The 65,602-nt window shown below is 40.8% G+C and overlaps 2 protein-coding genes across 2 annotated transcripts; both read right to left on the reverse strand.

Annotated features, from left to right (window-relative positions):
- Window positions 1-36,034: 36,034 nt before the first annotated feature.
- On the reverse strand, window positions 36,035-52,847 carry GATM (glycine amidinotransferase). The gene is made up of 9 exons (XM_080808946.1): window positions 52,651-52,847; window positions 50,942-51,160; window positions 43,618-43,813; window positions 42,581-42,771; window positions 41,279-41,416; window positions 40,936-41,100; window positions 39,414-39,477; window positions 38,597-38,713; window positions 36,035-37,080 (listed from the first exon to the last, which is right to left on the reverse strand). The coding sequence occupies exons 1-9, from the start codon at window positions 52,717-52,719 to the stop codon at window positions 36,968-36,970; spliced, it is 1,272 nt and encodes a 423-aa protein (XP_080665072.1). The 5' UTR covers window positions 52,720-52,847; the 3' UTR covers window positions 36,035-36,967.
- On the reverse strand, window positions 46,155-46,556 carry LOC308346203 (large ribosomal subunit protein eL39). The gene has a single exon (XM_080808881.1). It carries the CDS (start codon window positions 46,515-46,517, stop codon window positions 46,362-46,364), a length of 156 nt encoding a protein of 51 aa, XP_080665007.1. The 5' UTR covers window positions 46,518-46,556; the 3' UTR covers window positions 46,155-46,361.
- Window positions 52,848-65,602: the final 12,755 nt, after the last annotated feature.

Here is a 65,602-nt window from a genome sequence, read left to right on the forward strand (position 1 = left end):
TCAGATAGGTAAGTGGCAGCAGGGAGAGAAAGATCTTCTAGGCAGATCAGGCAGGAGTATAAAAGCATGGTAATATGAGAGAGTATGAAATTTGCCTTTGATATTTCTAGAGCAAAGGTGAGTGTGTGCACGTGTGCAAATCATGCACATGTATGTGTGTGTGATTGTGAGACGTTCATGAAGTTTGGGTGGCTGAAGAGTTCTAGGAAATAAGGCTAGGAGGGTGGTGTCAGCTTTTAACATGAAGGGCTGATGTGAAATGTTAATGAGTTTCACTCTTTTCTCTATAGATTTGAATAGCTGCATGATCAGATTTTCTTTTTGGAAAGATCATCTTGGTTGCAGTGTGGGTAGTGAATTAAAGATAGTCGAGTCTAGAAGTAGAAAGTCCAGCAAGAAGGTTACTATAGTAGTTCAAGTGAGAGATGATGAGGGCTAGTGTGGTAGAAACTGCGGTGCTCTGCCCAGATCGCCTTTCATCAAGTGGGGGACCCCATCCCCAGCAGTGACTGTGGATGCTGATAACTCACAGCTGCCCCTTTCTCCAGAGAAGCACCCACCGCTGACTGCAGCTACCCTACCCAGAAAACAATCTGTGATGCGCCCCTGCCAACCACTGCCCTCCGTCAGTGACTGCTAGAGGTCTACAAGGGATTGGCCCTCTTGCCTGAAGGGGGCATAATTCCGCTGTGTGGTTAATGTTTCAAGTCCTTCACCTGTGGATCAGGCCAGGCTAGACTTTACCTGAGACAAATGATAGGTTCCTTTCCTTTCCCTAGTCTGCTTCTCTCCCTCCCTGATAGGTTTTTCTTAAAACTCATTACCTCAAGAGATCACGTACACCCAAAATCCTCGTTTGGACTCTCCTTCTAGAGAACCAGACCTAAGACAGCAAGTATTAACTGTTTATAAGGATGGCGATGCTTGATATACTGAACCAAGTAGAATTAGTATGATTGGCCACTAATTAGATGAATGATAAGAAAGTGTGAGGGGAGAAAAAGATCTGGAATGTTCTCTAATTCTAGCTTGAGTCTAAGGGTGTACTATTCATTCACTGAAATATAAAGGAATAGTTCTGGGGTGGATGAGGGTGGAGATAAGTAATTCGGTTTTGGATAGGCTGGGTTAGAGACACCCAGGATATCCAGGCAGAAATAAAGAAGGCCATTAGAGGTTAGAGTTCAGAATAGGAAATCAGAGTTGGAGATGTAGATTTGGGAGTCAACAGCAAATAAATGAGTCACAATAGAGATCTTATGTTCACTATCTTGGCTTCATACTGGGAAAGTTATAGGATGCTATCCTATTGAATTTCCAGTTTAACATCAGGGATGGTAATCTAGTTCTCCAATCCAATTTAGTTCTTTTGGTCCATTGTTAGAATTCTTAGCTGGATAATCTTGACCTGGCTTTTTTTTTTTTTTAATTCTTTTGTTCCTGTTGTGGCTTTCTGTCATCATTAGGGCCAAATGTAGTAAATGAATAATATAAAAATAACCACTTTGTTTACCATGAGTTATAGTCACATCACTGATGTGTATTATGACCAAATGAAAAAAAATGCAGAGTGTTTCTTAGTCGTTTTTTTCAGAGCTAGATGCGCCTAAGGTTCCATAATGAAGGCCATTAACATCCTGAATCTGAAGGAAGAATGATTTTTTTTTTTAAAGATTTATTTATTTATTTATTTGTCAGAGAGAGAGAGAGGAGTGAGAGTGAGCACAAGCAGACAGAGTGGCAGGCAGAGGGAGAAGCAGGCTCCCTGCCGAGCAAGGAGCCCGATGTGGGACTCGATCCCAGGACGCTGGGATCATGACCTGAGTCGAAGGCAGCTGCTTAACCAACTGAGCCACCCAGGCGTCCCAGAAGAATGATTTTTATGCAATCGATCACTAGTAGACATTTAACCTCAGTCTTATCCTCTCTCCCTCAAAAGTAAAGAGATCTGAGGATACAACTCAACTTAATGATGGAGGCCCGCCAAAGAAATTGCTTGGCAAAGCATGAACTGAATTGCAGCAAAGCCTGTGGAGAGTTTCCCAACAGGGGCAAGAGTTAGGCATGAAGCATGGGAGAAGACAGGAAAGAAACTAGTTCTCCTAACACATCTTCCAGAGTTCCTTACTAGTGTAATTTGAGGTAGGAAAGGGAAAATACATTTTTTACTCACTCAGCCATTGCTGAAGTCTTCCCCTCCAGCTACATAAGATATTGACACAGTTTTGTTGCTCTGTATTTGCAATTCAGCATTCTCTTAAGGGCACCATCATTTTCTAGTCCTTAAATGGAAATGAGTTTAATGTTTAATGTTTAATTGTTTAATGTTTAATGTTTAAGTAGACCACTGTGCCTAAGACCAATTCATTTCTGTACCATTTCTTATTCAGACTACCTTTTTATTGGCAAAGCGAGCTGAGTTCCTACTCTACAATTTACCAAGATCTTTTATTAGAAAATGTTAAGTTTAGTCTTGTTCACTGTATCCTAATAATGAAAACTTACTGAACAATAATATTGGGAACTGTCCATGGGCCTTATCTAAACTTGTATTTGAAATGATAAATACCATAGCAAATAAATTTTTAACAGTTTTGTTCCTGGCCATTCTATAAATTACAAAGAAATATGGTATGGTGAGTAATAGCACTTGTAGAGAAAAGCTCTGTTTCTAGAAATTTTGACAGTGAACTGAGATTTATGTGGCTACTCAGTCATGTGAAAGGTGCATATAAATTTAATGGGCAAGGTTTTTTTCCCTCCTCCCCCCATTTTGCATAGCTACTATATATCTCCTTAAATATTAATACAGAAACAAAAATACTGTCTATTTACAAACCCTAAGCAATACCCAGGCTCCTTTTCAGGACACCCGGCACTCCTGTGATACATTCTCTTGAAACAAACATAATACTGTATTTTAGTATTATATTAGAGAGCTCTGTTTTCCACATTTTAGTAAGAGATCATTTAATAGTTTTTCCTCTTAATATTTTAGCAAATTGCCTTTAAAGAATGATTTCAAAAAAATATCCATAGGGATGCCTGGGTGGCTTAGTTGTTAAGCATCTGCCTTCTTCTCAGGTCATGATCTCAGGGTCCTGGGATTGAGTCCCACATGGGACTCGCCATGGGACTCACTCCCACTCACCCTGCTTGTGTCGCTGGCTCTCTGTCAAATAGATAAAATCTTAAAAAAAAAAAAATCCATATGCTGTATATACACGTAAGGAATCCACCTTGTCCTCCCAATTCACCAAGCTCAGAGAACATAGAGCCAAAACAACCTCTCGGTCTTCTTTCCCATCCTCACTCTTCCTCCTCCATGTCTTCTAAATCTGACCCAGGAAGAGGTAAGCCTCAAAACTTTTCTTCTTGAGTTGCAGTGGCATTTATCCTAGGGTCCCAAAGGCAGTTGTTACAGTTTGGTTTAATGGAACCCGACTACCTGGTTCTACTCTAACTGCCACTTAATAGCTGCAATAATAGCTGATCTTGAGGAAGATACCTAACTTCTCTGTAACTGAGTTTCCTCATCTGTAAAACGGGGATAACATATGTCTACCTTACAGAGAAATGAGCTAATTCTTACAAAGCATCTTAGAATAGTAGCTGTCGCACAGTAAGTTTGGAGTATTAGCCACTACTAGTACTATCATGGACCTCAGTCCATGGTGGCGAATCAGTCTGTTGGACTTTAGAAATCTGGCCAAAACACAATGAACAAGAAGAAAGTTTGGAGAGAGGAAAGGCCGGCTTTCCAATTCGGTCTCCTATTTAAAGCAAATCTGAGTGCAGTCAAGAAACAGGGCAGATACTAGGAACGCCGCCTGCAAAACAGACTGCAAAGTTGGAAAAGGTACAGCGAACCCGCGCAAACCCCCGCCAGGACCGAGACAAACCCCTAGCTGCCAGACTTGCGGGTGAAAGCGGTCCCTTCCGGGCGAGGGGCGGAAGTGGTCCGGACACGCCCAGGTTGGTAGCGGTGAACTACGAGTCCCGGGAGGCGCCCCCTGGGGACCAATCGCTCTCGGGTTCCGCCTTCAGGGGGTGGGAGAACCGGGACGTCACGCACCTTGGGCGGGGCCTCTGGGCCTCGGATCCTGCTCAGGTAGGTGAGCCAGAGTCAGCTGGACGAGGGTGAGAGCAGGCTAAGGTTCGCAACCCGACGGGGGTAGAAGCGGGCAAGAGGTGAGATAGGAATGTCGGAGATGAGAAGTAGGAAGCAATAGGGAAGAAAGAGATAGTGGGAGCTTGAGAGGGGCTGAAGAAATGGGGACCGGGAGGGAGAGATGTAGGGGGAGCGGCGCGGTGAGGGGACTTACGGACAAGGAAGGGAGAGCGCCAGAGGGACGCTGAATGGGTAAAGGGAAGAATAGGATAACCCACCCCAGGATGGGTAGCCTAGGGGTTCAAGCTGAGTGGGGCAGCAAAGCCAAGCCTGGGAGTGTGTCGGCAGTCCGCTGTCGCCTGGGCATCTGATCACCAGTTTAGGGCCCCGTTTGCATCAGACTGACGCGTGCACATTAATTTGAGTGGAGAGGTGATATCAGGTCCTTGAAGAGGTGACTGATAACACAGAATATTCCTTAGCCCCACTGAATGGGACTGTCATTCTTATCAAAGGGCTGGGCCTAGACAACCAGATAAGCATATTCATCCTCTAAATTACTGCAAGATCACCTGCGCATCCTCCAGTTTGGAGAAAGGCATGTCTCTTCCTACCTCTGCCTTTACAGGATACCTGGCACTTTGACTTATGTGACATATTCTCTTGATGTGAACTCCCTGAATTTTCTACTGTTTCTACTGAATTTTCCTCTGCCTTTCTGATAACATTTCTTTCATAACTTTCATGTTATTTTCTGTAGTAGTACCTCCTTCCATCCCACTGCCACCTAAAAAGCCTAGCCTTGATCTCTAGACTTGTAGACTGGTAAAGCAGGAATGGGCCTTCTGAGATAATGTAGTAGGGATGTGTCATTTTTAGGTAAAACAACAACAACAACAACAAAAACCCCGTAAAACCCTGAGACTCATGAAGTGAGTGAAAGTGATATGTATTGAGACCTTAGTAAGTACTAGATACTGTGCCGCTTATATGTTCTTCAAAAACCTAGGGCGTAGGTGCTTTTGTCCCCTTTTTACAAATGAAAAAATAGGCTAAGAGTGATTAACTTCCTAATTTGTGCTAAAGCTGGAATTTGATCTCAGGAAATCTGACTTTAAAACCCATCTGCTTAACTAGTTGAGTAAAAAGGAATATTAGATAGTGGTAGGATATAGTAGGATATATTAGATAGTGATACCAATTCAGTTGAATGCTTTTTTTTTTTCTTTCAGCCACATCACAGTTTCCATTTAAGTCTAAAGCTTTTTTTTTTTCCAAGTTCAGTTATCTATACTGTATATGAATGGCATATAAACCTACTTCACTACCTTGAGTTCCTTCTGTCAGATTGCTTCTATAAAACATTTAAGTTTCAAGAAAAATTATATTTTGAGGTCCCTGCTAAGTTAGGGAATGCTGACTTTACAGCTCTGACTATAGTAGTAGATTTTGCCATGGCTACTGTAGAATAGGCAATTAGGCAGGGGTGGGAGGAAGTTGAGAAATACAGCCGGAAATTATTGGAATGATAGCTGTTAGCACTTCAGGGCTTACACTATTGACTTTCCCTCAACTCAAGGCCTCCAGAGTTTTAGGTGTGGCTTGGGCAAGCTCTAAACCTAGAAATAATCATCTTATACTCTAGGTACTAACTTCTGCTTACTATATCATGAGGCTGGAGCTGCTCAACTTCCATTACCATTTTTCTTTAATGTGCAACTCTCAACACAATGAGCAGTGCCATAATTTCTGTTATCTCATGAAATTATGCAATAAACCCAAATCCTTATCACATAGAATTTCTTTTCCATGTTATTCATGGCCTTCTTTTTAAAAAGACTTTATTTATTTGAGAGAGTGGGAGAACACAAGCCGGGGAGAGGCAGAGAGAGAGGAAGAAGCAGACTCCCCACTGAACAGGAGCCCAACAATGGACAACACGGGGCTAGATCCCAGGATCCAGCCAAAGGCAGATGTTAACTGAGACACCCAGGTGCCCCTATTCATTGCCTTTTTATAATTTATCACTTTTTCCTTTTTTTAATTTTTATTTATTATTATTTTTTTAGAGAGAGCAAGCATAAGCAGGGGGGAGGAGCAGGCAGAGAGAGAGGGAGATGCAGACTCCCCACTGAGCTGGGAGCCTGACACAGAGTGTAATCCCAGGACCCTGAGATCATGACCCAAGTTGAAGGCAGATGCTTAACCGACTGAGCCACCCAGGCACCCCTCAAAGATTTTATTTTTTAAGTAATCTTTATACCTAAGGTGGAGCTAGAACTTAACAATCCTGACATCAAGAGTCACATGTTCTACCGACTGAGCCAGCCACATGCCCCAATTTATCATTTTTTCTATTTATAATTAGTTTATCTTTCCAAGAGCAACCTTCAGTCATGAAGCAGTACCCTAATGCTGTATTTTAATCCCCAGAAATTAGCATGATATATGTATCTTATATGTATTATATATATATTTGTTTTGAATTATGTAATACCTGAATTAATGTTTATTATAAAAAATTAAAATGATAGTTATACAGAGTAAATGAGAAAATCTTCTTTTACCCTATACTTGCAATCCCACTCATTTTCCTGAAATAGTCACTGTTAATAATTTGGTATACGGTGTGTCATCTGTGCATTTACTTAAGTGTTTATGCACACACACACACACACAGTTTTTTAAAAACATAGATGTTTTATCAGCTAGAGTCTCAGGAGACAGAAACCACATGTTCAAGAGGGAAAGTTTAATATAAAGAATTATTCACTGGTAATGGAATTAACTACTAAGAGGGTAAAAAGAGTTCTAAAACAATACAATAGCAGATTTAGGGAGCAGCCATTACGTCTAAGGTTGAGACAAAGTGCTCAAGGAAGGAATTCATTTGGAAGAGGAAATTTTCCCCAAGACTGATGATTGGACTTTATGGGAGAGTATATGACAGATGATGTCACTGGATGATGAAGTTTGATGAATTGCTATCAGTTGGGACGGGCATGCAGGAAACTGCAGGCTGGACTGCTGAGTTGGGAGTGCTGACAAACTCATTTGGAAACTACTGAGAATCTGGAAGCCTGCTCACAAGGATGCTAGTGGAATTAAATGGAAAGACACAGGCATACTGTTGAAACTCACTAGGAAGCTGCCTGGGTGGAGTGCTCTTGAAACTTAATGGCAGGCATCACTGGGTATTTCCCCAATACAAAGAAAAAAAATGAGGAAAACACTCAGAAACAAGGAAGAGAATCGATTCCCTGTAGTGTCTCTCTGTATCCCATACTGATAAAACTTAAAATTGTTTCAGCTGACAAAGGAAAAACATTTGTAATACATAGTATCACAAAACAGGGCTGTGAAGGATAGATTTAGAGCTTAGGGGCAATAAATCGATAACTGGCACAGATACACAACTAACTTTTTTTTACTTCTTAGAGAATTTTCCATATTGATACATATAGATATTATTTCTGATGATTGACATAATTCCATGTGTCTTCATTTCATTGGTGGACATTAGATTATTTCCAGTTTTTCACTGCTAAATGGTGAATATCCTTATACATATCACTTTGTGTGTATGGCAACTGTTACCTTTTGGATTGATTTCTAGAAGTGAAGTTGCTGGATCACAGGATATACGTGTTTTAAAGTTTGGTAGGTGTGATTTTTTTTTTTAAGATTTTATTTATTTGACAGATCACAAGTAGGCAGAGAGGCAGGCAGAGAGAGAGGCTTAAGCAGGCTCCCCGCTGAGCAGAGAGCCTAATACGGGCTCGATCCCAGGACCCCAGGATCATGACCTGAGCCGAAGGCAGAGGCTTTAACCCACTGAGCCACCCAGGCGCCCCAGGTGTGATTTTCTTGTGTGTGGTAATGCTAATTCAGTCAAATTTTCCCCAAAATGGACATTATAAACTGCCGCTTCTGGTCAGGGTCGGAACGGGAGAAGAATTAGGCACAAACAAGTCAGCTGCAAGAGACTGGGAACAGGGGACGACAGTCGAAAAGACTGCTGCCCCAAGCAATTCCAGAGTCTCACTTTTATTAGATAGAAACAATAGCCAACAGGAGAACCAATGAAGGTCAAACATTAGTCACGTCTCGTGGACAAACAAGAAGGAGAATAAAGTTTATAGTTAACCAAGCACATTCAAAGGACTCATCTAACTAACAACGGGAACTTCTGGGAAGAGGAAGGAGCAATAACGGAAAAGGGAAGCAGGTGGGTATTTCGTTCCATCTTGAGCTGACCGGGCGTTCCCGGGTGCTCGGCTTCCCTGAAGCTGGCGGCGTTCCACCCTGGGCGGGGTGGGCGTTCCCGGCTTCCCGGCTTCAGTGAAGGGGCGGCCTTCCGCCCTGAGCGAGCCAGGCATCCCCAGCTGCCCAACTTCACGGTTGTATATCGTCCTTCTCCCCAAAGACCTGTTGCCAGTATATGTTTTTCTTAAGGCCATATCTAAATGTGCTTGGTAACTAATAAACTCCTCCAGGGGCTATAGTTTAAGTAACACATTGTTCCGAGGGGCAGTAGCAATAAACCTTTCCCTTTTTTGCCAATCTGATGGGCAGAAAATGATACCGTTATTTTAATTTGTATTTTCTTGATTCTTAATGGGCCTGAGCATCTTTTCATATGTCTTTGGCTATTTGTTTTTCTGTCATTCTGTGAACGTTGTAATTTTTGTAATAATTCAGCGTCAAAGCACATAAAGCACAAGTGGTGGTGGTTAACACATACTGAATACCACTTATATGCCAGGCACTGTTCTAAGGGCTTTGCTTGTGTTAACTTAAGCAGCCTCCCAGCCGTTACCATCTGAAATAACTGCTGTTCATAGTTGGGTGTGCAGTCTTCTAGATTTTTTTTCTAGGCTAACACAAACATTATAGAGTTTTGTTCCTTGGGGCTTTTTGATTGTGGTTTCACAAAAATGGAAACCCTTCCCCATATCTTGGTCTACAATATGCTTTTCCCCTTACTTCGTTATGTTTTGGACCTCTTTCTAAACCAATGTATAAAAATCCACCTCACCCTTTTTTTTTTTTTCACCTCACCCTTTTAAATCTCTCCATAATATTTCATTATATGGTTTCCATAGATTATCCATTCCCATACTAGTGAATATTTACTTTGAATCAGTTATTTTTCTAAGATAGTGCTGCAGTGAACGTTTGTAAGCATAACTTCATACACTCATTCACTTAACCTGTCAAACTTTTCTGAGAATAAAATGTTAAATTACTGCAGGGGTGCCTGGGTGGCTCAGTTGGTTAAGCATACAACTCTTGAGTTTGGCTCAGTTCATGATCTCAGGGTCCTGAGATCAAGCCCCATGCTGGGCTCTGCTTTTAGCATGGAGTCTGCTTGAGATTCTCTTCCTCTCTATCTGCCCCTCCCCATGCTAGTGCATATGTGTACTTTCTCTCTCTCTCTCTCAAACAGAATAAGTCTTTAAAAAAAAAAAAGTTAGATTACTGCTTCATAAATCCTCAGATTTTCCTGTTGTTCAAGTCATAGAGTTTGAAAGCACGCATACTATAAGTACACACTGTACCTTGTATACATAAATGTATAGTGGTAATACAATTCAGGTTTCCTCTCAAATTACTTAGATTGGTATAAGTCTTAAAGCTTTAGTAGTCTCTGTTAAGTATTTACTATCTTCCTATCTCACATTGTATCTCTGTAAGTCCTAATCCTTACTGCAATGGTTTGTCATTTCTAGTCTACTCTGTAACCACTTTCACACCAATCTGAGTTATCTCTTACAAGTTTCCTAGGTCCTCAGAAAAGCAGAGTTCTTTCCGGTCTCTGTTCCACTTAGGTTTGTTGCCCTTTAGTATCTTAGTGAACTTAAAATGATAAGCACATGTCTCACCTGCCCAACCAGCATTCCCAGAGCTCTGCTAGCTAGAAAATTCTTTCCTTTGCTTTTTTTCGTGATTATGTAAAGTCTTTCCCCTTTTTTTCAAGCTAAGAATGTTCATGTCCAAAATTGATTCCAAGCAGAGATTCTCTCTTTTATCCCTCCTTGTTTTGTTTTTGCTTTGTATTTGTTTCATTATTTTTTGTTTGTTTTTCTTACTCCTAAGGCTTTTGGGTAGGTCTTTCAGCATCTCCTCTATTCTTTTGAAAATTGAGGTGAGATTCATATGACATAAAATTAACCATTTTAAAGTGTACAGTTCAGTGACATTTAGAATATTCATGATGTTAAATCACTATCTCTATGAAGTTCTAAAACATTTCATTACCCCAAAAGAAAACCCTGTACCCATAGTCACTCTTCCTTCCCCCAAGTCCCTGGCTCCACCAGATATCTTTCTGTTTCTATAGATTTACCTATTCTGGATATTTTATTTGAGTAAAATCAAGTAATAAGTGGCCTTTTGGGTCTGGTTTCTTCCACTAAGCCTAGTATTTTTGAGGTTCCATGTTGTAGCATGTATCAATACTTTATTCCTTCTATGGCTGAATAGAATTCCATCGTATGTATATACCACAATTTGTTTATCCAGTCATCTATTAAAGGACATTCGGACTGTTTCCACCTTTTGGCCATTGTGAGTAATGCTAACATGAATATATGTACATATGTGTACTTGATTGAGCCCCTATTTTCAATTCTTCCACCTATACACCTACGAATGGGATTGCTGGGTCATATGGCTAAGTCTATGTTGAACTTTTTGAGGAACCATCAAACTGTTTTTCATAGCTGTTGCCCGATGTTACATTTCTACCAGCAGTATACAAGGGTTCCAATTTCTCCCTATCTTCATCAAAATTTATTTTCCATTTTAAGAATAGTCATACTAGTGGGCTTAGAGTGGTATCTCACTGTGGTTTTCATGCATTTCCCTAGTGACCAGTGATGTTGAGCATCTTTTCCTGTTTAGCTAACCAGTAGCATCAGTTTATCCCTCAAGACTCCAATCCCCATCTCAAAATTCTTCTTTCTTGCTGTGTCCACCATCCTGGAACTGTTATTTTGTTCAGTCCTAATCAAGGGGTAGTGTTGAAAAACCTGCCTTAAACCAGGCATCAACACCTCACAAATATCTCAACTTTGCCCTCCCTCTCTGAGAGGCTACTAGTAGGCTGTCAATTTAGCACTTATTCCCTTAAGTAAGAATAAACTCAGCTTTGTTTTATCAACAGGTTTTTTGGCAATATTTTGGTGAAGCCAAACTAATCACTTCTTACAAAGTAGTACAGAAAACCCTGCCAGAGAGGAAAGTGGAAGAAAAAGGATAAAAAAGTTTAAAAAGATCAATTCAGGAGACCTATTACCCAATTTACAGGAACTCCAAACAAAATGAGAACAGGGAAAATAGAAAAACATCAAAGAAGTAATTCCAGGAAGTTTCCCAGAACTGAAGGACATATATTTCCAGAATAGAGGGCATGATGAATTAAAGGAGACTCATACCAAAGTTAAAATCAAGATTGTAAAATTTCAGAAAAAGAGGAATCTAAGGCAAAGGGGAAAATTCTTGGTTGCCTGCAGATTGAGATTATTGCCACCAGATGGCAGTATTGCCTCAAAGGCTCTATTCCTAAGATGGTGTTTTTCTTTTAAGATTTCTCTACTTCTTTCAGAAGCTTTAGGCTTAAAGAAGTAGGCTTGGTTTGGATTAATTCCATCTAGTCATGCTCTATCAGAGCCGTCACTCCTGATTTCTTCCTAAAAGGCGCTCCTAAAAGGTTGCCACACAATCTGCCTGAAGGAAGAAAAAAGACTCGATTATCTTTTAGGAATTGGTTCATGAGGCTCTGAGGGGAAAAAAGACTTTTAAGAGAATGGACTCTGTAGTATATTTGTCTGTTTTACAGAGGAGGACTCCTGTTATGCAGGGATTCTACAAAGCATTCATGCATTCATTCTCTCAACAAGTTTTATTGGTGCCTACTATATGCTAGGCATTAGCAATAACCCAGGGAAGAAAATCAGACATGATCTTTGTCTTCCGGGAGCTTACATTCTGAGGGGAGAAATATCCAAAAAAACAAGTGAAGCTAAATCACATATCTGTCTGAGGAATTTGATAGAGGTCAAGGTGAAAGTAAGCAGACCAATTGTGTAGGTGGGAGTTACAGATGACTTGGATTAGGGTGGTATTAGGAGAAAGAGAAGTAGATGAATTCAAGATGGATTGGAGGTAGAATTGACAGGACTTGGTCATTGGATATGGGAAGTCAGAGAGCAGATGTATTAACATCTCTGGGTTGAGCAAGTGTCTGGGTGCGTGGGTTGGCATTTTCTTAGGTGGAGAAGACCTGAGGAAAGAGAGGATTTGGAGGATAGAATGGTAGATAAGAATCAAGATTTCAGTGAAAAATGTTTTTTTTTTTAAGATTTCATTTATTTATTTGACAGAGAGAGAGAGAGAGTACAAGCAAGGGAAGCAGCAGAGGGAGAGAGTGAAGCAGGCTCTCCATTGAGCAGGGAGCCAGGGTCAAGGCTTGAACCCAGAACCCTGGGATCATGACCTGAGTGGAAGGCAGATGCTTAATCAACTGAGCCACCCAAGCACCCTCAGTGAAAAATATTAATTAAATTGCTCGTACCCAGGTACTTAGGTTCTGGTGGATGTCACTTAACCTGGCTAGGATGAAGTTTGCACCAGTCTACTGCCCAATAGAATGGCTTGGACTGGTATATTTGCTTTAAATTACCTTACAGATGGCATCCACTTAAAAATTGCTGTTAAATCACTCATTCTACTGGCCAATAGCAAAATCTGCTTAAATTTTCAGTGTTGTTGTTTTTTTTCTGAGCTGGGCATTTGAGAGTTAACAAGTAAAGGCGGGGTGCCTGGTTGGCTTAGTCAGTAGAACATGTGACATCTGATCTTGGGGTTGTGAGTTTGAGCCCCATGTTGGTAGAGATTATTTAAAGATAAAATCTTAAAAAAAAAAAAGGACAGAGCACCTTTTACATTTTATTTTTTGTACTCTGTTCATAAGGGGGACACACACAATCTAAAAGAAACTTCTAGAAATGCAAGACCACTTATTTTGATGGATCTTCTCAAGTTGCTGTGTACAGGTAAGATCCTGAGTGTGATTCGGAGATGACAGAGATGAAAACTTCTTCCCTTGACTCTGAAGATAGAGACCATGTTTTGTCCCCAACATAGTGCCTAATACATAGGTACTCAATAAATACGTGTTGAAATGAGGCCTCTCCATCTGGATTGTTTTCCAGGCTTCAGCCCTCAGTTGAACTCTCCATAAGACCTGAAATACCTCGTATTACCTACTTCCCAAAAAGCTGTTACATAACCTGTGAGCTGGGAGCAGGTGCCTCTCCAAACTTCACATGGGTTAAGACCCTATGACTGGATGTGTTAGAAAAAGACAGGTGCCCCACTGCACAGGAATATTTTGCCATCATTACCACAGTGTTAAGACAAAGTTTAAAATCAACTTAGCCCTTAGTATCAGTGTCTTCATTTGTATCCTGGAGGTTGAGTATTCTGTACTATGATTATAATCAACAGATACCCCACTCGTCTTCTTTGATTCACTCTTTGCATTTTCTCTGCACCTGTTTGCTTGCACCGTTGGACTGTGCTTTTTTTGAAGGTAAGAATTATATCTTTTTAAACTTCTACACATTGTAGAACAGTGCTATTTTATAGTCTTGGTAATGCTATGTATGAAGGAATGGCCTAGGAGAGCTTTAGCTCCCCCTACCAGTTTTCACAAACCCTGCAACCCTCCTTTGGAATCATAATTAATATATAAAAAGAGAAAAGTTTATGAATTACAAATAAAAGCATTTTTAGAAAACACATTATTTTTATCATTGTGTAGTGTGCAATCTAAGTAAAAACAGTGTGCTTACAATACAGGAGTAACATGAAGTTTAGATAAGTCCTGTAGCTTCCTCTTCCCACCAGATTGCTACTCCTACGCATTTCCAGCGTAAAGAAATCTGACACTCCCAATGCTCAAGATTGTTAACAGCTGTTGTTAAAAGAATGGGTGCCAGTGCCTGGCAAAGGTTGTAGCATTCCCCTGAGAGCTGAGTCTCTCATTCTTTGTCTTTCCTTCTCCTGTTAGGTTATATTGTCTTTGTGCTGTGGCCTGTATTCTGGGTTTGCAGAGGATTCTGTTCTTATTCATCTTTACATGTGTGATTCTGATCCAAAGCTTTTTAGGGAGTAAATTCTTTGGGAAGTGACATGTCTAAAAATACTATGAAAAGTCCCCCTTGAACATTTTGCCTGAAATGTTAAGTAAGGAAAAAGTCAGGCTGCCATCTGGAAGTCAGACTCTGTTGCAAGTTCTTTCAAAGCAATGCAGATATGAGATATTTAAACTAAAATTCTGGAAGTTTTTTATGTACCAAGTTTTGGTTCAAAGCATTTGGGGAAGGTAGTTTGGAAACATCTAGCACATTTATACCTCAATCTAAATAATGAAATGTGTAAAATAGTTTTCCTATATATTACTTTCCTTCATTTCAGAAGACTTTTCTAGGGGTGCCTGGGTGGCTCAGTCCGTTGAATGTCCAACTCTTGGTTTCAGCTCAGGTTGTGATTGTGGATGCTACATTTGGGGGTAATTTGCTATGCAGCAATAGGTAACTACTACACTGACCTAGTTAGATACTTAATCATAAAGTTACAATGATAAAAACAGTTTGGTATATTATGCAGAAATCTGCACTTAAATGGAACAGTATTGAGAGTCTAAAAATTGAAAATGTGTAGGAAAATTTTGTGTATGATGCAGGCATTATTCCAAATCAGTGCAGGAAATAATAAGTAAATAAATGACATTGGGATAATTGCATAGCCACTTAGAACCTTGCTTTATTTCAAATCCCACTTCTTCGTTGCTAGCATATAGGGAAGTGATGGGCTTTCGTGTATAAATCTTGTATCTGCTATTTAATCGCTTGACAGTTTCAGGAGTTTTTCTGTTGATTCTTTCAGATTTTCTACATAGCAATCACTTTGTGAACAAATACAGTTTTATTTCTTCCTTCCCAATTTGTTTATGTTCTTTTTTCTTTTCTTGCCTTAGTGCATTAGCAAGAACTCCCACAGTGGTGTCCAGAGAAAAGGAGTGGTGAAAAGGGACATCCTTGCCTTGTTCCTGATCTTAGTGGGAAAGCTTCTAGTTCTCACCATTAAGTGTGATGTTAGTTGTAGGTTTCTGTAGATGTTCTTTATCTTCGAGGAAGTTGAGGAAGCTTTGCTCTATTCCTAGTATTCTGATAGATTTTATCAGGAATGGGTGTGGGATTTGTCAGATGGTTTTTCTGCATCTATTGATATATGATCATGTGATTTTCTTTAGCCCGTTAATGTGATGGATTACATGACTGATTTTCAAATGTTGAACCAACCTTGCATATCTGGGATAAATCCCATTTGGTCATGGCAGATAATTCTCTTTATACATTATTTGATTTGGGTTACTAATATTTTGTTAAATATTTTTATATCTATATTTATGAGAATCTGTCTGTAGTTTCCTTTTCTTATAATGTCTTTGATTTTGGTATCAGGGTAATTCTGACCTCACAGAATCAGGAAGTATTCTCTCTGCTTCTCTTTTCAGAATGAGATTATGGAGAATTGGTGTAATTTCTGCCTTAAATATTTGGTAGTTTTCACCAGTGAACCCAACCCATCTGGGCATAATGTTTTGTTTTTTGTTTTTTTTTAAAGATTTTTTATTTTTTGTTTTTTATTTATTTTTTAATTTAATTGATAGAGATGACAAGTAGGCAGATAGGCAGGCAGAGAGAGAGGGGCAAGCAGGCTCCCAGCTGAGCAGAGAGCCCGATGTGGGGCTCGATCCCAGGACCCTGAGATCATAACCTGAGCCAAAGGCAGAGGCTTTAACCCACTGAGCCAGCCAGGCACTCCTGGGCATAATGTTTTTTTAAAACAAATTAGAAAAAAAAACCCACATTTCACTGAAATAAGATGAGATAAAAATTCACTTATTTAAACTTATTAGATTTAAATAAAACTGATTTTTCTCACAAAAAATAATAGTCATATTTTCTATATGAATCCTGGATAAGCCACAAAACACTTATTTTTGTAAGTTTTCCAGGTCAAGATGAAGAAGTAGATACAGTCACAGAAAAAGAAGAAAACAGATCAGTTCTCAGAATCCATGGTCTCTGAATGTAGTTTGATCATGAAACAGAAGTGTTTAATATATACCTACTCAAAAGCTTAAGACTTAGGAAGATGTAGCTTAACAAAGTAATAAATAACAACAACCAGTTGTGGAACAAGAATGGTAGGCTCTCCCATTTGAACTTCAACTGTAACTTGTTCCTTTAGGTTCACATGATAAAGGCAAAACCTGTACTGACACTCTTGTTTAATGAGCTCACAGTTTCTCTCTCTCTGATACTTCCATTAACTGTGCATTACAAATCTTTAACAGTATACTTAAAATCCCAGCTAGTCAAGGGTCAGTTGTGAGATTCATTGTAACATTTTATAAAATCTATTCTTTCCTCATACTCCTTCTCAAAATTTATTCCTTTCAAGAAGTGATAAGTCAGTACAGCTGGATCCACAGTGAGAATAAATGCCATATCCAAAATGACTTTAAACATTTCTAGAGTGCCAGAACCAGAGATCATGCAGAAATAAAACTTCGTACTTGCGATACTTTCTTCTGGAAGAACAGGTAAATCTTCAAGGTGTGAGTATTTGTGGTTGTTTACACAGATGATCAGTGGCTAAAGTATCCAATAAGAGATGTATAGGCAAAGATATTCAGTGATTAAGTGAATTGTATATACTTTACACATTTCCCACCAAATACTAAATATAGGAGATAACTTTTTTTTTTTTTTTGAATTTTACTTATTGGGTGCCTAGGTGGCTCAGTTGGTGAGCGTCTGCCTTCAGTTCAAGTCATGATTCCAGGGTCCTTGGATTGAGTCCCATGTTGGGCTCTCTGCTTTGCAGGGAGTCTGCTTCTCCCTCTTCCTCTGCACCCCCTTCCTGCTTGTGTTCTCTCTCTCTCAAATAAATAAATAAAAATCTTGAAAAAAAAAGATTTTGTTTATTTGAGAGAGAGAAAGAGAGCGTGAACAGGGAGGGGGAGGGTCAGAGGCAGAACCAGGCTCCCCATTGAGCAGGGAGCCTGACCCAGGGCTCTATCCCAGGACCTGGCATCATGACCTGAGCCAGAGGCAGAAGCTAAACTGACTTAACCCCCAGGCGCCCCAGGAGAAGACCTATTTTTTAACATTCTCTTAAGTACTTTTTATGGTTACAAATTACCTGTAGGAAGCACTGACTTGTTTGTGTGGAATTTGATATGTGTATCTACCATTAAATCCAGATCATGTTTATATAAGTTTATGTTAAGCAAAACCAAGTTACTTGACCTTCATTCTGTCAAAGTCTTCCTCAGGAATTCCTTTGAGATGCTTTGGGCATCTTCAGAGCACTCATTCTCAAATTTAATTACAGGAAGAATACGTAAGACTTTCAGCCATGCATAAGCATTAGGGAGAAACTTGGAGTCAGGCTGATGGAGGGCTTCCTAAGTAGAGGTTGGGAGCTCTACCTCTTTCCTTCTGTGTTTCTACTTAATTTTCTACCAGTGAAGCTGGGCTGAGAGTGTGTCGGGTTTGGCTAAGTCGCTTCTGTACAAGTCAACATGGTGTTTCTCTGATATGTTGAATTTGAGCTGTCCTGTGACAGTACCCGAGATCAGGGTTTACAAGCTTTGGGGGTATGTTCTGAGACTGTATCTTTAAGTCCCTGAGTATTGTCTTCCACTGTTGGAACGCTTCGGGATCCTTCATAGTAATTCTCAGAGGTTAGTTGAAATTCCAGGTTAGTTTGCTGAGCTCTGTGGAATTTTTCAGGGAGTTTCGTTTGAATATCCAGTTGGCTATCAAACTTATGGCTTCCTCAAACCAAAAGTCCACAATAAGCTTTAACATTTTCCTTACCTCATTAGTGAATGCAGCACTACAGTGGAGCGCTAGCTGGGAAGAAAACATGCAAGATGTGTCCTGTGGGGATTTTGTCCAAGGGCTCTTACGAAAGGTAGGACTTTTTTGCAAAGGTTAAGATAGGATATTTTTAAGAACAACAGTGACAAAAATAAAATAAAAATCTGTTGATAGCACGGCAGAGGGACAGATTCTTAGCTAGCCGTAATTACTCCATCTAATATTTGTGTCTCCACTGGGGGCAGTTTTATCCCTAGAGGACTTCTAGCATCGTCTGGAGACATTTCTGATTGTCATGACTTGAGATGGAGGGCACCCCTGGCATCTAGGGGCAGAGACCAGGGATGCTGCTAACCATCCTACAGTGTAGAGGATAGCCCCACAACAAAGAATTATGTTAAACATGCCATCTGAATGTCACTCATGCCAAAGTTGTAAGAAATCTTGTTTTAACCTAATAGTTTGATTCTTCAACTTGCAGTTGATGTCCCACATATGGGTAGTTTGTCTATATACTTATTGTTTGTTAAGGCTGGCAAAGTGTAGAATATTGCTGGATAATAGCTAGTTGCAGGGATTTAACCATGGGAGCTAATAAGGGTACTGGGCATGAGACCTGTCAGCTACAGCGAGTGAGTGCAAGAATGAATCCATAATTTCAGGAAGCAATATCATCTTTTTTTTTTAAGAAATATTATCTTTTAATGGCTTCCTTCCTGTGACATTATGAATTATAATAAGAAATATGTATTTGGTCTTTGTCCTGTTCCTAAGACAAAACTTCTAAAATCCTAGGAATTTAAGTGGTGAGAGAGAGAATGATGCCTCTTGTTATGTTAAGGAGGTGGCTTTTGGAATGCCCCTGGGTCACCCAAGACTGGGCCCATATTTCCTGGAAGAACATATGGGTTAGTGGTTGAATTGATCTCCAAAGGGTGATGATTTAATCAGTTTTGCCCCTGTCATGAAGTCTCCATAAAAACCTAAAAATGGACAGAATCTGGACAGTTTCCAGGGTGGTGAACACAAGGAGGTGCTGGGAGAGAAGCACACCCAGGCTGGGCATGGAAGCTCTGTGTCCCTTGCCATATACCTTGCCCTAAACATCTCTTCCATCTGGGTGTTCATCTGTATCCTTTTTCGTATCCTTTTATAATAAACTGGTAAATGTATGTAAATGTTTCCCTGAGTTCTATGAGCTGCTCTAGCTAATAAGTTGAATCTGAAAGGGTAGAGGTTAGGAGAACCTTTGATTTATAGCCAGTTGCTAAGAAGCACAGCTAACAACCTGGACTTGGCAACTGGCATCTGAAATCCAGCGAGTGGATCTCTGGAACCTCCAATCAATAGCTGGTTGGTCAGAAGCACAGGTGTTAACCTGAGCTTGTAATTGGCTTCTGAAGTGGAGAGTGGTCTTTTGGGATTGAGCGCTGTGCCTTTGAAATTGGATGTTCGCTCCAGGTAGATAATGCAGAATTGAGTCAAACTGTAGAATACCTATCTGGTGTCCTGAGCATTGCTTGGTGGAGTGTGGGGAGACCTTCTCCATACACATGCTGGCATTGGTCTTAGAACCATTTTACTTCCCTAGAAAACTCTAGAAGTATCCCCGGTGAATTTTTAACTTCTCTTATAAATGCTCGTTCTATGTTGGTGGTTTGAGATTGTACCCTTCCCTTATACCTGGATTTTGTCTCTTCTGTGCCAGGCTTGATTTTATTTGTGCCAAAGAGTGATGCTTTCACGTTGGCTTTAACCTACAAACTCTGTACATCTTAGGACAACCCTGACACAATATCATATCCAACACAGTCTCCAGGGCCTTGCTAGTTTGGGGTGGGGTGAGGGTAGAGTTTAAGCACTTATAACCAAATTATTAGCAAATTATTAATCCATGTATCTCTTAAGTTCAGTATTAGTGAATACCTCGTAGGTTAGATTTTATAGTAATTTACCTGCAACTAGAGCATAGTCTATATTACTTAAAGTTAGAAAGCTTTTCTAGTACCGACTAGCTATGTAAATTTTGTTTTAGTATTACATACAAGGTGTCTGTGACCATAGCTCAGTCGAGCATTCAGCATTCTACACATACACAGAAACGGGTGTGGCCAGTTGGACTAAATGAGCTGATCCCAATTGTTTACTATATTCAACCAGATAAATGTTTAATCATAAGTTGGTAACTAGTCCCAGATTTGTTTTATCAACCAGCCATAAAACCACTGTCATAGGACAATCCCAAATTGATTGGCAGCTATGTTTCATGTATTACTCCAGAATGTTTATATTATACATATGAAAAAGATACTACAAGTTTGTTTTGATTTATCTTACAAGCATACATTTTTTAAAAAGGCATAAATATTTTCAATTGAGTTTGTTAACTCCGGCTTTATTTTCTGAGATTTTTTTTAGCCTTCCACCTGTGATCTTCAAAATTTTTTTAGTCATCCTCTCTCCTAGTTACCTATTGTTGCATAACAAACCACCTCCAAATCTAGCAACATGAAAACAGCAGTTTTACCATCCTCAAAGAATTCTGATAAGGGCGTGGTGGGGATGTTTTGTCTTTGTTCCGCTCTGTCCACGGCCTTAGCCAGGAAGACTCAGTGTTGAGTGGTGACTTGAACAGCTGGGAACTGGAATCATGAGAAGACTTCTTCACTCACATGCCAGCACCTAAGCTAGGATGACACAAAAGCTAGACTCAGCCGGAGCTGTTGACTAGATCACTTACCTAGGGCCAATCTCTCTGTCTGGCTTGAGCTTCTTACTGGGTAGTGGCTAAGTTCCAAGAGGGAACTTCCTGAGCGTGAGTGTTACAGGAGACCCGGGTGGAAGCTGTAGAGCCTTTTATGACCTATTTTCAGAAGTCACATGACATTTCTTCCATACTCTGCAATAGAGAGGAGTGAACTGTGGCCTCCTGCCAAATCCAGCCTGCCACCTGTCATAAATAAAGTGTTATTGGAACATAGCCATGTCCATTCCTTTGCATTTCATCTATGGCTGCTTTTATGCTATGATGCAGACTTGAATAGTTGCAATGGAGACTGTATGGTCTGCAAAGCCTAAGATAGTAACTGTCTGGCCCTTTACAGAAAAGATTTGCTGAGCCCTGCTCTATCAGCTAAAGCAATCACACCCTCTCAGTGTCAGTGTGAACCCCACTCTTGGTGGAAGGTAAGTCACAGAAAGTACAGTCTTTTTTGAAAATTACCGTAACACCTATTTACCTCTCAGGGTTTTTTTTAAGATTTTATTTATTTATTTGAGAGAGAGAGGGAGAACACAGAGGTAGAGGGAAAGAGAGGAGTAGATGCCCAAGGAGCAGAGAGCCCAATGCAGGACTTGATTCTGGGACCCCAAGATCACCACCCAAGCCGAATGCAGTTGCCCGACTGAGTGAACCACCCAGGTGTCCACCTCTCTCAATTTTTTTTTTATGTGTAATTTTAGAAATACTTTCATCCAGATGTTTATGGGGAGGGGAATTAAGAGGAAGAGAATGTAACTTCCAACAAGTCATACATTTATTGCAAGAACTGAATACTAATAAAGATTTTTTTTTTGGTAAATACATTTTGTCATAAGGGAAAAGTAAAATGAAAACGTATTCCAAAAACTAGCTTTGCTTTATCCTTCTATTTTAGATGCTTGAATCTTAAACCACCCCCACTTTTTCTTTTATTATGGTTAAATATACATAACATAAAATTTGCCATTTTAACCATATTTAGGTATACAGTTCAGTGGCATTAAATACAGCTGACTCTTGAACAACATAGGTTTGAACTGCATGGGTTCAGTTATACTTACAATATTACAGTACAGCACTATAGATTTATTTTCTCTTATGATTTTTAAAAAAATTTTATTTAAATTCAATTTAATTACCATACACTGTATTATTAGTTTCAGAGCTTACCTCTTTTTTTTTTTTTAAGATTTTATTTATTTATTTGACAGAGAGAGACACAGCAAGTGAGAGAGAACACAAGCAGGGGGAGTGGGAGAGGGAGAGGCAGGCTTCCCACGGAGCAGGGAGCCGGATGCAGGACTTAATGCAGGGCTTGATGTGGGACTCCATCCCAGGACTCTGGGATCATGACCTGAACCGAAGGCAGACGCCTAATGACTGAGCTACCCAGGCATCCCCAGAGGGTTACCTCTTAGATTTTAATCCTTGTTTGGGGGCGCCTGGGTGGCTCAGTGGGTTAAGGCCTCTGCTTTCGGCTCAGGTCATGATCTCAGGGTCCTGGGATCGAGCCCCGCATCGGGCTCCTTGCTTGGTGGGGAGCCTGCTTCCTCCTCTCTCCCTCTCTGCCTGCCTCTCTGCCTACTTGTGATCTCTGTCAAGTAAATAAATAAAATCTTTAAAAAAAAAAAGATTTTAATCCTTGTTTGGATTTTAATTTTGTAAGCTACTTAAAATAGCACTTCTCACTATGTGAATGCATGCTGAAATTCTGTAAGAACAAATTAAAAAGTGGGAGTCAACCATGTTATTTCAAGTTTTATTCTTTTGAAAATTTGCCTGTGTCAGCTCCTGTGGGTAAATATTTTGCTGTTAATTTTTTCAAGGAAAGGTTAGATGGGTTAACCCATGTTCACAGAGTTAATGCAAGGATAAAGAAGGATAAACTTCTTTAAAAAAAATACAGAAAGAAAGAAGAGAGAGAGATGGTAAACAGTTGTCCAAACAGTTAAGCTTCACTTGGTCAATGAGTTTCAGGTTTTAAAAATCATTATTTATGAAAAAATTTTTATTTAAATATGCTGTATTAGTACCATTTTAATTAACCCCGATTTCCTCATCTATGGAATGAAAGGGTTGGGTAGTCAGTGGTTCTCAACCCTGGCTGCATGTTCAAATCCTGGGGGGGCCCAGGTCCTTATCTTAGATAAGCAAATCAGAATGTCTGGAGGTTGGGCCCCCACAGGTTTTAAAAGTTCCTCAGGTTATTTTCATATATACCCAGCACAGAGTAAGAGGTGGTTAGGTGACTATGGGCTCCTTTACAGACGGTAATATTTTCTTGTTCTGTGGTTGTGAAGGGCATATGGAAATGGAAAGTTTCCCCATAATTTTTTGCTTATGCTAATTGAGAAAATTATTTGGAATGGAAGTTGTACATTTTAATATGATAACCAGCATGATTTAATATCTCACAGTCCTTTGGACTTGCTGATTTAGCATGAAACTAAGTCAGATATTTTAATTTTCACCTATCTTTGACTGACCAATTATCCATCATTTCACACTACTGAGGCCGACTTTCTGTTTGTTAAAGAACATGCTAGTATGACACCTCTTTTCAGAACGAGATCGAACACATCTGCAAGTATATATTAACCATGTTTCTCAAACTTAAGTATGCACATGAATCACATGGGGAATCTTGTTAAAATGTAGATTCTGATTCAGTAATTTTGGGGTGAGAATCTGACTTAAGAATCTGCATTTCTTTCTTTCTTTCTTTTTTTTTTTTAAGATTTTATTTATTTACTTGACAGACAGAGATCACAAGTAGGCAGAGAGGCAGGCAGAGAGAGAGAGAGGAGGAAGCAGGCTCCCCACCGAGCAGAGAGCCCGACGCAGGGCTTGATCCCAGGACCCCAAGACCATGACCTGAGCCGAAGGCAGAGGCCTAACCCACTGAGCCACCCAGGCATCCCAAGAATCTGTATTTCTAACAAGCTCCCAAATGATACCCAGGCTACCCGTCTATCATCCATGTGCTACCACTTGAATAGCAAGGTATTAAGATACCCATCCAGGCTGGCTAATGGAACTCAGAACTGCAAATTCAATCTCATAATTGATTAAGAAAAAGAATGAGGTCACAGGGAAAAGGGAAGGGGCGCTACAGTCACTTTACAATTCATTATACTATGCATAATGGTGCCTCTTTTTTATTTTTGAAAGAAATAACCTGCTGAGAAAATTATAGAGCTCTGTTGCTGGTTCTTTCTGCAGGCTTTACCAATAATTATTTTCTTCAGCTATGTGTTTTCTGCCCCCTACGATATAGACCTCATGTGGTGGCGAATCCTACAGGTAAATTTAGCAGCTCATTTTAAGACAGTATAGTGTAGTGGTGATGCATTGAACTGGGAGTTGAAAGACCCGGGTTCTTGTCGTTATCACCTTTTGACCTTCTTGTCTTTAAATCTGAGCTAATCATCCCTGCCACGTTAAGGTATTAAGAGGAACAAATAGGATGGTTGTGAGAGTGCTTTGTAAATTACAAAGTAACTTATAATGTGAGTTATTATTGTCTGCAGACTATTCTTTTCTTCATTCTTTTTTGTCAAGGTATAATTGATACACATTGTATTAGTTTCAGGTATATAACATAATAATTCAATATTTGTATGTATTGTGAAAGTTCACCACAATAAGTCTAGTTAACATCCATCCACTATCCATAGTTGCAGAATTTTTTTTTCTTGTGATGAGAACTTTTAGGATGTATTCTCTTAGCAACTTTCAAATATCCAGTATAGTATTATTAACTCTAGTTGCCATGTTGTACATAACATTCCCATGACTATTTTCTAACTGGCAGTTTGTACCTTCACTCCCTCCTCCTCCCATTTTTGGCAACCACCACACCGTTCTCTGTATCTTCCATGGAGTATTCTTGACCACAGACCCACATGGATGCTGTTAACCTTCAACTATCTTTTCTAGTAGAAGGAGCATTAACAAGGTTTAGGTGGTAAATAAGGCACCTGGAGTTTTTCTCTGTCTCCTGGGTTCCAAGAGAAAAAGTTTAAGAGTCATGGAAGAAAGTCTGAAAAAAGAATCCTAGGGAGAAATGGTGGTGAATTCAGACTTTGTTACTCTTCATCCCAGATAGCAAACCACTATCTCCTTTTCAGTTCCTTGGCTGGCACTGGGAATTCTCAGAGATGTGGGTGGGAAGGCCTACCCAACTGATTGTGATTCAAAGCCATTTGTGAATTAAAAAAAGTAAAAGTAAACAGGTTTCTCTGATTCTTTCAGTGGACTCAATTTAGAGAAATTGTTAATACCATGTGTTTTCTTCACTCTCTAGAATGCTTGCTGCAGACCAATTATTTCCTATCATAATTATATATCAAAGAGACTTGATTTCATTACAATAGGGGAATAAAACTATTAATTTAGAAAAAAACTAATTCAACCTCTGTGGTTAGATTAATAACTCTATATGATTAGATAGTTAAATTCATAAATGACCCTAGGGTGAAAATCTGCAAGTAGAAAATAGAGTTAACTTTATGTGTTAATAGCAATGAAGCGGTTTTCCCTAAGCAAGTAGCCATCTCTGCTGGGGAACCTTAGGTAGGACCTGGGAAGAAATCCTATATGAAACTCCAAGGGGATTAAACTGAAGCCAAAGCAAAACTAGTTCCCATCCCATACCAGTGTATAGTTCTAGTGATTAATTTAAGTAGAAAGGAGAATATATTTTTATTGTGTTTATTTTGCCCAGGCCACAGTTCTGGGACCTTTAACAGCTTCGTCAAATGCCCAAACCGCTTACTACTTTCATTGAGGCTTTCAGAGCATTAGACTGGTGTCTGCTAATCTTGAATAAATCTGGTGACCTTTCTTAGTATACCTGATCATGTCCCTGAATACTCAAGAGTTGTTTTCCTTCCGCAGCTGAAGAAGATACAGAGGAAGAATACTCCTTCTTGACTACCCCTATGATAGTTAATTCTGTGTCAACTTTGCTAGGCTATGGTGCCCCATTGTTTGGTCCAACATCAATCTAGATGTTTCTGTGAAGATGTTCTTTAGATGTGATTAACATTTAAATCAGTAGACTTTGAGAAAAGCAGTTTACTTTCCATAGTGTGGGTGGGCCTCATCTAATCAGTTGAAGACCTTAAAAACAAAGACTGAGGTTTTCTGAAGGAGAAGGAATTCTTCTCAAAGCGGCAACATAGACACTCAACCTGTTTCCAGCCTCCCCACCTGCCCTACAGATTTCAGATTTGCCAGCCCCCACATTGCATGAGCCAATTCCTTAAAATCAATCTCATTCTCTCCTCTCTCTCTATCAGTTCTCTTTCTCTGGAGAACCCTGACTAATACAACCTTTTTAATAAGAATGTTATTCCTAGTGAAATAAGTCAGACAGAAAAAGACATACTGTATGATCTCACTTATATGGGGAATCTAAGATAAAGGAACCCATAGAAACAGAAAACAGATTGCTGGTTTGCTAGAGGCAGAGAATGCAGAGAATGAGTTGGGGATGGGGGGCAGGTAATGAGTGAAGGTGGTCAAAAGGTACGAACTTCCAGTCATAATATAAGTTTTGGGGATATCCTGTACAGCATGGTGACTGTAGTTAACAACAGTGTATTGTATATTTGAAAGTTACTAAGAGAGTAGATCTTAGAAGTTCTAATCACAAGAAAAAACATTTTGTAACTGTGTAAGGTGATGGATATTAACTAAACTTACTGTGATGATCATTTTGGAATATATACATATAACAAATCATTGTGTTGTACACCTTAAATCAATACAATGTTACGTATCAGTCATATCTCAATAAAATGGAGAGGGTGGGAAGGAAAGTTATGCCTGTATCTTTACTTTTAGCAATTTTTTCTTTAAAACTGGGGTTGGAGTTTTAATTTACATTAATTACTTGCATTTATTTGCAAGCATTTCTTCATGGGTTAATGGCTTTTTTTTAGTAATAGCTCTAACAGATTTCTATTGAGCAGCTTCTTTTTTAAAAGGAACTTTATCATTCAGGGTGCCTGGGTGGCTCAGTTGGCTAGGTACTTGACTCTTGATTTTGGCTCAGGTCATAATCTCAGGGTCATGAGATTCAGCCCTGTGTGGGTACCTCCATCTCCCACTCACGCTCTCTAAATAAATAAACAAACAAACAAACAAAATCTTAAAAAAATAAAACTTTATCACTCATCTTTTCCAGTAATATTTTAAAATTGTACTTATTCATAAGTTAAAGTATAAATACAAAGTGATTTCTTCATGCTTCTCTGCCACAATTTGTTTTAGATGGAACTCTTAAAAATACTTTAAGTCTTTAGGATGTCTATTAGATACTGTGCATTTCCTTTATGTCAAAATATACTTAGTTATAGATAGTGGATTATGGGAGAGGAGAAGTGCATTTGCATGAATTTAAGACACCAAAGAGTATAAGATTGTTAGTAAGAATGACCGCAGAATACAAGTGCTGATTTCTAAGGGAGAAGGTAGTGCTGTTAATAGTGATAAATTAACAATCCTTTTAGAATTTCTCCCAATAAACTGGTAGGGTGGAGAACTCAAGGCTACCTTAACTTCTCTTCTAATCTCCATCGTTGCCAGAAGCCTCAGTGGTATCCCACTGGAAGAGCAGCTTTCCAAGACTGTCACAAATGCCTTTGTCACTAGTGCTTGTGTGACAAGGGGGTGCTTCTTTGTGTCTTGGTGATAGAAACACATATAAATATGATTAGTGCTTAAAGAATAAAAAGGAACTCACCCAGTTCCTAAGAGGGCAGAAAAACTTGAGAAAAATCGGCAACATTTTTTTGAGTACCCATCAAACACAAAACACCTTACTCGGGCTGTTGGGTGTAATCCACCCCCCCCACCAAAAAAGAGTAGAAAACATACCTCATATCTTCAAAGAAATTGCAGAGGGGCTGATTTTTAAAAAGCAGAAGATACACCTACTGTTTAAAAAGCTCCTAGAGGTGGGTGCCTGGGTGGCTATTGGTTTCCACTCAGGTTGAGATCTCTGTGCTGAGCGTGGAGCCTGCTTGGGATTCTTTCTCTCCCTCTCCCTACTCCCAATAAATAAATAAATAAATAACTCCCAGAAGGACTTAGATTCTGCATTCTGGCTGTGGCAGAAGTTTGCCCCATTACCATAATTTTTTAGGAATCTTTTATGTCCTCGCAGGAGGTAAAGCCAACTCTGTTTCTTTCTCCAATACAAGCACCCCCCAGCCCCTGTGACAATTATGTGTTCCATACAGAACTTCTCCAGAGTTTGGTGTCTCATAGTTCTCCTTAGCACTTGATAGGAAAGTTGACCATTTGAGAGGAGAAAATAAGAGAAATGTATGAAAATATTTCGATGTATTTAAATAGAGTGTATAAAAGGGGATATGATGTCCAGCCTTTTGTTTTTCCTTCCTCCTTCCTACGAGCACAAGTTTGAATATTCATTATCCAGTTAGTAGAATTTGCAGATCCGAATAGAGGTTTCTTTGATTGGGGGAGCCTGGGTGTCACAGTCAGTTAAGCATCTGACTCTTGATTTCAGCTTAGGTCTGATCTCAGCTCTTGAGATCAAGCCCCGAGCTGGGTTATGGAACCTGGTTAAAATTCTCTCTCACTCGGGGCTCAGTCAGTTAAGCATCTGCTTTTGGCTCAGATCATGATCCCAGGGGTTCTGGGATCGAGTTCCACATCAGGATCCCTGCTCAGCGAGAGCCTGCTTCTCCTTCCCCCTCTGCCTGCCACTCCCTTGCTTGTGCCCTCTCTCTCTGACAAATAAATAAAAATTAAACTAAAAAAAAACAAACCACACAAAAAAACCACCTCTCTCTCCCTCTGTTCCCCCAGCCCCGCTCTAAAGTAAATAAATCTTAAGAAAAAAAGTTTCCTTGTCTGTCCAAAGGGTGATTATAGCTGGGGATTGGAAGCTTGGCATTTCCAAAGAGAGGAGGAGGTACAAAATCCCCTTTGTGGCTTTTAGACAGTGGTGAGAATTCTGTCCCTTTGTCTTTAAGCATATATATATATTTTTTAAAGATTTTATTTATTTATTTGTCAGAGAGAGAGAGAGAGAGAGCGAGCACTGGCAGACGGAGGCAGAGGGAGAAGCAGGCTTCCTGCTGAGCAAGGAGCCCGATGTGGGACTTGATCCCAGGACACTGGGATCATGACCTGAGCCGAAGGCAGCTGCTTAACCAACTGAGCCACCCAGGCGTCCCTGTCTTTAAGCATATATTAACAGACTTTTACTTTTTCTTTCAGCATTTTATTCCAGAGAAAGAGAGGAATCAGGGAGGAGTCCAAAGTGTTTAGCTTGAGCCACTGAAAGGATGGAGTTAACCTTAACTAAATAAAGAGAGGCAGACAGTCAGGGAAAAGCAAGTTTGGGGAAAAGATCAGGAATTCAGTTTGGGATGTGTGAAAATCGAGATGCCTATTAGACATCCATGTAGAGACACTGAGGAGGCAGTTGGATCTACGAGTGTAGATAAGTCAGGGCTGGAAATAGAAGGGGGAAGCCATCTACACACATGAGACTCCCAAGGGAGAAAACGTGGATAGAGTGTAAGACAAAGAGAGCCAAGACTGAGCCCAGGAGCACGCCTGCCTTTAAAGTCAGACAGGCAGGAGGAACCCACTGAGGACACTGAGGAGCAATGGCCACTGAGGGCAGCGGTGAACCAGGAGAATAGGGTTGGCTGAAAGCGGGGAAGATGTTTCAAGGAAGAAAAAGAAAGTGGTCTACTGTTGAGAACACAGCTGATGGGCAAGTGAGGCTAATGGAGATGTGCCTTGGATTTTACAAACAGGGAGACATTAGTAACCGTAACAAGAGCGATTTATGTGGAGAGGTGGGGATAGAAGCATGAGTGAGTGGGTTCGGGAGAGAATGGGAGAGAAATTGTAGGCGTGGGGATAGATAGTTATTGTGAGGACTTTTCCTGCAGTGGAAACAGAAATAGAGCAGTAAGCTAGAGGCAAAAGTGAGGTCAAGAGTGCCATTGTTGTTTAAGTGGAAGCTATAAAACCATGTTTGTGTATTAACGGAAATGTCTGGTAGAGAAGGAAAAAAATGTATTGATGCTTTGGAGGGAAGGGAGAAATTGCTGGAGCAGTTCTCAGAATGTCTCACAAAAGTGCCAAAGTTTGTTCTCATTCTATGCACAATGAATGCCAGCAACTCTGGTTATAGAAATAGTTTCTGCAGGGACTGAGTAGAAAGCTATCTGAAAGCCTCTGTCTCTGTATCCTGGAGCCCAAGGACAGGGTGTGTGTACGAAAATGCTGAAAAAGCCTCAGCTTTGGCCCAAGGATACATATTTCTGGGCATCCACACAAACACCACCCAAACAGTGTAGGTAGAATAAGACCTCACTAAACCAGATTTCATACCATTTGTGATCATCCAAAGGGACAAAATCAGAATTTTCCCTTTTTAAAAATTTTTAAATTTACTTTTGTATTTTTTTATTTTTTGAGAATTTTCTCTTTTACCTGAGAGATACTGTTTTCATAGAAAATTAAGGCTGTTTACAAAATTGTATGGAAAATTTTGCATCTTTTTTTAAAAAAGATTTTTATTTATTTATTTGACAGAGAGAGAGAGATCACAAGTAGGCAGAGAGGCAGGCAGAGAGAGAGGGAGAAGCAGGCTCCCTGCTGAACAAAGAGCCCAATGTGGAGCTTGATCCCAGGACCCTGAGATCATGACCTGAGCTGAAGGCAGAGGCTCAACCCACTGAGCCACCCAGGCGCCCCTGCATCATTTTTTAAAAAGGCTTCAGACATTATCTTCAATGAGTATGCAAATAATAGATTTCTATTTAAGTAGCACCTTGTGGTAAGCCCATGCTTTCTTATATCAAATCAGTTCATTTTTTCTCGTATTTCACTGAAGTGCTCTATTAATCAATGTTTTCTTGGCCTACTTTGAATTACTACACTAGCGTATTAGAAAATAATAAAATTGCTGCATGTGTAAAAATATTCTGTCTAATTTTTAAATAACTGTGAAAAATTTCTCCCCCAGAGATATGCTTTAAAGAGATTTTAAAGGATTGATCCGTGGGTGCCTGGGTAGCTCAGTCCGTTAAGCATCTGCCTTCATGATCTTAGGGTTCTGGGATCCAGTCCTGCATGGGGCTCACTGCTCAGCAGGGAGTCTGCTTCTCCCTCTGACCCTCCCCCCCTTCTCATGCTCTCTCGTTCTCTCTCTCTCAAATAAATAAATAAAATAAAATAAAAAGGAATTGATCCCTTCCTAAGCTTTCCTTAAAAAGAGAAAACCAATGCAATCAGAACTTTTCAGTATTTCCCACCAATTCCCCTTATTGGCAGAAGACAGCAGTGCATACCTGGAGAGTATGGGAGTGTGGCCAAAGTGGCCAACAAAATCCTAACCTTCTTTTGGAGTCTCCCTTTCAAATATTAAAAAATCATATGAATTTTTCTTTTCATAATATAGTAATACTATATTTTAGAATATATTTTAAACATGTTAAGTTATCATTATGGGGGGAAAGCATTCTACTTGTCTCATTGGCTCAATGAGGAAGTTGCTTATGGTTTCTGTCCATGTCAGAACACTGGAATGAGCTGAGGGACGGCCTGCACTAATACTGAATTCATCATCTAGCTAATTGCTCTTCTCAAGCAGTTCTTTCATAAAAGAGGGGAAAGAAATGAGAGATAGCTGGGGAATGATATGATTTAAGAGAGTTTTTTTGTTAAAATGGAGATTTGAGTGTGAACGCTTAACTTTATTTTCTTTTTTAATATGGAAAATAATACCTATCTGAAGTTTGTTGGAAGGCTCCAATGAGGTGAAGCATGTTTTGTACCCAGGATAATGCCTAGCATACTGTTGACCCTTAATAACAGGCATTAATATTCATGTATGTTCACCACTCTTTTGGTAAAAAACAACAAAGTTTGTGTTTCACATGTTACCTTGTTATTAGGTTCTTTTTTTTTTAAGATTTTTAAAATTTTTTTATTTATGTGACCAACAGAGATCAAAAGCAGGCAGAGAGGCTGGTAGAGAGAGGGAGGGAAGCAGGCTCCCCGCCAAGCAGAGAGCCCAACAGGGGCTCAATCCCAGGACCTTGAGATCATGACCTGAGCTGAAGGCAGATGCTTAACCCACTGAGCCACCCAGGTGCTCCTATTATTAGGTTCTTAAACTAACTTATTTAAAATCAAGATTGTACCCCTATTGAGTGTTTTGAAAATTGTTAAGTAAATCAGAAGTTAACTAATTGGTCAAGATTTTAGAACTTGAATAATTTTGATTTTGTAACTTCCTCAGCTTTTTCCTTCTCAACTGGGTTGGAAGCCACTTTTCCCCTTTGATCATTTTCATTGCCTTTTTAAAAAAGACTTTATTTATTTATTTGACACACAGAGGGAGCACAAGCAGGGGGAGCAGCAGAAGGAGAGGGAGAAGCAGGCTCCCTGTTGAGCAGTGAGCCCCACGCAGGACTGGATCCCAGAACCCTAGGATCATGAAGGCAGATGCTTAACCGACTGAGCCACCCGGGCACACCTTCATTGTTTTTTTAAAAACCATAATGCAGTCCTACAGATGGTTGTACAAATGAATCACACAAATCATACACTGATTTGGTATATTAGTGGGCTTATTTTTATTCTTATTAGTTTTTTAATGTGGTTTTTTTTCTGTAAGTCATACTTGAAATTACCACATGACCCAGCAATTCCAACCCTATTCCCGAGGGAAAGGAATATATCCACACAAAAACTTGCACACAGATGTTCATAGCAGCATTATTCATAATTGCCAAAAAGTAGAAATGGACAAATAAAATGTGGAATATCCATACAGTGGAGTTTTGCTTAGCCGCAAAAAGGAATGAAATATTGATAAGTGCTACAAAGTGCATAATCTTGAAAACATTTTGCTAAGTGAAAGAAGCCCGTTACAAAGATCACATCGGTATGCTTCCATTTATTTGAAATATCCAGAGTAGACAAATCTTTAGAGACAGAAAGTGGATTAGTAATGGCCTGGGGCTTGGAAGGGAAACGGGAAATGACTGCTAATGGCCATGGGCTTTCTGTGTGGGAGGATACTTTATAGAGTCTACCTCTGATAATCTGGTATCAGGAGTCCCTGTGGATATGTTTCTATTGAATGTTATTTGCTGAAGGGGTCTTTCCTCCTTCTGCATCTATTTTCAGGTGGGACTTTGTGAAATTTTATTTTTAGAAATAATTGGATGGGTGGTTAGATATTATATTTCTTCAAAGAAGAATTTTCATTGCTTTTTTCCAGTGCATCTCAGAGTACCAGCAATCAAGTACCATCTTAATCCATTAGGAGGCTCAAGATTTTCTGAGCTACAGAAAATTTGAAGGGCTTTCTGGGCTGCAGATGATCAGAAGATTTTCTGGGCTACAGATGATTTGAAGCTGGGCTGAAGACAGCGCAAGGGCTGGTTTTCTTCCACTTCATCTTAATTCTGTGTGTGCTCCCAGTGTCATGCTGAGTCACATGGGAGGTGAGGCAAAAGTAACATCAGTAATACCAATCCTATCTGTATTTAAAAATTTGATGTTTTGTTCATCATGGATTTTTCATTATTTTATTAATTAATTTTAATAATACTGCATTGAAGTATTATTTATGTAGATTAGTAAGTTTTGGGGCCCCCCAAATTTAGTGCCCAAGGTGAGTACTTCACTTAACTCACTGTACTCCCAGACTTGGGATTTTCACATCCTAGGAATCTGAAGAGACAAAGTTGTAGATTCCCCCACCCCTGCCACCCACCTTCTTATAAAATCTCATAAAGATTTTGGGGGTACTCCCCTAATCTCCTCTCTTATCATGCAATTTAGGATTAAGGGTCTAAAGACTTCTACACAATTCAGGACTAGAGTGGATTAAACACAAACATTTATCTTCATTTTCCCTCTGAAACTGCCCTAAAATGATAGTTGCAGAATAACAAGATAAAAAGCCACCAGGATGAAGAGAAGGGGTAAGAGAGAATAGTAAATGAGAGCTGTCCACACATTTCTGAGAGAGAAGACAGCTGATGGAGGAATGGTATCTGATCCAGTAGCAGGGTGCAGGAAGCAGAGCCTGAGTGTCTGCAGAGATAGACAGTGAGAAGCAAGCCAATTCACCCCACAGAACCCCACAGAAAATATATTGTTCTTTTTTTTTTTAAGTTTATTTATTTATTTGTCAGAGAGAGAGAGTGCACACAAGCACAAGCAGGGAGAGCAGCAGGCAGACGGAGAAGCAGGCTCCCTGCTGAGCAAGGAGCCCAACGTGGGACTTGATCCCAAGACCCCTGGATCATGGCCTAAGCTGAAGGCAGATGCCTAACTGACTGAGCCACCCAGACACACCAGAAAATATGTTGTTTTTACTATCTCCAAGGAGAGGAAACAATCTGCATTCCAGTCTCCAAGGAGAGGCAACGACAATCTGCATTCACATGTTATGTATGATCTATAAGACACATGTACGGGATCCCCTCGAAAGTGAACTCTCCCACATACTGTCAGCCTGGTCAGGTGGGACTGAGATCTAATACAACTGGACAGTATTTCAGTACACTATTTTGGGGATATTATGATTATCTTAGAAACCGAGGATTAAGCTAAAAGAGACTTACTAAAAGAAACTTAACTAAGGTCATAAAATCATAAGAGGATTGGGGATGATCAATTTAACTCTAATAAAATTCAGGGTCCTACGCAGACTGTAAAATCTGGGGGTATTGCACCGGCTGGAGCAACCTGTGGCCTACCACAGACAACTAGGAATACGTTGCCGTTGCTCCCCACCTCCCAGACTAAACTAGAAGCTCAACACCTGGTGGGCCTATTTGGCTTTTGGAAAAATAGGGATAGATACTATTAACTTAAATCTAAATCTTAAATCTAAAATTACCTGGGAAAAGGCATTTAACTGAGGCTCTGAACACCAATAAGTCTTCTTAGAACTGCAGAAAGCTATAGCTAAAATTATTCCATTAGGACGATCTGATCCTAAAGATGAGATTAAATTATAAGTGTTCTGGGGTGCCTGGGTGGTTCAGTGGGTTAAAGCCTCTGCCTTTGGCTCAGGTCATGTTCCCAGGGCTTTTGAACTAGAAAAGCACCAATTGCTATTCTCCAGTATACTCCTTCTAGAAAACAGCTATAGGCTTGTTACTGACTGTATATGAAACAGCTCTAAGAACTGAAGGATGTAAGATTATGCTAAGACCTGAAATAACCAGCATGTCATGGGTGACGTCAGAAAAGCTCTCCCAATGTAGAGGACAATGCCCATCCTAATATGGAAATAGAGCAGAAAAGCTGAGGGAGTGGACACTGGACTGCCTTTACTTGCTCTGTGAAAAATGAAACAGTAAGATCAGATAAGAGAACATAGTGAAGGTTTGGAATAGGCACTGGGGATAATGGGAGGGTTATGTAGTAGAACTGCTGAGCAGTATTTAGACCTGGGGATATATATATATACCCTAAGTATGCCCCAGTCCACATGACTCTCTCGACTTCTTGAACAGGATTCGGCCCAGTGTAGAACTGATAGTTGTTCCTGTGGGGGGTGAGAAAGGACACCAGAATACAATGGAGCTAAAGGTGTTGGCAGGGGCACAGGCACAGGGTAAACCTATGGCTCATTTCAGAGCTCGTCTTTCCCACCCTCCGACCCCCCACATTTCTCATGAGTCAAAACATTTAGCATCTTGAGAAGAGATACTCTCTTTTCTGGGGCCTAGGATTAGTCCCTTGTATTCAGAAAACATTCAGATATTTTTGAATGAATTAATTAATAAAATTTGGGGGCACCTGGGTGGCTCAGTCGATTAGGTGTCAGAGTCTTGGTTTCAGCTCAGCTCATGATCTCAGGGTTGTGGGACTGAGCCCTGAGTCAGGCTCTGTGCTCAGTGTGGTCTGCTTGAAGATTCTTGCTGTCCCTCTCTCTCTGCCCCTCCCCCATGTGTGTGTGCACACCCGCTCTCTCTCTAAAATAAATAAAATAAATCTTAAAAAAAAAACTAATAAAATCTGACTCCGCTAAGCGTTTATGAATACACGTTAGGTTATTTACTAGGGATGAATGTATTACTTTGGAGCACTAAAATTTTGTCCCTAGAGCTACATTCTTATAATTTACCTATGCTTAAAATAATTGCGCTGATGCCAAACTCTAATGAAATCCATTCTGTAACATAAAAGTTTATTAGAATAAAAATACATGTACAGTCCAACATTAAAATTATTCACATTGCATGTAGGCTTTACCTCCATTAGTTTTTTTAATGCTTTTAAGGTCTGTGCTTGAAATAATTTGCATATCTGTAAACCAAGCTTAGATTATCAAAAATGCAATATATCCATTAGATACTGAGATCAAAATTTAGGATCAGAACTGATAGTTAACTAACAACCTATTGCACTAAATACTTCTTTAAAATTTGGACAGAGAAGAAAGATTAAACTAAATCACTTGAAATGAGGTAAGTTGTATGAAAAGGTTTTTAGTAGCAAATAGCAATGTTGAAATAAGAATATTAAAAACATTCATGGAAAATTCACTTAATATGTTTGCATAGTCTAGGTTATTTTTTAAAGACAAAAAATTAAAAATTACCAAAATTCCTCATTAGAAAAAGAGATAATTACCTGGTTCTGCTTAAGATCTGTGTACATTTTAAGTCTTTCTCTCATTTGGAAAAAAGAAATGATACAAACATTCACAAGTCTTAGAAAAAAGAAAAAAATAATGAAAATTAGGACCAACATTTCAAGCTGCCTTTTGGAAAGAAAATTAAAAACAGAGGTAGATGGTTAAATATTAGTGGCCAAGTTACTCAAACAACTAATTTTTGTTGGTACACATTCACCAAATGTTTACACTTGAAGCCAAATAGTAAACGAATTTAGGAGAAGAAAGTAAGACCTAGCACAAGTTATTTCCTTACATCAAAGAAAAGGAATAAAAATAAACCAGGCTTAAGACCCCTGTTAAGGATACGATTGTTTAAAGCACTACAGTTCATGCACTTTTTCAAGTGGGAGAATGAACCTTATCCCTAAGCTTCCTAGATTTCCTGGAGGCCAAGCCACCAGCACCGTCAGGCCCCGTCAGTCGAAGTAGGACTGCAGGGTGCCTCGGCGCCGGACATCGCAGGTCCAGCAGTGGAAGCCTCCTCCCAGGGAATTGGCATTACGGATGCTAACCTTGATGGTACTGATACCTGCATCAAAAGAGAGACAGGTGGTCAGTTAGATGGACACCCAAGAAGATTCTCCTATAGAAAGTAAGCCCAAAGATAGGTAGGAACCCTGTGTCTCTAATCCTCAAGTCTTCCTGAACCCCAAACAGTCTTTCAACTGTTTTGTCACCAATTATATTTCATCTAACCTCTTCCACTGTTAATATAAAGTCTTCACCAGACAGCAGACACGGTGAAGTCTATTTTGTTCTGCTGACAATTCACAAGTCAGTGGGTTGGATGAGTGGGACAGGATCAACTTCACCACCTTAAGAAAACAATGGAACCGAGCTTGTATTTTTAATATGCTGGGTTGGATGCTCATTCAGGTATCAAATCTATTCAGGCAAGTAGTTTAATCTGGCATCATTTGCACTGATGTGCTTGTGATGATGTGCATGGCCCAGTTAACCAACTGTATTTAGAAAGAAATCTATTGTGTTCAGCACACCGGGATTTTATTTTACTTTTTTATTTTTTATTTTTTTTTTCATTTTTTAAAATTGTGTGCAGTTAGCCAGCATATAGTACCTCATAAGTTTTTGTTGTAGTGTTCAATGCAGCATAACAGGATTTTAAAAAGAAAATCTATCCTCTTCCCTCAAGGAACACATTATTTTGAGGGGAAAGATAGCTCTAGAGTCACTAAAAGTTCCACAAGGGTAGTAAGGGAGGGAAGGCAGCAAGAGCCATTGGAAAAGACTTTCCCAAGAAAGTGAGACTGGGCAGGGCTTTGGGAAGTAAGAACAGAGTTTGCAAGGGGTAAGGAGTGGGCTTGGGAGAAAAAGTGGACTTTTAAACACAAGTGTGTTTCCTGGTAGACAGATGTATCTCTCTTATTCAGATGGTCAGAGCTATTTTAATCCTGAATTGGAAAGGTTCCAGTTGTTTGATAAAGTTTGCTTTAACAAGTTCCTTGTGTGTAAATCATAAAAAATGATGAATCATATATCTGGTTATTAATAATATTTTAAGTTGAGAATCAATAAAATCTTAATGGACAAAGAAACTGACTGAACCCAAGCAGTTGGGCTGTTTCATGAAAATCAGGAAAGAAGTGGCATAGCATTAGAGGTCAAATCATTAGATTGGGCTCAATCTAAAATGGACAGGCCGGTCTTTTTCAACTGGTAACACATTAAAGAGGGATGTGTCAAGGGGGGAAATCATTTCTTCTGGGTAAGACATCTGAAATATAATATACCTGAAATATACATGAATCTTCATACATGGGCACCAAGAAGTTCGATAAGTCACAGAAGATTGATATACTTATTGCTAAGGGATGTTTGAGGAGCCTGGAATGCATCTCCAACCCTTTGGGATTATGATTGTTAGAAATAAAAATATTGTGCATCTATGAAATAATAACGTGATACCTCTAAAAGGAATAGCAATTGAATTACATAAATCATACATCAGACCTAGCGGTAATTTCTTTAGTTATTCTGGTTTAATACTTTCATGCATGACGCCATGTCTCATTTATTGTACATACCCAGTTTTTCGAACATCTTTTGAATTGGAACTTCATTGGCATCCACCATGACACGCTTCTCGTCTAGCATTAAGACATTCATGGAAAGCCATTTGGATGACATCCAGAGTGGGTGATCTAAAAATGGTAACAACTGTTAAATCATGTCCATTATCATCTTTGTTTAAAGCAAGGGTTCCAGGGAACCTGGGTGGCTCAGTGGTTTAAAGCCTCTGCCTTCGGCTCGGGTCGTGATCCCGGGGTCCTGGGATCGAGCCCCATATCGGGCTCTCTGCTCTGCATCCCTGCTTCCTCCTCTCTCTCTTTCTCTCTCTGCCTGCCTCTCTGCCTACTTGTGATCTGTGTCTGTCAAATAAATAAATAAAATCTTTAAAGCAAGGGTTCCAAAGTAAAGAATATTAAAGTGACACTTCCATTCTTTCAGTAGTTCACTTTCCCTATGGAATTTTATTTTAATCTTAAGACAATTTATCTATAAATGTTATGATTCAATCTAGACTCCATCGATACCTATTACACATATGGATTTCACTTTGTTTTCTTTAAAAACTCATTTCTTGCTCTGTGATGTTGCTTTATGCTGATTCTTCCCATCTTCTCACTTGCATTATGTATGGAAGGAGAGATTACAAACGTAAGTCCCAGCCTTTTCTTGTACCTACAGGCCCATGTACAAGTTTACTCCTTCCTGGGGAAACATTTCCTTTATTAAAGTACTAAAATTTGGGCTGCTCTTGAAAGCTTTCTCTTGAAGATGAAAGCTCTTCAGTCACTGAAATACTCATTTTAGCCTAGGAGTATATAACAGTAAACATACCATCTGGGATGACTGGTATTGGAGGAGTAACTATGGTCCATCCTGCTTTCTTAAAAAGATCAATCTGCAAGACAGAAACAAAGAAACAAACAAACAAACAAACAAACGAAAACCCTAAGGAGGTTTAAATCTATATATGCTATTATTATCATTTGTAGTCTCTAATAGCTCTTATGATTAATAATTCTTTTTGAGACACTGACTTCTCAGCTGCCAAAATAAAATTAAATTTCCAAACATTTGAAGTGATTTTGTCTGAATCCTAATTAGAAATGTAAAATAAAATTACCATATTACCAGGTTAAAGTTTTTTTAAAAAAAGTAACAGAAATGTTAAAGCTTTTAAAAATATTCTCATGCTTTATTTAGGTTTCAAAGATCTTAAAATATGGTAGATACTTTCCTTGACAAATTCACATTAAAGAAAATGAAAATATTTCCTATCTCTTTAGCTATAAGGAAACAAAAATGTAATGACTGTGTTAAACCCATAGTCCATCCACTTCATAGTCCATCAGTCTGCATCTCTACCATAGCATAAAGACAGGTGTTAAGGATGTACTCCCAAAGAACCATAAATGTCCTTAGGGACCATTATAACCCAGCCATTCATACTCACTTAGTATATTAATAGATTATATTAAAATGAAAATGGGTAAGTAATCTTGGTCATTGGGTATAAATATATGGGATAGAAATAAATAGTGGCATGGTAAAGTAGTCTTTTTTTTTAAGATTTTATTTATTTATTTGACAGAGAGAGATCACAAGTAGGGAGAGAGGCAGGCAGAGAGAGGGGGGAAGCAGGCTCCCTGCTGAGCAGAAAGCCCGATGTGGGGCTCAATCCCAGGACCCTGAGATCATGACCTGAGCCGAAGGCAGAGGCTTTAACCCACTGAGCCACCCAGGCGCCCCCAAAGTAGTCATTTTTAAGAGGTATTCTGCAGCCTAACAAATAACACAGAATCACTCACCACCCAACTGGAAGTAGGAGGGATGCAGCAGAGGCAGGAGGCTGCAGATGCTAGCAGACCAGCTGCTCTCAGAGACCAGTAGCTCTCTCCTTCCTGTGGGTTGGGGCTGGGCAAAGGGGTCCTGACCCACTGGAGAGGGAGGAAGACACCCACTACCCAGGGGCACTGTCCCGCCATGCAGGGATCATTCTGTTTGCAATTCAGCTGCTGTGGGATCTTGGCTGCAAGCTGTGGGATAATACACTCTCTTCGATAAAAACACACAGAGACACACAAACTGGAGGCTTTGCCTTAAGGCAAGCCTTAAGGAAAGTCAAAGCCTGATGACACTACACTAATTATCATGGCTACAACATACATCTGGGAGTTCTGGTCACCTTATAGTAAATCCACCACAAGCAATCCAATGTTTGATTCTCATAATGTTGAGCACCGCTGAATTTTTCATTTAGGACCATTAGGAACCATGGAAGTGCTTAAAATAAAAATGGTAATTACTTCAGTTGCTAGACTCTAATGCTTCTCCAGAGTCTTAAGGGCTCCCTTACCTGATCACACGGTCGGTCAGGGTTGGACAGCACAAGACCAGGTCCAATGATATTGAAGGTGGCATCAATATGCATTGGATTGGGGTCTTTAAAGGAGATGATATGCACTCTGTAGTCTGGAGCAAGATGCCTACGCATCCATTCAATGCCCAGATAGTTTGTAACCTGAAAATGAAAGGAGGACATAATTCTATAAAGATTTGGTTCTACGTTTAGATAACTAAAAATAGTCAGGATGAAAATATTTTCATCAAAAAATACAATAATGTATAAGTAAATAATACAATAATGAATTTAAAATGTAATAATAAAGTATGGAATTTAAGAGGCAGCTTTTATTGACCTGGCTTCTCTGTGCAAAAATATCTCTTCCAGCTCTAATGAAGTCAGCAGCATCAAAGCATGGCTCGAACTCAGTCGTCACAAATTTTCCCTGAGCAGCCAATTTGTGTCTGTCTTCTACTGAATGGATAGGGTAATTCTAATTGGAACGAGAATGAATACATACAAAGGAAATTATTTATGGGACATCCATTACTAAGAAAATTAATTCAACATCATCATTTCCCAAAATAGTACTACCCTGTTTTAGACTAAAACATGCATGGGGAAGATGTAGGCGCATGCTAACTAAATCAAAATAAACTGACAACAAAAAACAAAAGCCCAAAACTAGGCATGACAGCAATTTCTTGATACTTACAAGAAAACGGTACAGCAATGGTATTTGAAAATATTCATGACTCATATTGATTTATGTAGCTATCTACAATAGTGAGAGTCAACAGGATGAAGTCATTCTGTTATTTTTGAAAAGGAATTTGGTCCTGAGCCTAACTCATACCATCAAACGAGATGCCATGCATCCCCTGCCAAAATGGATTTTGGTGTGGTGGAATGAATTCATTACTCATTTCTGTCTTTAAACACCTAGAAGAAATTTTGATCTTTTGATTCTTTCTATAAATGATCAAGTAATAAGTGACCTAACAAGGGATATATACTTCCTTTTACTGTGAATATGGCCTGTAGACCCCCGTTGTTTTTTCAGAAGAAAAGAATGGAGTTCAGTTGAGTGACTTTTCTGTTTCTACCATTAGCTATATGCCTTTAGGCAAGTTTTCCTCCCTGTAAGGGAAGGATTGATGCTCCTCCCTCCAGAGGGTTTTGTGAAGAATAAACAGGACTGACGATGTATAAAAGCATTTAGCTTGGGACGCCTGGGTGGCTCAGTTGGTTAAGCCGCTGCCTTCGGCTCGGGTCATGATCCCAGGGTCCTGGGATCGAGTCCCGCATCGGGCTCCTTGCTCAGCAGGGAGCCTGCCTCTGCCTGCCTCTCTGCCTGCTTGTGTGTACTCTCTCTCTGACAAATAAATAAATAAAATCTTTAAAAAAAAAAAAAAGCATTTAGCTCAAGACCTAGCACACGATAAGCACCAGATAAGTGTTAGCTATTACTACTATTACTGTTATTATCACAATATCATTTACCTTATTTTTATCATAAAACAATTTTTTTTAAATGCAGGTGATGTTCTCAGTTTCTTAAATGCATACCAAATACAAGGTTTCAGAGAATCTCTATCTCATTTTCTGAATTATTGAGAGAAGTTACTAATAAGCTCACCTCTAATTAGGGTCTTACCTGGTCATAAAGCTTATCACCCATTGTTGGCTTGGGAGCCGTTGTCCACTTGGCGCCACGGTGGAAGTAGTCTTTAATAATTGACCGATATGCACGGTACTCAAAGAAGCGGGCACGCCACGCCATGGGAGCCTCAATAATCTCGTTGCCCACAACTATCAGGATGTCTCGAGGCATCGCACCATATAAACCTATCAAACCAAAAAATTCCACAACAACCTCAGTAATGCTAATTTCCAAGACAGAAGAATCTGTATAATAGGATTCCATGTCTTGGTAAAAAAAAAAAAAAAAAAAAATTACAGAAAATCTATAGGAATGTATATGCATAGATTTATATGCAAATGGAAAAAGATGGAGTGATATATACTAGATGATATAGACTAGGTTGTGATATATACTAGTGCCATATACTAGATTGTTAGCATGTGTGGTGATGGCAAAGCTAGGAAAGGAAGGTAGGAAGGAAGGAAGGGAGGGAAATGAAAGGAAAGGAAGGGAGGAAGGAAAGAAAGGAAGGAAGGAACAAAAGAAATGAAGTAATAAGGTCCTTGTTCAAAGAGATCTAGAACCACCAAGTTTTCATGTTTTGTAAGCTCCTTTTTGCTACATAGAAACAGAGTTCTTCAGGGAGTATCAGTACCACAAGATAAAAATTGGGCCAAGGATCATTTCTAGAACTGTGAATTAGAATACTGAACTCAGGCACAAGAACAATCTTGTAGCAACGTCAGTTAAAACTAAAATGGGAACGTTTCTGTTCCCCTCTTAACTTCTGTAAATGACATGCAATCCACTGTTTTATGAAAGGAAATGATCAAAAGGTTTAGAAAAACTGCTTCTTTCAAGAAGATTCTGATTTACAATGGAGTTTAGAATATGGACATCTTAATCATATTGAAAAGAACCAATCTGTTCCTAAGTAATCTTTAAAGTTTCAAAGGATTATTAAAAGAATCTCTGAGAGATTATCTGAGCTTTTAAGAAAGAAATTAAAAATTAAGACACTAGCAGTTGAGGTATCCAACATCACTTACCCGTAGACTCAAAATCAGGAGTTTTATACTTCAGTGACCAGTCAATGGGGTCAGGTCTCCTCACCGTCACTCCTTCCATTTTTAAAATATTGCACATCTCTTCAATTTCAGCAACAGCCTTTTTCAAATGATCTTTGGGAAAATAATGGCCTCCATGCTTCTGGTAAAATGGCCAATACTTTTCATATGTGTTGGCCTACAAGCAGGAGAAAGTAAGTGAAATACTTAATCAAGTCCTAGGCAGTGAACAAGGGTTTCTGTGACCTATTATTTTCTTTAAAAAAAAATATATATATTGTATTTATTTGAGAGAGAGAGAGAGCACGAGCGAGGAGGAGAGGAGAAGCAACTTCCTGCGGATCAGGGAACCAACCTGGGGCTTGATCCCGGGCCCCTGAGATCATGACCTGAGCCAAAGGTAGACACTTAACTGATGGAGCTATCCAGGTGCCCCTGATCTGTATAATTTAATGGAAATGAGATTAAGACTATGTCTTGTCTAGTGTTGATCCCCAGCACTGAGCACACTGCCTCTCTGAGAAGACACTCAATATTTGCTTAATGAAGAATTCTGAATTTCCTTGATGTTTTGAGACCTTTTGCACTCTTTGCCCGCGATCTTCTGCCCTGCCATTCACAGCATGGCTGCCCTCAGGTGGGCTTGGAGTCTTCTCCAGTTTTTATTGGTCCTTCATAGTAAAAGCTTCATGACAAAACAGGACGTAGGGACTCCATCAGACAGTCTCAACTGCCGCTTTGCTTTCCTAATGGCCCACGGGAGAGGAATGAGGCACAAACAAGTCAGCTGTAAGACAGGGAGCAGGGGACAACAGCTGGAAGGACTGTCACCCAAACAATTCCTCAGTCCCATATTTGTTAGATAACAAGAGAGCAAAGAAGGAGAAGAAAAGGTTATACAATAGCCATAGGTCTAGTAGGTAAACAAGAAGGAATGTGAGTCAGATGTTGGTCACAAGTTTTACAGGTAAACAAGGTAAACAAGAAGAGAGTAAGGTGTGTCTGGTCCAGCAGCTTGGATTTGTAGTTGTGCTAGCAGCACACTTAAAGGGATTACCTTAACAGCAGGCTTTCTCTGAGGTACAGGAGACAAGGAAAAAGGGAAGCAGGCGGTGTCCCGCCCTGAGCTGGCCGGGCATCCCCAGCTGCTTGGCTTCAAGGACGTGTATCATCCCCTCCACCAGAGGCCTGCTGCTAGTACATGTTTTTCTCAAGGTCATCCTTAAGCATGCTTGCATGACCAGTACAACTCCTCACTAGTTAAAGTTATATTTTGAGTAGCATCTTATTCTGAGGGATGGTTACACTAAATGAAATCAAATAAGAAAACAAACTAAAGAGCCTAAGAAGATAAGAGCACATCCGTACTTAGATAAAACCATGTGCTACCCATGCATCCCAGAATTCTATCTAGAAAACAGCACTGCAAGGTACTGTGTAGGAAAATAGGACACCGCCCCCTTAAAATTAGGGACACATTGTCAAACGTTCTTTGCTACTCTTGAAAACCCATTACTGATTTTCTCATTCAACAGAATTAGCACTTGGCAAAATTGTGCAGCAACGCAAGTCTGCCTTTGCTACTTCCTAGCCTTCCTTGCAGACATGCCTCCCCTCCCCAGTCTTTCCAAGTTCTCATACCACTTCAAGTCCTTTTGTCACAGAAGGAAGTGGTCCCATAAATGAATTCACACACTTGGCAGCTGAAAAAAAGCGTAACATTTAGAAAGTGTCCAAGGGTGATATGCATTTTAAAAAGACAACTGAATGAAAACCAGTTAAATGCTTTTAAAAAGGCTCAATTTGCTAAAAAAGACTATTGAAATAGGGCAAGCCTAACAACTATAAAATAATGGTTTTCAAAAATATAAAAATGTAGAAGGATTCTTCATTCAGATTGTTTAGCATGTTCCTAAGTTCTCAATTTAAAGAAATACATTGGGAAATGTAGACCATGTTTATGGATGTAATTTATCAAGGTAAGATGAGGCAGAATTCCAATCAGAAGATCCAAACGCTAGGAGAAAACCTTGGACTTTCATCAAAAGACTGGCAAAGTGATATGCATCCATATACTTTAAGTTTAAAAAAAAAACATTTAAAGCAGGTATTTAAGAAAAATACTTCCTTATATCATTGATTAACTGACTACCTACCAGTCCTGATCATGTCAGGTAAGGTTTCCACACAAATCAGACAATTTCAGATAGTGGTGAAGGGAACTGGGTGATGAGATACAGTGTCTAGATGTCTAGCCCAGTAATGTCAAAGATGATGTCTTTTCCAGATTTTCTGTCTCTACTTCCATTTCCACCTCAGTCTGATAAATATCAAACATAAAGAGGCAGACCTGCCTCTTGTTCGTTCTGTACCTAGGTTCACACCAGTAAGGCTGGAGCTGAGCCTGCTGGAGAAGGAATAAGAATCTGAAAAACATGTCTTTAACAAAAATGGAGGATGCCAGTGAGGCTCTAAAAATGGGTTGGCAAACTAAAAATCCATGGCCATTTTTTTTTTTTTTTAAAGCTCAAAGGCCTCACATTTATTACCAAACCAACCCACTGGTGCAGAGCTACAGTAACAGAAAAATCTTTCGCTGATAAATGGTATCTATTGGCCAGGCAGAAAGGTGTTTACAGGGTGACGGAATAGAACACATGATCTTCAAGAAACTTAACTAAATATGTGGTGCCAATTAGGTGTGTCATCGCGTGATGTGGGATGCCTTAGAGACCCAGCTTGGTTCTCCTCCAGTGCCTCCTCTTGGAGTTGTACCTGATTTTATTACCAGTTTTCATCCGAATCCACTGGGGAATGGGACGATTCTGCTTTTGTTTCTTGGCCAGGAATCGCTTGATCCTGAAAGTCTTGTGAGAAGACATGGTCAATAACAGCAAGCGGCACAGAGCAGGATGGCGGCGAAAAAGAGAAAGCCATGGCCATTTTTTTTAAGTAAATACAAGTTTTATGGGAACACAGACACACTCATTCATTTACATATTGTCTGTAGCTGTTTTGTTTTGTTTTGTTTGCACTATAGTGGCAGAGTTGAGAGGTGAGTGGTCATGACAGAAACTTATGGTCTGCAAAGCCTGAAATGTTTATTATCTGGCAGAAAAAAGTTTGCTGATCCCTGTCTACATTATTGGTTAGTTGCTTTTCTTTTGAAGATCTATAGGAAAACAACAGGCTCAGTTTCTGGCCTGTGACAAATATCATCAGTATCAAATAATCAGTATTAATTCACATAGTTTTTAAGATCAATCTACTCTTTTTAAAAACAAAAGCATTACACTGTTTTCCACTCCTAGGAAGTCCGGCAGCAGCCCCCAGAAAGAGAGGATAACAATGAGTCTTTATAGTCCTCTCAAACACATCGCGGTACTACTCCTCCATTCATCACTTTCTCCTTCTCATGCCAGGCACATCGCTTACAGTCCGCTAAAGGACAAGAAGCCTTTGAAACTTTAAAACTGGTTCCAGCAGATGCACAGCCATGCTGTCTTGCCGGACACATTCCAAAGTATTCTGTGTAACTATGCAGAATGAAGCTGGCCTTGGTAAATAGGAACTAAGCTTTCCTGCGGGGAGAAAATCTACTTGAACAGCGTGAGTTTCCTTGTGTAACTCATACTCTGTCTGGCCAAGGTTGAACAAAGTCCAAATGATCAAGGCACATTATATTTTCCAAGACATAGTTGGAAATTATTTACACTTCCTTTGTAACCCTGCTAAATGAGTTAGCAATTATTTACCAAGTGTCTGCAAGATAAAAAACACTACATTGAATGCTTAGCATATGATATTTTTAATAATCTGTTGCAGAGATATGGCTGCACTCCTGGAAACTTTATAGTCTTTCAGAGCTTAAAACCCTTTGGTTGGTGTGAGGGGTGGGGGGTGAGGGGGTCGGTTGCCAAACGAATTTTAACTAGTCTTTGGAAGCTATGAAATATCAAGAGATATTTCATAGATAGATAGATAGATCCAGCCTCAAGCTTATAGTACATTAACCTTGACTGACTTTGTATCTTATAAAAGGTCCTTTCTTACTTATAAAAGGTCCTTTCTTACAAGCTTTGTTTTAAAGATAAAAGCAAAACAAAAAGCACATATTTGGTAGAAAGTATTCATTATGTTTTACAGAATAAAAAGCTACATAGCTTTTAAAAACTGTGCTTCCTGACAACTACAGTCCTTACTCCCATAAAATTTCTCTAGCCTTTATATCTTCCAACCAATCTTATGCCTAATTGCTCAAAGCAGTTTAATACATTATTTTATCTTTCATTGTTCCCAAGATGATTGATACATCTGTATCATTTTTCTCCATTAGTAAGGCCTTGCCTTCTGGGGGCTATGCATGTCTTTAATTTTCTCTAGTTACCTAGTTTAGCATGTGGCATAAAGCAGAAATAACCAGACAAATGAATGAAATCAATACTGCTAATACTAGCAATATCTACAATCATTGCACTTACAGTGTACTTCTGTAATGTGAACCTAGATCCATATAACAGTAATGAAGTATGGTTTTGTCCCTTGAAATACTTAGCATGCAACCTTTTACCTTCATATTTAATCCTGTTAGGTAGATAGCAAACCTCTTAACATCTTCACTTTATTGAGGCCCAGAAATCTGTGGAATCTTGCACAAGGTCAAAGAGCTGATTAGCCAAGACTAGTATCAAGCTTCTTGATCAAATATGTAATTCAGTCCTGGCCTCCTGACTTCAGCCCGGTACATTTTCCACAAATTGGACAGAGAACTCAAAATCATGTGTGAGAATCATGTCTGTTTCTGTAAGATTACATAGCACAAAAGTCAACAGTTTTACAGACAAGTAAAAGGATAAGCTATTGCTTGAATTTGAAATTTAATTCCACCCAATTAAAATGGTTAAGGGAAGGAACTTCTTTTTAAGAAAAGACTTAAAAAAGATAATGCCTTTTTAAAACACATGGATGATACATAAATTAATCTGTTCGGCAAGCATCACATATCAGAACCAGAGGTAGTTTCAGAACAATTAGAACTTACGACTTTTTCTATTACACTGTCTTCGAGGTCTAATTAAAGAGTCATTTTCTTCAAGAAGACTTCCTAACTCTCCAGCATTTGGTCATTGCTTTTTTCCTTTACTCTTCTGGCATTCGATTCAACTGCCAAGTGGCTGGCATAAGGTACTTAGCTCTAGTCTTTGTTTCTAGACAAAGATCTCTCTCTGAACAGAAAGCAAGGTCTTTTGTGCTGATACCTCTGGAGCCCCGGTACAAGGTAGGCAGCATTTCTGCTCATGAGGGCAATGACCTTACGGAACTTATTTCCTTAATCCATGTTATAAATAACATGGTAAATAATCAGGAAGAATTTAAGTACATTGAAGATATATTTCGAACCCATTGTTAATGGAAGCTCAGGCTGTGTCTGCAATGTGAATGGTACTCCCTTATCCAAGATGAAATCTGAAAACCAATGCACAGAGGCCCAGCCTTAGGAATATTACAGATAAAGAACACTAGGAGTTTTTAGGAGATATTACTTGTTGCCAGCGAAACCCTGGAAGGCTTTGGGGAAGGGACCATCAGATCTCTGTGGTAGTAAGAGGGGTAGGTTTAAACTACAGACAGGAGTGGTACAAGAACATAGGTGGAAGAGTCCTGAGTGGGAGCACAGGCATGATGGTTGTTTGGGGAACAGTGAGAAGTCTAGTTTGGCTGCTTAAAGGGTTATCATATAAAGTCTGCTGAAAACCAAGGTGAAATATTAGAGTTGAGAGGGACCCAAACAAGAATGGACATCTGCTAACCTGCCATATTAACACACCTCTAAGATGAGCCAATGATTGAAATGGGGAGTCCTGGAAAGGCAGATAAGAGCCAGATTGTGAAGGATCTTGAATACCATGAGAACTTTATCTGAGGTAGTGGTAAGGGAAGAGGACATGTAGAAGACTGGGAAGGGGAGCCTGGGTGGCTCAGTGAGTTAAGCCTCTGCCTTTGGCTCCAGCCCTGATCCTAGGGTCCTGGGATCAAACCCTGCATCAGGCTCTCTGCTCAGCAGGGAGCTTGCTTACCCCTCTCTCTCTGCCTACTTGTGATCTCTCTCTCTCTGTCAAATGAATAAAGCAAATCTTAAAAAAAAAAAAAAAAGAAGATTGGGAAATAGAGGAATGAGAGAAGCAGGATGAGCAAGTGATCCAATTTTGGTTTAAAAAAGCACTCTCAGGGTGCCTGCATGGCTCAGTCCTTAAGTATTCACCTTTCGCTCAGGTCATGATCCCAGGGTCCCGCTCTGCAGGAAGCCTGCATCTCTCTCTCCCTCTGCTGCTCCCCCTTCTTGTGTTCCCTCTCTCTCTGTCAAATAAATAAAATCTTTTAAAAAAATTAAAAAATTAAAAAAGCACTCTCACAGAAGCTGGAAGGTGGTTTGGAGAGAAGAACGAATGAGGGAGACCAGTGAGGGGTTAGCTGCGATGGTCCAGGCAGTAGATGTGATCCTGACCTAAGGCAGCAGCAGAGGGATGGAGGTAAGGTTGCTTTTGACAAAGGACTTGTTAAATCTTGGACAATGGATGTGGAGGATGTGACTGAGGGAGAAATCAAACATGGCTCCTTGTTGTTTCAGTTCAGTTGCCAAAACTGGAAAGGAAGAAATAAGAAGGGTCCAGTATAGCAGTGAGGCTAGCAGCTGAACTCAAGATGTGCCAAGGAGTTTTAACACGATCTGGAGAAAGATCTGGACTGGACTGGAAGTGGGAGGCAAAGCTGTGAGAAAAGGGCCAAAGTGAAATTCTGTTCAACCCCAACATTACAGACCATGAAGGAAAATGTGAGGAACAGTGAAAGAACTAACATTCCCAGATGAGATCTGTCAGAATCTGAAGGAAGGAGTTATTTGTGTAAATAGTATAAAACACCAGGGTCGCCTGGGTGGCTCAGCTGGTTAAGCATCTACCTTTGGCTCAGGTCATGATCCCAGGGTCCTGGGATGGATCCCCACCTTGGGCTCTCTGCTCAGTGGGGAGCCTGCTTCTCTCTCTCTCTCTCTCTATCTCTCTCTCTCTCTGCAGCTTCCCCTGCTTGTGCACATGCTCTCTCTCTGTGTCAAATAAATAAATAAAATCTTTAAGAAAAATAAAACACCACAGGTATTTCACATAAGATAATTAAAATCACCACTGGAGTTCAGAGGTCTGGAGTAAGCTACAGTGAAAGCAGTTGTAGAGGAGAATGGGGGCAGAGGCCAGCCTGCAGAAGGTAAGGAGTGAAACCCCTTCAGACATGTGATATACCCTTGCTTTACCTTCACCTCCACAGTGAATGGTGGAACACAGGCATTTTCTGCTCTGCCCACTATCACTTCCTCTAACGGGTCCCATTCGTTGTAAGAAGAGACGGGGCAGTCCTTGGGCAGAGGATCAGTGGCCTTATCATCAGCTGCACAGGAATTCCGGGAGGAAGCAGTAGCTGCCTGGGTGCTCTGGAAAGTTCTCTGCACCCACCCTGTTAAGGTCCTTCCAAGCTTCCAAGAACAAAGAAGAGATTATTGCATATTCCTATACAGTACTTGCAGGCAGGAGGAGATAGAATGAAACCCAGCAAAATAATAGACATTTAAAACCCTTCAGGAGAATGTAAATCAAGATGTTAGTTACTATATAGGTGGGTAGTGGGGCTATAGTTTTCCCTTCTTGTTTTTTATAAATTATCTTTTTCTCTATATGTGAATTGACATAACTCTTTAAAGCCCCTCAGAAGATTCTATCCTTGTATCTCAGAATGGTTTTCTGCATTCCAGTTTTAATCAAGCTTTAAGCAACCCTTCCATAGATGATGGGTCATGCGTTCCTAGAAAACCACAGAAAGCTGCTCCATATCTCCCTGCCAAGTCCAGCTGGAGGAAGAAGCCTCCTTCCCCCTTCAGTGTTAAAAGTCACCAATACTTTTTTTTTCCCAAATGAAAATGTAGAAGCATATGTAAAGAGCCTTATCTTTCAGAATAATGAGCTTCAAACTAAAAATTCTGCATTGCTAATACACACTTCCCACTCTTTGGCACTTCAATTCTGAGAGTAACCAAGTGCCATCTGCTCCATTTCACAGATGGTCCATAGTATCCCAGCCATGACAGAATTAACCCAAGCACAAATTTATAAACCAGAAAAGAGAACTAAGGACTTCCAAAAAGCCTTTTGAAAATCCAGGGCCTATAAAATCTACAATAGGGAGAGTCCCTCATCCACCGCGCAGTTCTCAACCACCACCCACACCCCACACCGCTCCCCTGCGCCCAATGTCGCTCCTACTCTGTCAAATGCCTTAGGAAGGAGGCAGGAGGGGAGCCAGGGTGGGGACCAAAGCAGGAGGGAGAGTGGCAGCTGTTCTGGAAGCAGCTGCCAGGAGAGAGCCAAACTGCCCGGCTATTCCTGTCCGGGAGCTAGGGAGGTCTGCAGACGCACGCTTACAAATCGGCAAGCGGAGGGCGGGGACCCGTCAGAAAGTCTGGGTACAGCCTGAACTAGCTCCAACTCCTCTCTGGTCTCGGGACTGCATGTTATTCTTGGAGTGGGCCTGCTTGCTCCCTCTCCATCCCAGATTCCCAGTTTGCCTCCTCTCCCGTCCATCCACACCACACGAATTTCCCCGAAGGCTCCCCAACTCTATGCCCACACCCTGTACTGAAGCCCAATAATTCCATCCTTGTATTAAGAAGTGTCACTCGTCGGCCCCACACCCTCACCCCGGGCCGGAAGCCTCTTGGAGCAAATCACGGTCCCGCGGGGAGGGCGGCGCCCCCTGCAGTGACGGCCACAGCGGCGCACGGGGTGTGGCCCCAATGCCTGTCCCGCTTTCCCCGGAACCCGCCGAGCTCCCAGCAGCCAGCAGAGGCTCTTGAAGCTGAGCTTCCAAGGGGGACCCGAGGGACACTGTCATGCAATGCTGTCTGGGGAAAGCGAGGGAAGGCGAGGGGGAGCGCGCGCGGCCGCCAGCCGAGGCGGGAGGCGCACGCACCCGAGAGCCGATGTAGTGCACCGCCTCGGCGCCGCGGCTCCCGCCGCGCAGACACCGCACCCGCAGCATCGCCCAGTGCCTGGCTTGTCCGCGAGCGGAATGTTCCAGGTGCTCGGCCGCGTCCGTCCGAGCCTCCCGAGGGCGCGCCAGCAGGGGATGTCGCGGCGCGCGGCCCCCGGCCTTTTGTAGGCTCGCCCCGCCCCGCCGCCCTCCGCGCGCGCCCCATTGGCTGCTGGGAACAGGTGGCGGGGCCGCGGGAGCGCAGGCCAGCTCGCCCCGCCGCCCCGAATTAGGAACCGTTAGGGCACGGCGAGTGGCGCGGGGTCCAGCCGCCGGTGTTTGCCTTTTTTTTAGTTTGTCAGCCGGCCGACTGGCTTCGGCTACCAAGCCCAGCCTCCGTCCGCCGCGGGAGGCCCACCCGTGCTTCGGGGAGGGGAGGAGCACGCGACTTCTGACGAAGGAAACTCAATAGAACATTAAATGTACATTGTTGGGTGACGTGGGGAAAGCGTAAGTACAGTCACACGGTTACGTTTGTCGGTATGCACTGACTCAGTCCCCTCATTTTGCAGTGAACGGAACCACCTAAAGTTTAGGTGGCTTCTTAAGGCAGCACGGGGTTTGAGACTGGAGAAGCCTAAGTCTAGAATTCAGGTCATCTCTCCCCCGGGGTCCTGCACTTTCCACCTACTACTAGCCTGTTAGGTGTTTGGGGGAATACCAGACGTTTCAAATAGTCGTTGGCCATGTGCCCTGGCTTGAGAAACTCAACCATGGCAATAGAGACTGATGTGGTCCAGAAATAAGGGAGGACTGCAGACCCATCTTCCCTCCTATTTCATGTATTTAAATTTTTGTTTCAACTTAATTAGGGTAGTTCCCTAGAAAAGTCGTTCCCGAACAGTGCAAAACTAGAGAACTCAGTTTAACATTTAAGTACCTCGGAGGAAAGGGGGCAGAGAGATTTAAATATTTCATTTTGTACCTACAAAATATGTAATTTTTAAAAATGAGCTGTCGTTTTAATTCTGGTGTCGCAAACCAAAGTTCACTGATAGAAGGGACCAAACAAGCAGGATGGCATGGTAGAAAGAGCCCTGGAGCAGGAATTGGGAGAACTGGGTGCTAGTTTTGACTCTCTTATAGACTACTATGTGTCTTCTTGAGTTGCAACCTGATCCTCAAAGAGAGAACACTTGCATTTATTGTCTCTAGCACACAGGGTCGTTGAGGGGCCAAAAGGAGAGATTGTACATGCTGAACGTGGTGTGACACTAAGAGCTATATGAATATGAGGTAATATTTTACCAGGCCTTACAGTAAGGAGGCCTCCAAATGTGATAATAGGATGAAAGGAGTCAGAAAGTCTAGGTCCATGTCTTCGCTCTGCTACTAACTCGCTTTGTGACCTGGAGTCAAATTCCTCCTCCTTTCTAATGAAGGCATCACACTATTAATTAAGGTTTTGGCTAATATTTCTCAAAATTTATAAAGTACCTCTCCCAAGAATTAAATGCAACCACCTTGAGGGTCTAATTTTCTAATGTACTTAGGGTGGCCAAAGCTATACTCCTCAATAAAGGAATTTAAGAATACAGTAAGTACACCTAACAAATGGTATTGACATTACTTTGTACCATTTCTGTCTGAGATCTGAGGACACCCTCATATCATTCATTAAAGACACTTTTAATTTTAATTTTCCAGGTGTAAGAATTGGAAGTGCCTGGAAATAATGAGGCCAGGGTGTCATTAAATTTTACATAAATAAAGACTCATATTATAGCCATAGAACATACTCTTATCTCCTGGAACCCAGGGGAAAGTGTGTGGATAGAGCCACCCAAAACAGTCCTATTGCTATAAAAGCAAATCAAAGCTCTTTCCTCACTCCCTTTTTCTTTCTTGTGTATGGATATATGTATTGTTCTTGAAAAAAATCTGTGACACTTTTTAGATTGACTTCATCAATTCAAAGCACAAGCCTTCCCTACTGGTTTGTCTTATACTGTCTGTCTGACTCTGCAAAGTGTCTACGGTGATACCTGGCAACTCCTTGGTGTTTATGCTGGTTTTTTTCGGAAGAAGTAGAATAGGCTGTGACTCTTGCCTTGTTCTCCCTCATTGGCAATAGGTTAGTGTAATACCAAACTTTATCAAACCAATGATTTTAGGATCTTGGTGGTCCCATAATTAATGGTTATGCATATTCATGTCTAATAGTAGTATACTCTTATGGGTTAATCTAGGAGCATAATTTAGGGTCATGTGGGGGTAAAAGCACAAGGATTAGAAAACTCATCAGAAGCATGGCAAATTATTCCACTTTCCGATTTCTCCCTCATCACTGTTGCTTTGGGGACATGTTCAACTTTACCTGGTCCCCCTCAACAAAGTACAGAGTTTGTGAAATGTGTTCTGAGACTAAAAAAAACCCAAAAGCTAGTAAAGTCTTTGGGTCAACACAATGAACAACAAAAGAGCCTATTGTAAGAATTCATTTATTTGACTATCATGGTTGACGTCAGAATCTGTGCATAGGAAGCAAGAGTAACGTGTTCCTAGAACTTAAGAGATACAGATACTCCGTGAAACTAGTAACACACACAGTGGATGGAATTATCTATCTTGTCTAAGAGACATTTGTACTTATACTTTAGGGGCCAGGATAGCTCTTAAATCAGAAAGAAGATGGTATTACTCAAGTTCAAACAGAGTGACTACAGTATATTTTCATGACTAGAATGTAATTAAAGAAAGATGTAATTTTTGGAGGGTGCCTGGGTGGCTCAGTGGGTTAAGCCTCTGCCTTTGGCTCAGGTCATGATCTCAGGGTCCTAGGATCAAGCCCTGCATCGGGCTCTCTGCTCGGCAGGGAGCCTGCTTCCCTCCCCGCCTCTGTCTGCCTCTCTGCCTACTTGTGATCTCTCCCTCTGTCAAATGAATAAATACGATCTTAAAAAAAAAAAAAAAAGAAAGAAAGATGCAATTTTTAAAAAATATTTTTATTTATTTATTTGACAGACAGAGATCACAAGTAGGCAGAGAGAGGAGGAAACAGGCTCCCTGCAGAGCAGAGAGCCTGACGTGGGGCTCAATCCCAGGACCCTGAGACCACGACCTGAGCTGAAGGCAGAGGCTTTAACCCACTGAGCCACTCAGGTGCCCCTGAAAGATGCGATTTTTTAAAAATATTTTATTTATTTATTTGATAGAGATCACAAGTGGGCAGAGAGGCAGGCAGAGAGAGAGGGGAAGCAGGCTCCCTGCTGAGCAGAGACCCCCCCCCCCAATGCGAGGCTCCAACCCAGAACCCTGAGATCATGACCTGAGCTGAATGAAGGCAGAGGCTTAATCCACTGAGCCACCCAGGTGCCCCAAAAAGATGCAATTTTTAAAAAGTATTATTTGGGGTCACCTGTCTGGCTCAGTCAGTAGAGTATGTAACTCTTGATCTTGGGGTTGTGAGTTTGAGCCCCACATGAGGTATAGAGATTAATTTGAAAACTTTTTTTTTTTAAGGAGGAGGAGGGAGAGAGGGGGCAGGGAAAGAGAGAATCTTAAGCAGGCTCCATGCCTAGCGTGGAACCTGACAGCTGGTCTTCACCTCATGACCCTGAGGTCATGACCTGAGCCGAAATCAAGAGCCAGATACTCAACCAACTGAACCACCCAGACACTCCCGCCCACTGGAAAAAAATTTAAAAAACCCAAACAAACAAACAAAAACTACTTTCGATTTAAGTTTAAAAAAAAGTGTGATTTGTATTGCATTAATAAAATGTCTCTGGAAAGATACACAAGACAGTTATAACAGAGGTTGTTCCTGGGGCAAGGACCTGGGTGACTGTAGGACAGGGGCCAGAGGGAGATTTTTCACTGCATACCCTCTTGTACTTTTAAATTTTGAACATTTGAATGAGTTGCCTATTAAGCAAATAAATAGTTAAAAGACTGCATTTACAGAGGTATGATTGTCAAAATGGAGTTTTTAAAAAGGAAGCGAGTGTGCACAGTTTGTCAGACTCTATTCATCCTGCTCTATCTAAGGATGGAATCAGAATATTCTGGTCCCTGAAAAGCTTATACCTATTGAGGACAAGAATAATTTCATGAGTTTTGATGGAATATCCTTCTAGAATATTCACCTCCCCCAGCTTCTGGGTTCACTAAGCAACCTTATCATTTCTGGAAACCTTGACATGGGGAAGGGTTCACACTTCAGGCCAAGCACAAGTGAAAGATAGAGCTGGAAAGGTGGAGTCCCCATTGTAGACTTCTACATCAATATTCTAGCTTATCCTTCAGAGTCTGGTGAGTTTGGTAGGTAGAGCTCAGTCTTTGCTCTCAAACTATATTTCCCTTCTTAATGTTCTCCCTTTCCTGTCTTCCTAGTAAATTGTAGGTTTACTGATGAAATCTGGTTTCTGGGCCTGAAATTATGTGAGACTGGCTCACGCTCCCACAGTACCATGTTCTCCTAATGCTCAGCACCTGTCACACTGCTGTGGAACTGCCTGCTTCTCTGTCTCTTGCCGGGCTGTTGGCTCCCAAAAGGCAGAGAGCCAGGTTCATCCGCCACTGCATCCTGAGCACAGTGCCTGTCACTACACAGGTCCTCCATCAATCTCAATGAAGAAGGTGCTGCCCTGGAAGCCTGGAGTTGAATAACTGAACCTTTGTCTTTGCTGTCTATCTTGCAGTCTTTGATTTCAACATCCTTTATGTCTCTGGAACTTCTCTCACATAACTTTAACTCTCCCCACGATTCAGATGATTTCCAGTAGTTCTAGTACCACTTTTTGTCCTGGGTGCCTGACCTATGTTATCCAGTACCCTCAGGTCAGAATGTTGGCCCAGGAGCTCTGATACCAATTTTCTGCTATACATGGGCAAGTTACTCCTCTTTGCTTAACCCGGAATTTCTCCTCTGAAATTAAAGGCCCTGGTTACTAGATAATCTCTGTGGTCCCTTCCAGCTCTAAAAATGCTGTGTTTCTACCCTGGGATTTTGTCAGCACCTCAACCTCAGTCTCCTGCAGTGGAACTCACACCAACCCTTCCTCCTAGAAAGAATTCTATCTTCTTCCAGTCAGTTAGGTTTGAAACTCTCTAGACATCTTTGCCTCCTCCCCGTACTCTAGTCCTCCATATCCACTGAGCTGCAAAATCTTATGAAGTCCTCTTCTGCACGGTCCTCTTACAGAGCCTTTTAGGATTTTTATTGTCAACATCTGGGTTGTTACTGGCCCAGATGTGTCAGAGATGGATTCTTTAATTAGACAACAGTTGCAAAACAATAGTACATACTAAGTTAAATCCAGCGTCCCCCCCCCCCAAGTATTTAAAATAATCCCAGTTTAAGTCAGCACTCAAACCCATCTGGCTTTAAGAATATTAAAGAAGAAACATCCAGAGTCTGCTCCAGAGAATCTTCTTTTTTCTTTCACTTCAGTCTTCTGATAGCTTTCTGGAACTTAAGTAAACACTATTCGCTTTTAGGTCCTAACTAAACTTAAACTAAAATGCAAAGGTCATCACCATCTGGTCATGTCTTGATACCGTAAGTATATGGCAGGCAACTTTTATTAATGGAAAAACAACTGCATCTGTTCCATTCTCATCCCAGTCTTTTATTTATTTATTTGAGAGAGAGAGAGAGAATGAATGAACACAAGCAGAAGGGAGAGGGGAGGAAGACTGGAAGAAGCAGGCTCCCCACCAAGCAGGGAGCCCAGTGCTGGGGCTCTATCCCAGGACCCCAGGATCATGACCCAAGCCGAAGGTAGATGCCTAACCGATGGAACCACTCAAGTGCCCCTCACCCCAGTCTTTAAAAAAAATAAAATAACATCTCTGTTGAGATATAATTCATAGAGCATAAAGTTCACTCTTTCAGAGAATACAACGTCACTGACGCCTGTCAGTGACAGGCGTCACTGGGTGGCTCAGTGGGTTAAGCCTCTTCCTTGGGCTCAGGTCATGATCTCAGGGTCCTGGGATCGAGTCCCACATCGGGTTCTCTGCTCAGTGGGGAGCCTGCTTCTCCTCTACCTGCCATTCCCCGTGCTTGTGCTTGCTCTCTGACTCTCTTGCTTGCTGTCTCTGTCAAATAAATAATTAAAATATTTTTTTTTAAAAGAGAAGAGTACAAGGTCAGTGGTTTTTCATATATTCCCAGAGTTGTGCACCTATCACTGCTAAGTCCAGTATACTTCAATTGTTCCAACAAGAAGTCCTGTCCCCATTAGCAGACACTTCTCCATCTTACCCCTCCCAACTCCTGGCAAACACAAATCTACTTTTTAATATGTTGATTGGCCTAGTCTGAGCATTTGATATACATGGAGCCAAACAATATGTGGTCTTCTGTGTCTGGCTTCTTTCATTTAGAATAATATTTTGAAGTTTCATCTGTTGTAGCATGTATCAGTACTTCATTCTTTTTTAAGGCCAAGTAATATTCCATTATATGGCTATACCACATTTTGTTTATCTCTTCATCAGTTGACGGACATTTGTATTGTTTTTGGCTATTATGAATAATGCTGTTATTCGTGTACACATTTTCACATGGATATAGGTTTTTCTGTCTTCTGGATATTGCTTCATCATATGGTAACTCTGTGTTTAACATTCTGAGGAACAGGCAAAGTGTTTTCCGAAGTAGCTGTGTCAGTTTTGCATTCCTAGCAGCAGTATGGGGAGGGTTCCAATTTTTCTTCACCAACACTTATATTGGTCCAGCTTTTGGATTATGTCCATCCTAGTGGGTATGATGGAGTATCTCATTGTGGGCTTAATTTGTATTTCCCTAATGACTAATGATGTTGATAATCTTTTTATGTCCTTATTGGCCATTTGTATGTCTTGGGAACACCTGTCTTAGAACAGGTAAAAACTGAAATACCTTTATTTAGGGTGGAACTGATGCCCATTTACAGGAGCTAACATCCTTCCTTCAAATGAGGCAAAATTAATAGTTGCTTACAAATACAAAGAAAAAAATACTTCTTTAAATACATTCTATGAAGGACACCTGGGTGGCTCAGTTGGTTAAGCATCTGCCTTCAGCTCAGGTCTTGATCCCAGGGTCCTAGGCTCTAGTCCCACATTGGGCTCCTTGCTCAGCAGGGATCTTGCTTCTCCCTCTGTCTGCTGCTCCCACTTTGTGTGCTCTCTCTCTCTGACAAATAAAGAAAGTCTTAAGAATAAATAAATAAATACATTGTATAAGACTGGGGTTAAAAACACCCCTTATCTTTAAAAAAATTATGAAAGATAACCTTAGAGCTAAATAACTAAGAGGAAATTTCATTTTTAGAGTAGATAAATAAGCAGTAAATACAGTTCCCTCCTAAAAAATTAAATAGGCTTGAAAGAGACATTATCACCAATATTACTATCTTTTGGAGGAGCATTTGAGACTTTCTTAGAAGTTAGTAGATAATGCAACAGATCTACTGCTTTGAGTAAAGTTATTTTAATACAAATGAACCCATATAGAGAAACTCAGTCTACATAAAAGATAAAGTATATGTGCATGGGAGGGGTCTCTCATACTGCTATGCCCCTAATTGTACTCAATTAATTAATTTTACGATGACTCTCACTCTACTTAACCATCATAGCTACTATATACTGAGTGCTTACCATGTGCCGGAAAAGAGCTTCATCTGTGTTATCTCATTGACTCATCTACGAGGAGGTATTCTTATAATAATCTCATGTAGAGGAAGAAACTGAACCAAAGTCAGTGAAACAGCTGCTCAGTTTCTGACAGAGCCAAACTCAAGCCCAGGTCTTTCAGACTTAGAAGCCTGTGCCCTTAACTTCTATACCTCTTGACTTCCTCACAACCCCCAGGGAGTATCTGTTCCATAACACAAGTTACATATGTAGTCCAGCTACTTCCAGTATTAGATACTGTCCTGTGAGTGTCATGTATCACATGCTCCCATTTATGCTTCAGGATGTCTCTGAGTATTTTGTCTGGGAGCTTTTTACCAGGTAATTGCCCTTCTTAGGATAACGCTGTACCTATAAAGATTGTATGGCGATGAATCTTTGACAAATTGAACATAGGTGGAGCCTTCTAAAGAAGTGCAGAAATGGCCCTGATGCTTCCTCCAGAGCTCCGCGGAGGCCGGAGAGGGTGTGTGAGCATGGGTGTAGCTCTGCAGCCTCCTACTCTGCAGCCAAGGAAGGGGAAGACACTCCAGAAGGCTCTATCCTATTGGGATGGTTCTGGAAATAGGCTACTTACTCATCCTCACTTGAATCCAACCTTAAGACTTTTAGCAGGGACTGGGGCGCCTGGGTGGCTCAGTCGGTTAAGTGTCTGCCTTCAGCTCAGGTCATGATCCTGGGGTCCTGGGATGAAGCCCCTCATCCAGCTCCCTGCTCAGCAGGGTTCTGCTTCTCCCTCCCTCTCTGTGTGCTCTCTCTCAAGTAAATAAATAAAATCTTAAAAGGAAAAAAAAAAAAAAACTTTTAGCAGGGGCTAAAATAGCTCCACTCACCCTGCTGAGAAAAACTGTGCCTTACTTTTCCCCCTAAGTTGGCATTTCTCTTTCCAAACCCAACAGCCAGTAGCACTGGCAGCACTGGCCAGGAGTGGCCACAGCCCATTGGCACCTAACAGGGAGGAATGCATACTGGCCAATTCCAGAAATGATGCAGAAGTTAATGAATCTGACACTATGTTACATAGTGTCAGAGCCACAAAGATTCCTTTGCCCACCGACAATTACTGGTTTTGCAGAAAGTATGCTTTGCATGCATGCAGTTGTCACTGGACCCTCCCCCTTATCTCATTCTTCCAGCCCAGATTCCCCTCCCAGTATTTTTTCAACCCTCTTCTTCAATCTGACTCCCTACTGTCATTTCTGGTCTATATCCTCAAAACAAAACAAAACAAAACCCAAAACAAAACACTATGAAATAAGAAACAGATTGAATGACAAAAATGATAGAGAATGATTAAAGAAATTGCAACACATTCAGCATTTGGTTCTTAAATGATGAAGTACATTTTTCTTAATGAATATTCTTAAATGATAAATACATTTAGGACTTAGAATATATAAATTTTATCATAGGATGATGATAGATGCAGCCACTAAGAAGAATGTTTACAAAGAGTTTTTTGGTTTGTTCGTTTTTTTTTTTTTAACATTTTATGTATTTATTTGAGACAGAGAGAGAGAGAGTGCATCCAAGTGGGGAGGAAGGTCAGAGGGAGAAGGAGACTCCTTACTGAGCAAGAAGCCTGATTCAGGACTCAAACCTCAGGACCCTGAGATCATGACCCAAGCTGAAGGCAGATGTTTGACTGAGCCACCCAGGTGCCCCTACAAGGGGTTGTAATAACCTAGAACAATTCTTACATCATAACATTAAGAGAAAAAGAATAGAATATGAGATTGTCTGTACAGGATTCTCTTAACCATGTTGAATATCTATGCACATGAAATCCTGGAAAGAAACTCACTAAATGGTGACCATCTGTGGACAGAGCGATAATGGGTGTTCTTTATATTCTTCTTTCTACTTTTCTGCAACTTGTGCAGTTTTCTCTATAAGCCATTCTTACTTTATAATCAGGAAAAAAAAAGCATAAATGCCATTTTTTTTTCTTTTTAAGAAGCAAACGGTTCTGTGTATACCCAAAAAGAACTGTCTTATTGTCCAGATGTTTTCCCTTGAGGCTCTGCCCTGAGGAAACTGTAGACACTGTTCTGGGAAAAAACCTCCCACAGCCACCTGGCTCCTCTCATGTGTAACCCGCAGGATCTGGCAGGACGGGGAGATTAGCGTGGGAAGGCACTTCTGTCTGTCGTGCACTTTGCCCGTCTCTCTCAGGTCTGTACTTGTTTTTTCACTCCTATCTGTCTCATTTGTTGCTGATAAAGAGTTTTCCAGAATTATAACTCCCAGCAAAAGGCACTTGTCCAGTTGGGCGCTGGGAAAAAGAACTCAAGTTTGCTGGTTTTCTGTACTGGGCTGCAGTAATCCTACTTAGCTTGGGCAACATCCCAGCAGAAAGCACTCACTGCCACCCCTCCAGACCACTTAAGTGACAAAATGTTATCCTCACTAAGGAAATATCTGCCAAGGTAGAAAATTCAGAATTTGCAAGCTTAGGGTCAGAGTGGGAGCCAGTTTTGAACTTTTGCTTTGGAACCCTAAATTTCTGTTTCCATCGTGTTGTTCAGAATTTTTTTTTAAGACTTTATTTATTTATTTATTTATTTATTTGACAGATCACAAGTAGGCAGAGAGAGAGGAGAAAGCAGGCTCCCTGCTGAGCAGAGAGCTGGACTGGGGTGGGGGTGGGGGCTCGATCCCAGGACCTTGGGATCATGACCTGAGCTGAAGGTAGAGGCTTTAACCCACTGAGCCACCCAGGCTCCCCAATGTGCTGTTCAGAATTTAAAAGGCCAACTATGTACAGGCTTCCCCCACTGTCCCAAGGTTCGCATGATACCACTTTGCTTTCACAAAAGACCTGCTACATTAGTACCCATTTTTTTAAAAAGATTTTTATTATTTATTCACTTGATAGACAGAGATCATGAGTAGGCAGAGAGAGAGAGGAGGAAGCAGGCTCCCCGCAGAGCAGAGAGCCCGATTCGGGGCTCGATCCCAGGACCCCGAGATCACCACCTGAGCCGAAGGCAGAGGCTTAACCCACTGAGCCACCCAGGTGCCCCAGTACCCATTTTCATTAACAGAAAGAAATCCAAAAAGGATTTTCCCTTTTTAGGAAAAGGTAATCACTTCTTTGTTTTACACTCTTTGCCTTATGAAAATGTCTCATGGGGCCGCTCTGCTTTCAGATGGCGGGGGAACCGTGTGCTCGGACAGACTTGCAAGGCCTGAGCCACAAGTATTCAGTGGTAAGATAGAAGTGGAATGCTCTCAGAGGCATGAACTTTTTATGAAGGCCTGATTTAGAAATGACAAAATATGACAGCCAACATATGGTCTTTTCTAGAAAGTTATGTTCATGTGACAGCAGTTAAGGCACCTCAGGGGGCAGATTTCATGCATATCAACCTGCATTCCCAAGAGAGTGAATCTGCTAACATGAGATACTTGTGCGTTTCTGGCCAAGCTCTTCAGCAACCAGATTTCTCATGCGGCAGCCAGTGTATGGCTGGGAAAATCCAGTAGTCCCAAATGTTCATGCACAGCCCAGTTAACATCAAGGTTTAGTATAGGACTGATTCCTCACTGGCTCTGGTTAGATCATGTAGTAATGATTCATGGTCTTCGGTCTTCCTTGTTGCTAGGTCCCATGGCTTCTCTGGCCTGCACAGGCAGAGAGAAGTGTTTCCTCCCTGCGCATGAGGCTGTGTTGCTTGTATGCAGGGATGCCTGGGTGGCTTAGTCAATTAAGCTGCTGACTTTGGCTCTGGGTCCTGGGATCAAGTCCCACATTGGGCTCCTCGCTCGGAGGGAGCCTGCTTCTCTCACGCCTCTGCCTGCTTGTGTGTGCACATGCTATCTCTCGCTCTCTCTCTCTGACATATAAATAAATAAGTAAAATCTTAAAACACACATATACACACACACACACAGAAAAAACGGCTTGCATGCAGATCTGTCTCCTTCACCAGACTCGAACCTCTGGAGGGCAGCCCTTACACCCAGCACAGTGCTTGACACTTAATAAACGTTTGTGGAGTTAATTGCCTAATAAAAATGTTCATTTTAGCTCCTCCTTCTACTATAAAAGTTTGACTGTACTTTGTAAATAATCCGTATCTAGTCATTGCTCTTTGCAGCCCGAGAGGAAAGCTCTGCCCTGTCCCAGGAACTCCCTGACCTCAGGAAGCCCTGTCAACAGCCAGACTACAAAGTTTGCTCTGTGGGGTTCCATGGGTCCTTGCTTCTCCAAGAGTGATCTATGGACTAGATCACATGAGAGGTTGTTGAGAAATGTAGAATGTCAGGGGCGCCTAGATGGCTCAGGTGGTTAAGTGTCAGTCTCTTCTTTTTCTTTTAAAGATTTTATTTATTTGCCTCAGAGGGCAAGCACAAGCAGAGAGAGTGGCAGAGGGAGAGGGAGAAGCTTCCCGCTGAGCAGGGAGCCCCATGGGGTCTTGATCCCAGGATTCTGGTACATGACCTGAGCAGAAGGCAAACACTTAAGCGACTGAGCCAACCAGGCGCCCCTGCTGGACTCCTCATTTCAGTTCAGGTCATGATCTCAGGATTGTGAGATGGATGGCCCTGCACTCAGTGGATTCTCTCCCCTCTCCCTCTCACCCCATGCCCTCTCCCTCTCTCAAATAAATAAATCTTGAAAAGAAAAGAAATGTAGAATCTCAGGTCTGAATCAATCTTCCTTCTAACAACCTCCCTGCGTGATTTGTATGCACAATCCTGAATGCTTTTGTGTGAACACCTATTGCTTATCTCTGATCTAGGAAGTAAGTTTGCAACTATTATACCCCCACCCTGACGTAAAAACCTTAGGTTGAAAACAAGTCTTTGGTTATTTGGGAACATAGCTTCATTAATATTGTCTTATACTTACTAACTTGAGTTGGAACAAACTGTAGAGGTCATCAAGTTCAACCATCACCGTTCTTGTGAATTTCAGTATAATGATCAGCTTTTGTAAAAAGGTTAAATTGTGTTTCAGCATATTCTGTTCAAGAAGGTGAAGGAAGTGTATATGTCTTAGGAAGGCAGCCATAAGAATGGGACAAATTCATATATTAAAAAAATTTTGTGGCTTCTGGGTGGCTCAGTCAGTTAAGTGTCTGCCTTTGGCTCAGGTCATGATCCCGGGGTCCTGGGAGAGAGCCCCACATCGGGCTCCCTGCTCAGTGGGAAGTCTGCTTCTCCCTCTCTGGAGCTCTGTGATCTCTCTTGCTTTTACTCTCTCTCAAATAAATAAATAGAATCTTTAAAAAAATAAATTAAAAAAATAAAATAA

Source organism: Martes martes (genome assembly GCF_963455335.1).
Source record: "Martes martes genome assembly, chromosome: 7".
In the NCBI taxonomy this organism is placed as follows: domain Eukaryota; kingdom Metazoa; phylum Chordata; class Mammalia; order Carnivora; family Mustelidae; genus Martes; species Martes martes.

Coding starts and splice junctions, on each gene's coding strand:
- LOC308346203 (XM_080808881.1), bottom strand. CDS start 46,517: ATGTCTTCTCACAAGACTTTCAGGATCAAGCGATTCCTGGCCAAGAAA.
- GATM (XM_080808946.1), bottom strand. CDS start 52,719: ATGCTGCGGGTGCGGTGTCTGCGCGGCGGGAGCCGCGGCGCCGAGGCG. Junction 41,417..42,580: donor GTGATAAGCTTTATGACCAG/GTAAGACCCTAA, acceptor CGTTCCAATTAG/AATTACCCTATCCATTCAGT. Junction 39,478..40,935: donor CTGACCGACCGTGTGATCAG/GTAAGGGAGCCC, acceptor TCTGTCTTGCAG/ATTGATCTTTTTAAGAAAGC.